This window comes from Cottoperca gobio, chromosome 14 (assembly GCF_900634415.1).
Source record: "Cottoperca gobio chromosome 14, fCotGob3.1, whole genome shotgun sequence".
NCBI classification, from domain to species: domain Eukaryota; kingdom Metazoa; phylum Chordata; class Actinopteri; order Perciformes; family Bovichtidae; genus Cottoperca; species Cottoperca gobio.
In genome coordinates this window covers 14779099-14851187 of record NC_041368.1, presented here as the reverse complement: position 1 = coordinate 14851187, position 72089 = coordinate 14779099, and the positions used below count along the sequence as shown (strand labels likewise).

At 42.1% G+C, this 72089-nt stretch overlaps 3 protein-coding genes across 3 annotated transcripts in view; 2 read left to right on the top strand and 1 right to left on the bottom strand.

Annotated features, from left to right (window-relative positions):
• The window catches only part of rfc3 (replication factor C (activator 1) 3), a 3457-nt gene extending 2189 nt beyond the window's left edge, over window positions 1-1268 (bottom strand). The window contains exons 1-3 of the mRNA XM_029448090.1: window positions 1022-1268; window positions 399-536; window positions 221-288 (exon numbers count right to left, since the gene is read on the bottom strand). Coding sequence (XP_029303950.1) covers window positions 221-288; window positions 399-536; window positions 1022-1108 — 293 coding nt within the window. The 5' untranslated portion in view covers window positions 1109-1268. The remainder of the gene's footprint in view (window positions 1-220; window positions 289-398; window positions 537-1021) is intronic.
• Window positions 1269-15438: 14170 nt separating this feature from the next.
• On the top strand, window positions 15439-54592 carry stard13a (StAR related lipid transfer domain containing 13a). Its single transcript, XM_029447777.1, is given in 17 exon segments — window positions 15439-15498; window positions 16332-16511; window positions 19230-19260; window positions 42312-42383; window positions 43500-43581; window positions 44788-44851; window positions 45527-46854; window positions 47816-47986; window positions 48463-48622; window positions 48962-49160; window positions 49498-49535; window positions 49537-49712; window positions 50258-50372; window positions 51140-51391; window positions 51711-51928; window positions 52404-52580; window positions 52672-54592. Coding segments are annotated over 17 exon segments (3429 nt in total). The 5' UTR covers window positions 15439-15450; the 3' UTR covers window positions 52790-54592.
• Window positions 54593-63553: 8961 nt separating this feature from the next.
• nbeaa (neurobeachin a) overlaps window positions 63554-72089 on the top strand; it is an 87172-nt gene continuing 78636 nt past the window's right edge. The window contains 1 exon segment of the mRNA XM_029447776.1: window positions 63554-63862. Within this exon segment, the coding sequence (XP_029303636.1) occupies window positions 63554-63862 (309 nt within the window).

Genomic DNA, 72089 nt, shown 5'->3' with positions numbered 1-72089 from the left:
TCTTTCATTGGTTAAGTGGTCCTTGGTCTGAAAAGGTTTGAGAAACACTGCTATAGAGGGTATTTTGCCCAGATGTGAATACAGGTGTGCCTTGAGATTTTGGCTTGGTCTTTGGTGTGCCTTGGCCACAGAAAGTTTGGGAACCACTGCTCTAGCGCAAGTACCTACAAGCTGTAATTAAGTACAGTATTGGAGTACTACTTATTAATCATCAAGTTACCTTGGGTTGACTTCCAAGTGGTAGTTACTTGCTATTGTGTTAATCTCAATTTTCTTCTTTGAGGGAGCCTGGAGATGAAACACACAAAACAGAAATGCAGGTTAGCCTTCATCAGGCAATTTGAGGAGAGATGTCTGGATGAACTGCATGTCAGTAAAGGCATCATTTCCCCTCTCACCACGATGGTGTGGTGCTCTATGCGGAGCTTTTCCACCCCAGCTCCATACAGCTCCCTCAGCAGACACATGATGCGGGTCTTCTTCCCCGCGCCTGATGGCCCATACACCAACAAGTGAGGGAAGTCGCCACATTGAACCTGAAACAAACAGTTTTTGCTTTATATGAATATATCTGTTTACACTTCAGTAGACTATCCACTTACTTGCCCTAATTGCCACACGTGACAATTTTATAATGCAGTTAATTGTTGCTTAGTAGCTGAGTTGCACCACATTAGGCTCATATTGTTGTATACGCTCTTATTTTATACTTTACTTTTCCTGACAAGCAACATTACATTAAAGCAAACATTTCAGAAACGGAAGGGCATTGGTAGATTAATTAGTTTGATATGATGGACAATGATAACGTTACTACAAACAAGCTAGCTTAACTCAGGTTGCGCTCCAAATTATATTTACACTTAAATGACCGGGTTAATAGTGCACACATGGCAACATTTATCTGTCTTAAGTGAATTAAACTTGTTGATATCAGCCTATATGCAGCTATTAAGTATGATGCTAATGCCAACGTAGCCTGTTTACACAGTTAACCTAGCATACAGGTTGTTTCTCTTACCAGGTTCTTCAGCTGTGTCGCTTGGGTTTTATGATAGTCGAGTTTCCCGAGGGAAGTCGGTCGATATTTGTCCACCCACAAACTCATTTCGTTATGAATTCAGTAACTGTTATTGTCTGTGTTGACAGCAGACAGCCTGGCTCTAGTTAACTTACTCTCCCGCGAAATATTGTTCATACGCAACCCGCGCTGCTTCTACTTCCTCTTGTGCTACGGAGAGTCGAAGGGGTCAAAACTGCTAAAGGCGAGGCGAGTGGTAAATCCTCCTTTTCTTTGTGAAAACCACACAAATGTGACTGGCTGCTTTACTGGACACCAGACATCTGATAACGACAGGCTATCAATATCTGTATTGTGACATAATTATGTAGTCTATCATTCATTAGTTGTATACAGCCACTATTATAATTGTTCAGTGTACTTGTCATTTTCAAGGGCAACAAAACAAAATGTCTATGATGTCCTCAGAGTCACAGTCAATATATTTTGCAGTGGAGGAAGAAGTACTCAGATCCTTTACTTATGTAGTAGGAATGCCATGTCCTAAAGATACTCCATTACAATTCAAATGTAAATGGCGTATCTTACTTAAGTCAAAGCACAAAAGTAGCCTATCAGCAATATGTATTCAATGTATCAAAAGTAGAGAAGTATACTAAATATATTATGCAGAATGGCTCCTCTCACATTGTTATATTATTATAGAATACTATAGTATTTTTTATTTATCACTTCGAAATATTAATTTAAGTTTGTCAATGCGGAGCCAATTTGAGATTCTTAATTGGGTAAATGAGTATAGTACTGCATCATATATAAGCATATCACATGTTTTACTTATTTAAAAAGTAACTAGTAACTCTAGTGTTGAATAAGTGAAGTGAAGTAAAAAGTACAATGTTGTTTCTCTGAAATGTAGTGGAGTAGCATTATAAAGTAGAAGAGAATGGAAATGTCTAAATGTTATTTAAGTACAGTGCTTAAGTGAATGTCTCTCCAGCAGTCCACAAGAGATGACCTCCTCTAGCGTCTTGCATGACTTCTGTTATGTTCAGGTTTAAGCAGTGATTTGTGTGTATACTATACAGTACAGGATAGCCCAGGCATGTGTCTTGTTGGGACCCAGCAGCTAATTTTCCCCTTAGGCCCCACAAGCAGATTAATCTGGCTATATATATCCTATAGAATTTGAAGGATAGCATCTTTTCTTTGTTGCAGCAGATTTGCAGGCATTTACAGGGCAGACAGTAAGGCTACCACCAAGGAATGTGAGATAGGTAATCCCGTTCAACAAAAACAAAAGCTCACACTATCACCATGCTGTCATGCCATGCCATAACTAGGTGTGAGCTGGTAGTTTTCTGAGGAGCTGTCGAAATGTGTTATTGTACAGGGGGTCTTAATAAATACTCTTACTCTCATCAACCCACTTGTTTATCCAATAGTCTGATTTGTCTCAGAAAAACAACTTTACACATAATCCGTTCATAAAATGTGTCTTCAGCCATCAGTAAAGTGCCAAATTGTAATTCCATGTTTTGTGTCATGCAGTGATAGTTGGAAAGTACTTTTTCTTTGCTTTACTTCATGCACGTCAATGTTTGTAGGAAAAAAAAAAAATCAGGTTTTGTTGTCTTTCATATTTGACACTGTATCTACAGTACACACGGTCAAGATAAGTTTACATAATTCAGTGTGGGTGTACGTACATATACTCTTGATAAACATTGTATGTGCTTTCCCTCAGTGGAATTGATTAACTTCATAACATAAGACAATCATAACAAATCTAAGCTTTTATATATAAGCATTGTTCTCCTCTTTCTTTTCTCCAATTGTTTTATTGTATGTATACTGTATCTACCTGTGGAATCCACCATGCCTTGCTTCTCTTAACTATACCTCTCCATGACAGGAATGCTATATGGAGGAACGCGTCTCAGCAGGTTAGCGTAGCTTGTACCGAAATACACGTTTGAGTTAAATTAATTAGCATCCATCATAACAGCAAAGTAGGACAGTGAAACATCTGGAGCGGGTGGTGGAAGTTTCTCAAGTTCCTTCATGCAAGATAAAGTTGATTCATAAGTATCAAGTTGACTCAAATAACTGTTTTCATTAATAGCTTGTTCTTCGAACTTGTGCTGCACCAGTAGTTTCTATTTCACATACTGGGGAGTAAAGGCATCTTATAGGGTCAATTCACCCCAAAACACATTTTTATTTGTGACCTTTTCATCTGACAAATGCAACATAAAAAAAATCTCTTTTGGTATTGATAAATCACAGACCTCGCTGTGAAAACTGTCAACTATCCGTCTCCAAGCAGAAGAAGAAAACAAGATAAATGGTGAATTATCATGATGATAATTTATTTTATGAGTTTTTCAAATGCCATTTTACAATGAGTCATAGGCCTTTTTAGATATAGATATTGCACTCTGGGGAAAATATATTGTATATTTTGTAGGCAAAGAGACATTACAGTGATTCAGATTAGAATAACTTCACTCTTACTACACCCTCCATGTCACAATAAGTCGATGATGAAACCAGCAAGAGCCCTATGAGAAGGCTTGTGATGACTGCAGACTGGACATGCGTTGACAAATTCCTGTGTGTCCTCTTCCAGAGTGGCCCACCAGAATCTCTGCTGCAGAACCCCTTGAGTGCATTGGATCCCTGCGTGGCAGGAGAGTCAGGAGCTGTGGGCCCACAGAAGGACATCGGACCTCAGGGCCTGGGGCACAAACAGCCGATTAGGAGGGCAGGTGCTAGGACCGGGCTGGTCCTCTAGGGCGGCCTTTACCCTTTCCTCTACCTCCCAGGTGTGGCGATCACAGGGGAGGCCGGGAGGATTGTGTCAGGTACTCTGGTGAATTCCCCTCCCTCCCCAAACTGACGAGACAAGGCGTTGGCCTTGAGGTTCCGGGAACCAGGGCGGTAGGAGAGAGAACAATTAAATCTAGTAAAAAAACAGAGCCCATCTGGCTTGACGGGAGTTTAGTCTTCTGGCCGACTGAATATATTCCAAGTTCTTAACCGCCAGCAGTTCCCGGTTCCCTACGTTGTAGTTCCTCTCTGCCGGAGTCAACCGTCCTGAGAAGAAGGCCCAGGGGTGAAGTTTGTAATCGTTGACAGCTCGCTGGGAAAGGATGGCTCCCACCACCACATCGGAGGCATACACCTCCACGACAAATTGTCCTTCCTGGTCTGGTACTTGAAGGATGGGGGCGGAGGTAAACCGGACTTTAAGCTTCTGAAAAGCCTCCTCAGCTGAGGACAACCACTGGAACGGGACCTTAGAAGAGGTTAAGGCCGTGAGTGGGGCAGCCACGGTGCTATAGCCGCGGATGAATCTTCGGTTGAAGTTGGCGAACCCCAGGAATCGTTGCAGCTGTTTGCGAGTGTCCGGAACAGGCCATGAAGTGACAGCTGTCACCTTAGTGGGGTCCATCTGTAGACTCCCCTGTCCCACTATATATCCCAGGAAGGAGACAGGAGGTGTGAAATTTGCACAGTGCAAACAGAGTTATCTAGGAGACGCTGGACAGCCTGGACATGATGTACATGTTCCTTCAGGATCTTGGAGAAGATTAGAATGTCATCCAGATAAATGAACACGTGTCTGTTCAACATATCCCAAAGCACGTCGTTCACCAAGGCCTGGAAAACAGATTATGCATTGGTAAGGCCAAAAGGCATTACCAAATATTCATAGTGTCCAGATGAGGTATTGAAAGCAGTCTTCCATTCATTTCCCTCCCGGATCCGGACCAAATGGTAGGCGTTTCTTAAATCTAACTTGGTGAAAATAGTCGCACCCTGTAGCAAGTCAAAGGTGGAGGTGGTGAGCGGCAGAGGATAGCGGTTCTTTACTGTCATGTCATTTATGCCCCAGTAGTCGATGCAGGGCCTCAGTGACTTATCTTTCTTCTCCACGAAGAAGAGGGACGGATAATCCCAGCCGCCAGAGAGTCGTTAATAGAAGCCTCCATGGCCCCTCTCTCAGGCATGGCCAGGGAGTACAGGCGACCCTTGGGTGGGGACGAGCTGGGGTGCAGGTCAATAGTGCAGTCATATGGTCGGTGAGGGGGCAGGGAGGTTGCCTTTGCCTTACTGAAAGTCAAGGTATTCAGTAGGTACCCCTGTCAGATCCGGAGCCTGGCTGGAAGACGTGAACCGCTGAGGTGCGGTGGCATGCTTCAGGCAGACCTGATGACAGGGGGAACTCCACCCCAAGATGGTCCCTGTCGTCCAATCAATATTGGGCTTGTGGCGGCGGAGCCACGGGTAGCCCAGGATCAGGGGAATCTGGGGAGACCGTAGGAGGTGGAACTGGATGGTCTCATGGTGCTTTCCGGACAGCAGCATGTGGACAGGTACAGTCCGATGAGTTACCGTCCCCAGAAGATGGCCGTCTAATGCGTTGACTGGAACAGGACGAGGTAAGGAACCCGATGTATTCCCAACTGTAGAGAGAGATCTTCATCAATACTGCTAACGTCTGCACCAGAGTCAATGAAGACCGCTAGGGCCTGCGAGCTCTCCGGTAGGAGCAGCCGGGTGTGGCTCAGGGGTCTTTGAGTGGGGACAAGTCTTGGGGTTTGGCCCTGCCTTTCACACAAAATGGCCTGTCTGGCCACAGTAGAGGCACAGATTACCCTGGCGGAGATGTTCGCGTTCCTCTGAGGTGAGGCTGGTGCGGCCCACCTGCATGGGCTTGGCCCCCTCTGGGTTTGGCTCTGCAGAGACACGAGGATCCCCAGACACACCTGGAAGCCGGGATGTAGAACAATGATCTGCTCCCTCCCGTCGTCTGTTCTGGATGCACCGGTCCAACCTGGAAGTGAGTTTGATTAACCCATCCAGTGAACATGGCATATCAAAAGACACAAGTTCATCCTTTATATAATCCTTTATATAATCCGATAGGCCTCGAAGGTAGGTGTCGTACTGGGCCGCAGAGTTCCAGTTACTCAGGCGGCCTCTGGTGCGAAAATCAATGGCATAATCCACAACAGTTCCATTACCTTGGCTTAAACTCAAAAGTCCTCCGGTGGCGTCTGGGCCCAAAGAGGCTGGCCCAAACACCTTCCGCAGCTCCATGGAAAAAGCCAGGAAGGACGAGCAGGCGGGTGTCTGTTGCTCCCACTGGCTCTACTGGTCAGATGGCTTATGGTGAAAGCAACCTTAGCTCCCTCGGAAGCGAAGGTGGATGGCTGCAGTGCGAACAGGATGGAACTGTTTGTTAGAAATGAGTTACAGCCCTCCGGCTCACCGGCGTATCGCTCTGGAGTTCCTACCCAGGGCTCCTGTGCGAATCCAAGCAGCGTGTGTGCGGGAACAGGTGGGAGGATGCGCCAGAGCTGCTTGCTGAGCCAGAGCCGCTGTTAGCTGCTACACCTGAGTGGCTAAGAAAGCTAATGCCTGCTCATGAGATGAGGATGACTGGCGTGCCTCCGCAGCTAATACGGCTATCGTCGCCTTGTGCATCTGGAGGGCCCCCTCAACCCTCTCGAGGCGGGCCTGCGTTGATGTGGGGTTCTGCTGTGATGTGGGGTGCACTGGGTCCATGACTGACCAGATTGTTCTGTCACAACAAGTCGATGATGGACCCAAGTGCAGCACACAGGAAACCAAGGATAATTGGTAATTACTTTTATTTGTAGTCAGGAATAGGTTATAGTCGAGTAAACAGATCCACAGCGGGATGATAATAATCCACAAGGACAAACCAATAGGTAGCAGGCAAGTGGTAAATCAGAGCCGGGCAGAGGATCGGGAAACAGGCAAGGCAGGTTGAAGAAATCCAGTCCGGGTCAGGAAACAGGCGAGGCAGACAGATCCAAAACAGGCTTGGTCAGGAAACAGGCAGGGTCGGCAACGAGAGATCTGTTTAGGGAAGAGCACTGGAAAGACTTGCATGATGTGGAGTACAATCTGGCAGTGAAGTGGAGGCCAGAGGAGGATTAAATACCAACTAGTCTTAATTGTTTGCAGCAGGGAAAGTCAGGTGAGCTGCAGAGGAGGCATGGCTAGCAGGTGAGTGAGGTGAGTGACACACTACTAGATGAGCAAGCCTTAAAGGAACAGAAACTGACACTCCACCTTGACCAAATCTCTTCTCCCCAAGATTTTGAGGGTCAAACAGGCCTCAACAGGCAGAATAATAATAATAATAAGGTTAACATACAAATAACAGTCTTTACTCTTGACCCGCAAAGCATAAAATCCAATGTTTGCTGGCAAGCTTGAAGAATTCCATAGTCCATCGGCAGCTTTGTAAAGACCATAAGTCTTTTCTTGTTAATCAAAGCTTAGAGCGTTTCTGTAGTTGAACTGAGAGAGATTTAGAGAGGATAAGAACATGTTAAAAGCATTACCTCATGTGTTGTCGAGGAATGTGCTTCTGAGGTGAAAAACCCTTTGCCTCGAGCCACATTATACATTGAGTGAAAAGGAGGAATGGGGAGGGGGAAAGGTGCGACTCCGACCCCTAACCTTTTAATCAAAGTCTTATTTGTCTAATTTACATGCAGCAAATTAATCATTTATTAAAAATCATTTCCCCAACACAACTTTTATATTTCATTTGCTTTGAGTGGATCATTTATCTTTTTTCTGTCCTGCATATGCAAGCATGCAAAATAACAGTCACGTACTGTACACACGCACACACACACACACACACACGCACAAGTAGCTCAAACACCTGCCTGTGGAACTCACTGTCTTCTTGCTGAGGTAATGTAGGAGGGGAAAGCATTCCTCAACCCCTTCCTTTTTCTCTCCTCCCCTCACTGCATTTCATATCTTTTCAGAGTTAAACTGACTCTTTCTGTATTGTCGGCATCATGCAGCGTAGAAGCACTACGTTACGTTGCCTCACCTGGATACTTGTGTTACATCCCGGTTCTTCAGACTGATGTGTTGGATGTGCTCTTGGATCACAACTTCTGTACAAAAACTTCTGGTATGTTGAAATAAGAATTCCGTTTCTTTTATAAAGCAGCCTGTAGTTTTTTTTTACAAATATTCCCATGGTACCTGAGAGATTGAGATTATTTATTGACATTAAGATGTTATTAAATTAATGTACAGTTATATTGTTTTACACACCAGTTGCCACATGGCAAATGTCCAGTAGGAATGTTTTTTTGAAAGGATTTGTTTGTTTAACATGCTGTCTGTGTTTCACAGTAATATGATTTGAACCTACTTTTAAAACTCACCACTGTGTGTTTGAAAGACACAGAAGAAAATGCCAATGGCAAGGAAAGGGTGTGTTGACCGCAGCCAAAAATATCCACCAGGAAAAAACAAGCAAAATGCATTTGTCAAAAAAAAATAAAAGGTCTAAGAGCTGTGGTGCACAGTGGGGGTTTTGTAAAGACAAACTTGTTGTTCACTATGGCATGGGCCTGTCACATTAGTTCTTGTGTTGGGCCAAAATATCCCCCACAACTAATATCTTCTACTATTAGAAGGTCCTCCTAGGTGTACAAAAAATAAAATTCCAATCGTGTAATACAAAATAATAAATATATCTCATGTGTTTTTAATGTATTTGTTAAGTGAACTACACTTTCTTAATTCCTTGTCCATTACACATACATCATTTTGAAACAATGACACTGGATTATACATGCACATATTCTTTAGCCTGCACATGTAAGAACATGAATCAAGTTTCCGAAAGTTACATCCTGTGTCTCTTTCTTTTTCTCCATCTCTCCAGCTCAGGGATCAAAGGAATTTTCTGGGCCATTAAAATGTGGGCCAAAGCATAAATATCACCCACTTTATTTTAGCAGCTGTACTTAACTGACAGTTTAGGCTCTGTTTGAATTAGCCACTCACAATAAAAGTCTCAACAGATGAGGACTTGTTCCCCAGTGATGCATGAAGGTCCAGTAGCTACATTGTCTGTTCAGCAGCAGCCCAACAGACATATTCACCCCCTGGCTGTGGGTGTTTCTTTGGATGACCTGCAAGGTCAGGTTCCTAAATCAAAGCTCCAACAGCAAACTGAGAACCATGTCTGAACATTTCCCTCTGCTACATTGTGCTCCGTGTCCCATGGCCTGTCATGCTCAAAGATGGAAGGAGCTGAAGGTGGACATCAGCTGTGATACAGCTAAGTCGGACTTAAAGCAGAATAGACACTGTGGATGCAGGCAGAGTTCAGACGAGGCTCCTGGAACAGGTCTGGACATGGATAAAAGTAGTTGCAACCATCTGCCAGAATCTGTGAATGCATCAGAGTACTGTTCATTGGATCTGCTAAGAATAGTAAAGCACAAGCCAAGTGCCATTGTCCTCTGTGATCATGATTGTAGCACAGATAACCAGGTGAGCTCTGATGTTGGAGAGTCCTCTCCATCCACCGCTGAAGAGGGAGAGGGCGACGATGATGAGGAGGACGATTTTCCCGAGACGTCACAATATAAAGAATTCCTGGTCAGTCGTCGCCGTAGAAACTTGAGCAGGAAGTGCTCAAGGAAGAGACAGGATGCCCAGCCTAATAGTGCTGCATCTGGCTGGCAAAAGCCCACCAACGAGGGGAAACCTGAGTTCGCAGGTAGCCAGGAGGAAGAGGAAACACAGCAGAACAATGGAAAAGAGGTAAGAAAAACAAGAGAGGAGAAGAGGGATAACAAAGACAAAGATGTCTTATTTACTGTGCTGAAGTGCCAGAGAAAGCAACTTAGTAGCTGCATGCCTGTTTTACACAGCACAGCAGACATGTTGACTTCTCATAATAGGAAATGCACATGTTTTACTAATAACATTAACAATGCCAGGACCCTGAAACTGAAACAGCTACATACAATTCAGCCAATCCTTAATTTTATTATTTTCACCTCTACATGACAAACAAAAAATATCTTCAGTAAAAAAAACAAAAATAAGTAATTTGTTTAACTGTGAAACCTACATCCACCACTAGAGGGCAGCAAATTGTTTCAAACTATTTACCATGAGCTTGTTTCCACTAAACTACTATTCCCCCCCCCCCCCCCCCCCCCCCAGTGTGTCTCAGATATTTTAAATAGGTAAATGTAAATGATTGTGATTTTATAAATATTTTCCAATATATAGGAACTATTAACTAGGAACAATATAATTGATTGCATCATTTAGATTTTATACTTCACAGTATGTTTCATGTATCCTGTTGGATCAGTGCTCATAGATGCAAAAATGCATTGAATGTATGTTCTATGTAGTTTGTAGTAGCAAGGTGAGTATTTTGCATCATTCTGGGCATCTTTGTTTTATGTCATCCTCCTCTCCCTCTTTTACTGTTTGTTAGTAAAGGTGAAATTGTCAAAAAATAATCTAATCAAAGCATTGCCTGTCAGAAAAGCATTGCCGCTCTTGTGACTTTATCCCACCAACAGGCAATGCTCAATTATGCTGCCGAAAGATTTGGAGATAAAGAGTTCATAATCCTTTGAAGTCTTTGGAATATAAGTTTTTGAAGTGAAAGAGAAAGCCGTGTTGAAAAAAGGGGGCTCTGAATAAAAAGGAATATGTTGGCAGGTATACCTTAAATTATAAATTCCTCTCATTTTTCTCCTAGCCCGGTCTGGCGTATCCACCTCCCAGCATGCACCGTACCAGCGGGTATCCATAGTAGTTATAGTGTGAGCGCGCCCCTGACCGCGTTCTCACACCTGTCAGAGCGACCCTCAGTCCCTGGCACGTTCCCATAACAGTCCTCTGGCACACTGCACACTGTTCTCCCCTCTTGGACTGAAATGAAAGGATTTGTTCACCCCGCGCTCCTTTTGTGATGTCGTTCTTAGAGTTTGACCAAGGAGCTTTTAAAGTCACTTATTGACAGGCTTAGGCAATGCTCATTTGAATACCTGTTAAATCAAAGAGGCCCCATTGTGGTTCCACATTCTTGGAATATCTTGGTTCAGGCAGTTTCGTCACACTCCGCAAAGTGGGTAGAAATGTATAAACTGCATTTAGAGTGAAATGAGTCTAACAAGTGTGGCTGTATTACTCGAGTCAGAACCAGAGACAAGTCTAGATCTGTACGTGATTTGACTCCTATCTCAGACTCCTGTCTCTGGCACATTATGGTCCTCTTCATCTAAAATGTTACGTTTGTCCTTACTTTAGAACATAAACTATGATCTGTTTTATAGATAAATAAAGGTGTGACTTGAGCATGGTAACGATCGATTCTTTCAGTCCCAGAAGTCATTACTGTAAGGTGCAGTGGTATATTAAGCCTCTGGATTTGGAAGATCACCAGAGTTAGAAATTGAAACTACTGTTGCTTACGTCTCCTCTGCTATAGAATATTTTGTCAAAATAATTATTTAGCTACAGTTACTAATAATTTAGTTAAAAGTGTCAACATGTCAGAGCACACTTACTGTACAGACCAAGGATAGCCTCCACTTATTCATTTATTTATTCATACTATCACGATAATGGCTGTTTTAGCCTTTCTAAGACAGCTCAGACTTTAATGAAATGGTCCTGTAGCAGAGATATAGTGATGCATTAAGACCTCTATCCTCTATGGTTAGAATCCTATAAACATTTCATGAACTTAGGGAGCACTCTGCTGTGAAAAGTAAGTGTGTGCAAATGGATGTCTATGCCATGGTGTGCATCTGTGTTCGCATGAGCACATTTAAACCGCCACTCTGCGTATGTCCATGTTTGCAGTCACTCATGCCAATGAAAAGCCTCCACTCCCTGTGTTCTTCCCTCGCCCTGGCTCTGTCCCCCACAGTGTGGGTAAAAATAGCACCCTGCTGCACATAGACCGCCTGTGTTCCTGTGTGTAGGAGATGTGGGGGCTGTGACACACAGGAAATGGCTTTACTGCCAAAGCCGATACTGCAGATATTTTTTAAACTGGTCAACATGATGGGGTTTGGGAATGGGAGTGGACAGAAGGGTGTGTTTGTGTGCGTGAGTGGGTGGTTGGTTGGGTAGGTGAGGGCATGCTTGTGTCTATGCATGTATGTGTGTGAGTGAGGGGGCTGTTTTTGGACTTCAAGCTCCTCAAAGGGGCCCTATGTGCTGCTATCAGCCTCTGGGACTCTAGGATTGGCAGTGGAGCCCATAAACAAAGCAGTTTGTTCATTTCCTGGAAGGCCAGTGAACAAGTGTCTCAGTCAGAGTCCATGACCAATGGGTGGAGAGAGAAAGAGAGGGAAAGCGAGGGTTTAGGTATGCGCATAACTGAGCTGTATGGAATGAACATGTATTACAACATATTTGCATAACGTGCATTGGCCACACTGCTGTTTTTATATGTTTTAAAGGCAGCTGATTTAGATATTTTTTTAATCTTTGGCTTTAGTATTTCTCTTCTATCAATGGTTTCTCTCCTCCTTGCTCTACAATAATCTCATTGAGAAGGTGTCACCCCCTCCACAGTGCAGGGTAGACTGTGTACTACTGAATGAAAAAGCACAATGTTCATCCGCGAGCAGGCTGGAGGCAAAGAAGGGTGGAGTAGGTGGATGAGGAAGAGGAGCGTCCTTGAGCCATATTTACGTGTGTATGTGTGTTTCTGTCTTATGTCCTATGTGTTCAGGCTGCTGCGTGTGACTCCATAACCTTGCTGATGAAAAAGTTGGATCACCTCAATGAGGGGATCCAGGAAGTCCAAAGTGCTGATTCCTACCACTCAGACGTGGCCGATGCTGACGAGGAGCAGCAGAGCACCACGGTAAGCCGAGTACAGTTAAATCAAGTCAAGTCTGATTTATTTATCGTGTGCTTTAAACAGGCTGTGGATAAGAAGTGTGATAACAAAGGAACACAATATAAACATGTAATAAACAATGAACAGGTGAACAATTGTAAAGGTGAAGTGAGAAAGTTGTTTTCATAAACATGTACAGTGTGAACCAATTAGACAAACGAGATTTCTATCATTTGATTAAATGCACAGTATTTGAAGACAGAGGAGTGCTTTAAATAGCCTGCCAGCTTCTAACTAAGCAATACACATATTTTAAAATAATTACTCAAATGTTATTAATCAGAACTGAAAGGGGACTTGCACATTTATGAAATTGAGTATTTATTTTAATCACGTAGAAAAACTAGGAAAACTGGCAAAAAGCTCTTAAATGTCTTCTCTGATGTCACAAATGTCTGTTGAAACACTTTGAGAGTTGGCTACATTAGTACAAATATTGTTTTAGAGGTTTGCATCTTTTTTCCAGTTCATATCCAGTTCAAAACAGACTTTCACACGAGAGCATTAGCATTTTGAGTGGGAATTAAAACATGCTGATGAGGTGCTATGATAAGTAATCACTACTCTAAAATGTATATGTATTTCCACATAGGTCAATCATTTATAAAGTCATAAAGTCTGTCACATTTTTTGATTTTGAAATCGGGTACCTTTAGTATATAAATAACATGAAGGTTTGCATGAACTAGAATTGTAAATGGATGACATGAATAAAATGGTTTTGATACGACTGCAGCATAAACCAAAGTGCCATTACTTTCAGTAGTAAGTCAAAGTTCATTACTATAGCAATGCTTTACACCATACCATCCGTGGCCACACACACACTCAACACACAGAATTCACCATTGGGTCATCATACAGTTTACCACACACATGTTGGGCCTACTTAGGGAAATGGGTTGCCATGCTTGCATTCTCTCCCCCTATTTAAAACAAGGTAGATTAAATCAATTAAGAATAATAGTTTGGATAGACTCCAAGCCTGTTGGTTTTCCGCCATTAAAGCCTTTCTTAAATCACATGGCTTCTGACTCGTCTGGCATCCATCTGGAAACAGCATCAATCCTCCAGAAACCACAGACAGTAAGAGCTGAACTCACACCAGCTTACTGTTATTTTAAAGGTTTTATTTAACATCATTTTTGGATGCAGATTGTCGGCAGCTCCTGTGCTGTGCTCCACCGCTCTGCTCTCACGTTACATTCCAGCTGCCTCATTATGCTTACCAAGTGTAAATCTGGTAACCTCAAATAGCTCTTAAACCAACAGCACAGAACTTTAGGAATTCTTATAAAAAAGGCTGCATTTCATCAAGATAATCTTAATCAAACTACCTGGCAAGCCGGTAAAACTGCAGTAAAACAGACCGGTTTAACTTTGCGTGTCACACTATCTGTCAATTATTTTTATGTAACAGTAATAAACACAATATGATGGTCAATAAAAAAGGAAGATCAATAAGATTGTTCAGTTCTGCTGCCCGCCTTATAGTGGAAGAGGAGCACAGAGACCATTTATCCCAAAAATGTCAAATATTTATAGGGTAATAAAGATAAAAGGACCTTAGCACAGGACGGTAATGCGTAACTGTCTTCACTCCAATCTTTTAATATTCATTCCCTGCTTACTGTCCTGCAATCAGACAAGATTCATTTTATTTGTTAGTAATTTACAGAAATTCGTCTAACGTCATCATGAGCTCAACATTTTATTTAAGTTAAACTTGTCCAGTACTTTTGGTTTACCAAATACCTGCGAAACTAATGACATTCCCATCGGTCTCAGCTGTACTTTACTTTGCTTATTGGTAATTAGCAAAGTTAAGCAACTAACTCTTTAAACTAAGAGGATGAACATGGTAAACATTGTCATTGTGAGCATGTTGGCATGCTGATGTTAGCATTTAGCTTAAAGAACCGCTGTGCCTGGGTACAGTCTGCCAAAGCCACTAGCGTGTCTCTAAACTCTTAGACTGTATTCTGATCGATGGACTTTCCACTGTGGGAATGTTCTCCATGAGGTTCCTGCTGGTGAAATGAGAAAGAACGGAAAGAAAATGCTCATCATAAAAAAAGTTATGCCAAAATTAGAAATTCAGATGAGAAATTCACAGACTTTCAGTTTGAGCTGTACTTTGTTTTGGGGACACAGTGTCCTTGATGTTGTTATCTAGTTGTGACCGCATAGTTAGAAATTAGCAATGGCCTCATGCCGTCTCTATGATGGAAATGCTGCACAGGGTCAGAAAGGGAATTTTCTACACAGCCAAGCATTGTATGTTGTGATGAAGGGAAATTGTGTCTCTCTGTGCACGCATTTGAAGATTGGATTCTCGACGCTGTTTACAAAAATGTATAACATTCCTCCCGCACTTTCAGTTACACACACATTTTCACACACATGCATGTTTTGAGCTCAGTGTTGGACGGGAGGGGAGAGCGGGAAGCGCAGCAGCGGGTCTTCCCGCAGTAATCGGTACAGTAGTTGAGTCACAAGGTCAAGCAAGGATGGACTTTCCAGTGTTGTCACTGAGCTAAGACACAGGGGGAGCAAGGATGGGATGGATGAGGGGGGATTTTTCAGAATGAGAGAAGTGCCGACGCATCATCAGCGGTGTCTTATATCTTCAAACACTCCCCACCAGCTCCACTAAAAACTCCACAGAAATCAAACAGAGATGCAGAGAGCTGCTGAAGAGGCAGGTAACGTGAAGACAGGGACTGGGGTAAGAGACTGGAGGAGACACATCTAGACACTGATAATTAAGGTGCTACAGTATATGAAAAAAATCTTTTATTTTGAGACATAACTGCCATTAATATTAGCAAACAAGACAAGCAGTTAGAAGAATTGGTAGCAGTTTGAACTGTATGTAAGTTGTCTTGACAGCATTATGATAAAAAAGAGTTTTCTTACAATGGGGAGGAAGAAGAAAGGTAAAACAATAACTAACGGGGTTTATGTTGTCACCTGAGAAACACTAGCAGTAAAAACACAGTTTGTATAATTGACTGTGGTGATCATTTTACAATGTCTACTACTGAATGGAGGATTTTATACTGAGGTTGACCTTTTGGCTGTGACTTGCCTTATTCATAACTTGTGTCAAACAATAGTTTTATAGCTGACAAAAACAACCTCTCCCACTAAGTCCTTTTAGAAGCTGTTCCGGTGCTTTTGATAATATGACCTTGCTTGCAGCGGAGTTTCCCATATTTCCATTTATTCTGGGAACTTTAAGGATTTCTTGTCTTGGCTTAAAAGTGACAGGATGCATGTTTTATGACATTTCTTTTAAGCCAACACGGATGAGAAGTCCTGGAAGTGGACATTTTTAACTGTATTTTGACCACTGGGAAACTTTATCTGCTGAAGAAGACCATGTGATATGATCAAAAGCTTTAAAAAAAAAAAGCTATTGAGTAGAAGTTGTGGTGAGGCTGTGTTTGTCCACTGCTGTTTCCACGGTCAAGAAGGAATCTTCAATCTCAATTAGCGTTATAGTGTCTTGTGTTAGACTAAAGAAGCTATCGGACTTCTTATTCTCTGTCCTCCCAGGGTGCTCCGGCTGAGGGCAGGACGACGAGCCGATCGCTGAGTCAGGATCAGGGAACCTTCAGAGCTCCAGACAAGCCAGAGCCACTGACCAGGCAGCACTCACGACCTTTGACCCGCAGCAGACCATTGACCCGTTCGTCCCTCTCGTCCCCTACACACCTCCATGCTCGACGGGCCAGGGTGAGAGAAACTATCTTGTGTCTGAGAGTGTTTGTGAGTTCTATTGAAAATGTTGAGTCAGTCTGCTAAAACTCTGAACTTCACGGCCACAACTTGTTATATGTCGGGAGAGACTTTGTGGTGAATCTGAGTAACTATGATGAGTGGTTGAGGTTATGTTTGTGTATAATACTTCCTGCTACTATTCACTACACATTATAGATGGTTCGTCCCTGAATACTGTATTTAACCACAAGTGCAACATGGCTACAGTCTACTGCAGCTTCTGCCATGTGAAATCCAATCTGGCGCAGTGTTTGTCTACTGATTATTACGTCAGGTTACCGCTCACAAGCAGATATGATGTCTGTGGTTTTCACTCAATTTGATCATCTTACAGACTTAGTTCAAACCTGCTGTTTACTCATTGCCTCACTCGCTCTTAAGAAACAGCATGGACGCTGGTTTGGAACCACATCTAACACTTTGCAGCTGACTCTGCAGACACGCCTGATTGATATAAGTTAAGTTAAGTTAACCATCTCAGGAAATGTTTTGATGTCTACCAAACTCCATTTGTCACATCTTTTAAAGTTAAACCTTCAGACTCAGTCCTTTTGTGTGCTGTATAATTGTGGACAGTGAGTGTGCTGAAACAGATCTTTGCACTGCCTTGTTATATTCTTTGTCTTACACTGGTGGGGATTTCTACCCAAAGGTCTTTACAGGAAAGTAAGTGTTTTCCTCACTTTCACTTTTGACTATTTCTTTAAAATAGATGTACTCCCTGCCATTTCTTCGATCCTCCCTCCTCCCTCTCTCCAGGCTTCTGTCCAGTCTGCATGTCCCCTGCTGTTGTGTAAATAAGGTGAAAGTAAAAGGATGAGACAGCTCTGTTCCATATACAGCAGTATGCAAGGTCAGCTGTTCCTGTGTCAGCACTGCGGCATCAACAAAAACTCATCACAAACACACGACTGTTTACCAAGTGCAAGATGAAGGGAAGCGAAGAGAAAATGTGGAAATGGGTTTAATTAATATTTCATAATTGTAAATAATGGAAACATTTAGCGTGAATGTTTATTCTTTACAATGGAGATAGTAGTTTGAAAAACAATGCCGATTCAAGGTCCACTTTCTTGCTTTTCCTGGAGCTTTCAATCACCTGGTCTTCATCAGTAGATGCATTTTTGCTTAGTTGGCATTAACACTCAGTTGCTGTTAGCGCTCTTCAGACTTCTAATCCATGTTGTCTCATAAATGGAGCAGGAAATTTCATTCTTGATCTTGAAAATAGCAGTTTGACAGAACATGTGCTTAAGAGCTCTGGAAAAAGCTAGTAAGTGGAGATTGAGTTAGGATTGTTTTTGGCAGAATTTCTCAATATTTGTTGCACGTTCATTAGCATGCCTCTGAATAATACAGTGTGTGTGTGTGTGTGTGTGTGTGTGTATGTGTGAGTGTGTGAGTGTGTGTGTGTGTGTGTGTGTGTCTGTGTGTGTGTGTGTGTGTGTGTGTGAGTGTGTGTGTGTGTGTGTGTGTGAGTGTATGTGTGTGTGTGTGTGTATGTGTGTATGTGTGTGTATGTGTGGGTAGGTAGAGAGAGCAGCAGGGGCCGTGGGATCAGACTAATGCTGAGGAGTGGGTTTATTTTCCCCCAACCGTGACTGATAAAGTACAGCTGTCCAAACTGACATGGACACACACACACACACACACACACACACGCACACGCACACGGACACACGCACACACGGACACACGCACACACGCACACGCACACGGACACACGCACACACGCACACGCACACGCACACACGGGCACACACGCGCACACGCGCACACGCGCACACACGCACACAGATACATGTTGTTTTTCTCGGCTCCAAATGTAGAGCATATTTTGTATATTTGTAGAAGAATTGCAGCATTCCAGTCATTTTTTAAAATAAATTGTTGTCATTGTTTTATCATTTTTTAAAGAAAACATTGAATATTTCATTGTTTATTTTCTATCTGTTAGCCAAATCAATACAGTTGAAACCAACTACTGCAGATGACCCACACTTTAAAGATTGTTTTTGTGGCAGAACTATAGTTAATAATATAACAAAGTAAGAATTCCACATTGGTTTTTAACACCATTTCATGAATACTTCATTGAAATGATTAGTTGGCATTCTCTGGTTCGTAAGAGATCTTTTCACTGAGAAAGAATTTCCTGCTATTTTCAAAAACAATGCAAATCACTGTTTTTATATGAAATTCTAATTTCAGTACACCTCTTGTCTTTTTAAAACTTCAATTGACAGGTACGACGATTACTTCTTTGTTTTTGTAATATCCAGTAAATGATCTCAGAGTTGAGGGAAGACCACGGGGACTCATGCAGAATTTCCTGTGTAATTGCAAAACTGCAGGTGCATCATCGGGTAAACCCCTGCTCCTGAAGACCTTTGTACGGATGTGGGGTTTTGCTATGACCTTATTGTATGGCATAAACACACTCAGGAAATCGGTTTGTGCTTGTTAAACCAAATATAAATGTTCCCAGCGTAGCTACCGCTGCTGCTGTACAAGGAGAGTGTGCATCAGGGAAACTGAATCATTGCCTTTGGCTGACGTTGAGTTTACATTCTCCAAAGCTTGAGAGTTTTCATGTGTCCACTGAGTGTTTGTATATTGTATTGCTTTTGTTTTGGTATTCACTGTGTATTTTCTTTTCTTTTTTCATTTCAGGCTGCTGCAAGGATGACCAGTAGATCAGCAGGTATGATAACCCTTAAAGTATGAGTGAGTGTGTGTGTGTGTGTGTGGGTTTGTGTGTGTTTGTGTGTGAGGAGGGGCTTGTGTGCGTTCAGTATCCATTCAGTTGGATTGTTTGCATTCCCGCTTTGGGATAAAACTGGACTTCTGGGAATGTCTCCCACAGGATTTCCAGCCAGTATGTCAAACCTCAACCACCCAGAAGTAATGATATACTGTTTCTAGTATAACACACACACACACACACACACACACACACACACACACACACACACACACACACACACACACACACACACACAAGCCTTGCCTGTACACATACACAACACATGCATATTCAGGTGCATAAACAAAGATATGCGGGCGAGCGCATACAAAAAAAACACAAACACTTTGAGCTTTGAAGTTTTGGTTTAGCTGAATTTGTGTCGTGCTAACACTCAGAAGCTCATCACACTTCACCAGAACAAAAACAGAGCTTTTATAATGTACTTATTTATTTAGTATTTAGTTTTTCCCTTTCCCCTCTGGGACTGAAGTTTTCAGAGACAGTGATACGAGAGTCTGAGAAGATGATTAATGAGTCCAACTCTGACCTCTGTCCATATCTCTTATCCTTCGTGTCCATTTTTGATTGACAAGCACAGGCGTCATGGCGACTGTAGTTAACGGCAACCCCGGGAGATGTCTCGCATTTGCCACGCTGGGGGGTTGTTTATTTTTGTGTGCGTATACGCTTGTATATGTGTGTATATGTTTGGGTGTCTCCAATGACCATCACAGAGGCTCACATGACTGTCAATAATAGTCCACGGAGGAGAAGTGCAGTGTGGGTAATGAGGCCCCAGAGGCTGCAGGGAGGTCAGAGGTGATGCCGACGGTGGCATACGACGAGTTTAAGAGGGTGTGTGTTTGTCTGTGAGACAGAAACATTACATACAAACACGGCAGCGCTGGGCGAGGGGTGTAGATTGGTTTCACTGTTTGGGCTTTCGTGCTTCAGGTTTGTTTGTCTCACTTGAGAGTATTTATTTTCTCCTCTGATATGAGGAAACACTCCTGTCTAATCAATCAAGTGTTTATCGGCCTGTGTGGGCCGTGTCTTAGCTGCAAAGGGACAGGATATGATATGCACATATCTCTGCTCACATAGCTGACATTCAGTCCACCCTCTGCCAGATAAACGGGGAATTCCTCCCAGATAGTTTTAACTGGTGTTCATACCTGTGTTCTCTGCTGAGGGTCCTCTTGTCACGCTGGAGATTTTTGTAATCATCCTTAGCGTATATCTTTTGATGTATTCTTTTCAGTGTGACTTGTCTCTGGGTGTGTGTATGAGCGAGTGCATGCCATGATGGTATGTGGTTTAAATCAAATCTACCCTAAAGCCACTGGGGGAATTTTTTAATCCCTGGAAAGATGAAAGGATTTATTTTCAATACATTTCTTTTGGAAAAATTAATATGCAATAACAAAGGAGTATTTTTGTATACATGCTTAAGCGCTTTACTTGATCTCATTTGCATTTCAGTGGTCTCTTAATCTTTGACGTCACCTCCACGGTGCCGACTGTTACCTCGACTACCCGTGCACAAAAGCCTGATTTTTTCAGCCTTTACGGAAAATAAATCTCTTAAAACGAACGAAGCAAAGCAATTCTTCATTTTCATTTAAATAAAAATGTAAATACTTATTGAAATTTGGCAGCCAATCAAGTTGCACACACAGGAAGGAAAAAACGGATTCAGCAGTGGCGACCAGAAAACAGACAATTAATTCTCACGTTTAGGACTTGAAACACAAAGTTTAGGATTTGCACTCAACTCCGCACTTTTTGGTCTTCACTTGGCACTTCCACCACAGGACTGCCAAGACATGAGATTTACTTGTGACTTGCAAAACAATTACTTTGCCCCACCTTTGAGCAATAACTCTAACCTGTCACTCCCCACCCAGTGCATGTGTATATTAAAAATGAATCGTTTCATCACAGATTATTTCACGCAAAAAGAATCAAAGATAAACCTACCGGTACATGAATCTGAAGTATGAAGTTCCAGCTGTTCCTTCCAGCTCTACATTGTTTCAGATAAACTGCACTAGTTCACTGCTCTGGTAACAATTGCCCCTCAAAGATATTTTAGAAGAGTGCTGCTATTTTAAAACAGTGATAAGCTATGAATGACCTTGACGTGACCCAAACACTCACTGACACACATTCTCTACAGGTTCACTGTAGTCCAGGATTATTACAAAAAAACATATAATCCATCAGTATCTTCACATTGTTAGAAAGCGCCCGGGGAGGCTGTGGATAATCTCAACCTATATGGCCCGTGAATCCTTTTAGTGTGTCCCTTCCCTGGAGGTAGTGTCATGCTGACATTCAACCCAAAGTTTATTCCTCTCGTTTTAGCTGTTAGTAAATTTGCACACTTCATTAACAGCTTCTTTTAACTAAATGTGCTAAAAGTGTCAGAGGGTTCAGTCTGTCCATGTATATATGACTATTTATGAGTCTGTGAAAAAAACTTTAATACTGCCGCTATGTGTTATGCAAAAGATATCTCACACAGAAAAGCAGTTGGCTCAGCAATTAACTTGCAATAAACATTTATAACTTAATAACAGTGGCTTGTTGTGGTGTTAACGTGTGTGTGCGTGTGTGTGTGTGTGCGTAGCGTGATGTGTAGACCCACCAGAGTGCATACATTAAAGGTTTGTGATGCTAGGAGGTCCCTTATTAAGTGTGTGTGTGTGTGTGTGTGTGTGTGTGTGTGTGTGTGTGTGTGTGTGTGTGTGTGTGTGTGTGTGTGTGTGTGTGTGTGAATATTGCAGCAGTGCTTTAACAAGTCTGGAAGTGGATTTGGCTGTCGTCCCAGTCTCTCCCTCTGTTCCTTTCCTCACCTCTCCCTTTTCATTTTCCCTCTGTCTTTCTGCCCTCTGCTGTCTCTTCTGATCGTTAGAACTGTAATTCGACCCAAACATGTTTGTTTCCATGTCTATTTTCCATCTTTATTTCACTGTAACTGTTTGCTGTGCTGCATTGATTGTATGTGTGTCTCCATACACCTCTCTATGAAGCCTGTGTGTTGCCTCCAATGCCTTTTTTTTCATGTGCAAAAAAACATGCATGAACATGAGTTGCAACACACACATTCACTGTACACATATTTTGAAATAGGAATAAACTTGTAGTCCTATGTGTCCAAAGACTACATGTAGTATGAGTTTGTTATGATGAACGTGTCATACACGAGTTGCCTATTAAGACACAGACCAATGTTGTCATTCATTTGAAGATATGTTGTGAGCCTGATGAATGTCCAGTGTTCGCTCTCCTTTGAGCTCTGGTTCCTGAGGGAAATATCCAGCTCTATAGATCTATAAATGCTCAACAATGTTCACCATCTAACGCTGTCTGTCTGCTGTTTGGTGCTTTGTAGGCAGCACACCGTTTTTAGAGCTTTGCCACTGATTACAGCTGCCTGCTGCGACTGGAAACAACACAGTAACCAAAACAGTAAGATGCAGGCCATAAAACCAAAACAACGAGCTGAAAGATTGTAAAACTCTACTTGTGTATTTATGTGTGTACTGTATGTGTTGGCATGTGGGTTTGGCGACACACAAACTGTATGTGTGTATATTGCCTGTGCACACTTGTGTGTTCGTGTGTGGTCCTGCAACCCTATACTAGCACAGAGCAAAAGTCTTGAGGAAAGAGGTTCCTTGAGGATTTTCCTGCTAAAATGCTTATTTTAACAGCTAAAACCCTAACTATATGTGTATCGCTCCTAAGTGCCTTTTAAAATGAGACACTCTGCAACAAGGCCTCCTATCAGCATGTGATCTGCACTCCCATGACCTGTGGAGTTTCCTCCGTTTCCATTAGCTATTGTTTCCCCTCCTGGTCCTGCCCCAGGTCCTGCTACTTCCATACCACAGTCTGTAACCCGTAGCCCTCCGCACTCGGCTTTCAAACCCCCTCGTCTATCTCCAAATACAACATCTACCCCTCCCCATTCAGTTCCATACTTTATACCTCGGGGTGAGTCTGCTTCCCATATCCTAGGCCCCATTTCCCTTTTTTCTCATCTGTATCATCTCTCCTCCTTGGTCCTTACACCTAACCTTTGCTTTGTGTCCCCTGGCCTCAGGCAGGGCACAGTGATAGCCATCTCCTGCTCCAGTCTTCAGAATAGGAGGTGGGCGATGTCAACAGACTTATCATTGCAAGTCATACAAGGGAAGTTGTTGTTGTTACTGGAGAGAAAGTATAGGGATAGACACTCTGAATTATCTTCTGACCCACTTTCCTCCCGGCCCATTTTTCTGAAGGAATTGACCGGAGCAGCATTCTTTGACGACTGGTGTAACAATATTGACAGAGACATCCTGATACTGTTGATTCAAGCCCATGTGAACAGTGTTGGGTCCTTGTTGCTGTTTCAGTTCAGACCCGTTTATGATTACACATGATAAGCATACAGATCCTTAAATAATCGTTTTAAAAATGTGTTATTTGTCTATTCCACTGTGCTCATTAAACTCTGAAGATCTGGAAAATATCAATCGTTTCCACTCAGAGGTTTTCCTTCTTCAACTGGAAAATCAAATCTCTTGGAAGCTTTTAACAAAAATGACCTCACATCTTTATTGTTTATTTTCTTGCCTTAATTTGGGGTCTCCAGTGCCATCATGGCCTGTCTTCCTCTCGTCATTCCTCTCTTGCTGAGTCTTCACTGCCTTTGCTTTTGCAAGGAAAACCTGTCAATCACAGTGTCAATCTGATGTCAAAGTCACGGGTCAAGTTAGCAAAATCACCTCTGAATAAAACATGTCTAAGCATGGATCTATGGATCATTGTGCAATTGAGATTGTTTTGTTGTTTTGCTTTTATTTACCTCTCCATAAATGAGTCTAATTACATAGAAGCGATTCTACTAAGCTGCTTTTTTGATAAATATACAGTTTTCAGCTCATGTAGAGTTGCTGAAAGTAAAGAACACGCTCGCGACTGAACACATAAACAGATGCTGGCATTCAAATCCTTCAGCATTGCTCTTAGAGAAGCTTTTGGAGGAAGTGAGCAACATATGGAATTACTATGTGATTCATAGTAAGATGATTAGGCGTGTGTGTGCGTGAGTGCGTCTGCGTGCGTGCGTGTGTGTGTGTGTGTGTGTGTGTGTGTGTGTGTGTGTGTGTGTGTGTGTGTGTGAGATGCTATGTGCCATCTGTTCAATGGTTTGATTTAATCTTGAGGTTTTCCACTTTAAGCAGACTGGTGGTGCTCACTGGTAACAAGCTGCAGAAATGTATTTCACAGGATGAGAAATGATTCTGTTGTAAAAAGAAGATTCTCTGTCTGGATTTGTTTCGTTTTGATTGCAGTGCAACCAACAATTTCAACTAATCAGTTGTTGAGGTGAAATACAGTACAAGTATGGGCAGATTATGCATGCGTGTGTGTGTTTCAGTCTCAAACAGTAGAGTCAAGTGAGCTGAGCAGCGTGTCCTGAATGACTGCGTGTTGCTGAAAATAGAAGCAAAGACCGGGGAGACAGTGACTGGGATTGATGAATACATTAAGTTTTCATTTGTAATTGTGATTTAGAAATATTTTTAGTAACATGTCCAAGGTGATGTCTTTGAATGTCTTGTCCAAAAAGCAGAAAATCTTCATATTTGAGAGGCTGAAAACAGCATTTTATGTCTATCCACTAATCGTTGCAGCTCAGTAAGAATGATTTTCAGGCAGTATATGGAAGCATTAATTGTAAAATCATCTCTAGCCATTAGAGACAGATAATACAAGAGAGGGCTTTGATGATACAATTTCCTAACCTGAAAGGACCTGACAGGATGAAGAGGGAGAAACTCGACCTCCTCCCCCTGCTCCACCTTCACCTCGTCTGCCTCCAATCCTGCCTTCTCCAAACCACCCCTGTTCATTTCTGTAACCGCTGCAGGATCTGATTGCTCTCCCAGTGGAGACGCCCATGCTTGGCTGTGTATTTGTTCTGAAAGTCAGATCCCGGGTCTGTCCGGAGAACATGTGCATTGTGCTGCTTTGATTTGCTGTTTGAGCCCTGGAATGTGTTAGTTTGGTGTTTTGATTGGCTGCTGCTGTGAGACAGTGTTTTTGTGGTGTTTTCTCTCCCTGCCCGGTAGAGGTTGACCTCAAAGACCAGCTTACCATCCACATATCATAGCCTTCAACATCACAGCGGAGACATTTAAAACTGACCCTAGATCAAAGTCACTGGAAGTTTTGTGGTTTTCCTACAGAAGTGTTTAATTTCTGACCTGTGGCCTCTTTCTTTCTCACTCCTTCTGTCTCTTGACCTCAACCCACAATCCACTCTGTTTCTTCTGAGTTACTGGTAAGACATTTCATCCTTCATCCTTTCTTTAAAAAAACAAATGAAAGAGCAGTATTACTTTTCACAGTTCTCCGTTCTAATGAGATGTCTGATGCCTTTTTGAGAAAACGTGACCAATGTTTGTGTTAAAGGTCAATGTTGGCTGTGCTGCAGCTCTATTAACGTTTTAATTTCTCTTTCACTGAGATGATAACATATTGTTCCTTGAAAGGGTTCCTCCAGCAATGTCGTACGTCACTTCTATGAAATTTAGGGGATTCATAAGAAACAGATTTTAAAAAATAATGGTCCAAACTAAAGCAGCAGATATAGTGACTTTCAGTCTCGAGATGGGTGAATATTTTTAAGATTTAAGAAAGCTCCATGCAGAGCCTCAGAAGACAATATACAACTGAGTAGTACTCTTCAAGACGAGTAAACTGAAGCTTGCATGTTAAATCTCTTCTCTCTCTTCTATAATGTATATATCCCAATACATTTACCAAAGAGTTAAAGGTTGCAACTAATGATTATTCTCATTATCGATTAATCTGCCGATTATTTTTCTGATTAATGGATTAATCTCTTGGTCTATAAAATGTTAGGAATTAGTGAAAAATGTCCATCCTAGTTTCTCAAAGTCCAGAGTGATGTCTTGGTTTGTCGGTCCAAAACCCAAAGCTATTATGTTCAATGATATAACACAGAAAAAAGCAGGAAATCTCCATATTTGAGATGCTGAATACTGATATTTTTCATGACTTATTTCAGTTTCGATTAATTGATCATCACAATAGTTGGCAATTATTTTTCTATCGGTCGACTAATCGATTATTGGATAAATTGTTGCTGCTAATCCTCTCAGATTTATGTCAAAGTCCTCTGATTATAAAGCTGTTGTGCCTGTCGTTGGCTGTGATAGTGTGTTTCCCTTATTCCTGCAGCCCACACATGAAAGCATTTTCACAGGCAACATGGGTCACAAAGTAAAGTGTGTATATGTGTGTGTATATGTAAACCCAATACATATGCATCCACTTATACATTAGTTTAGGCATGCTTTGTATTTGTATGGGTTTAGCGTTATTTACATTAATTTGCTATTCACGTCTATACGTATCGTAGTATGTTTACAGTACGTCTCTTTTAGTGTTAAGAAGGTTGGTCGCCATGCCGTCACTCTGTCTGGTACGTTTAGGGTTTATGTTACACTTTGGTGTTACGCTGTGTTTCACGGTTGAAAAATAACCCATTTTGGTGTATGTGTGTATCAGTTATGTCATAACTTCGACCACACGCATGCAGTTGTACAAAATGCACAAGCAATCTGTCACACAGACGTCATTTCTTTAAAAAAAAGTCGTTCTTCTTTGAAATAATTGCTGCAAATATATATCACACACACACATTCAAAGCAAAATCCTATCATCATAATAATATGTTGAAGAACAGAATAGGAAGGGATAGGAAAGCTTTCCAGCATTCAGCAACATGCCATGTAAAGCACCTTTCACTTGGATGCTTGAAGATTCTTGTTTTCTCCAATTAGGACTGTTACTTCACTGTGTGCACGTAGTTTGTCACCCTTCTGAATGTGACAGGCGGATACATGCGTTGGAAGTGGCACATCAACTTTTGTCTTCTCCCTGAATATATATGAGACACAGGGATACGTCAGCAAACCTGCAGGAGGTTCACAGACATAAGTCTGAAGTAAGAACCTTGTCTTTAATGACTCTCTTCAAGACATTTGGCGGTTCATCTTCTACCTGTTTTTAAAGCACATACAGTACATGATTTAGATCCACACAGTCCCTTCGCATTCTCTCAACATCATCTTCCTGCCATGGCACACGCAGGTTCACCACCTTCCTCTCCTGTCTGCTTTTTCAGTCCTCTCCTCAACATGATTAGTGCTCTCCTACTCAAAATATAAGTCTGCACAACAACATCCAATACCTACATGTTCTTTTGAGAGATCCTTGGCATCGCTCACAAATCAATACCATACACCTGCATATGTTGTGGAATCCAAACCAACAAAAAGAGCTGATACAACAGATGCAGATGCTTACATCAGTTATTATCCGACAATCAATAGTTAGGCTACAAAACAAGACAATTGAAGATGTCACCTTGGGCTTTAGGTAATTCTGGTAGGCATTCTTTCATATTTCCTTTCTATTTTTTAGTTTAAATGATTAATATCTACAATGAAAACATTGCATAGTTGCATCTCGATATTTGACATTTGTATGTGTAATGTCTGCAAACAAACTTCAAATGAACCACTAGGAGATGAAACATGTTCATGATATGTGTGTGCATATGTTAGGCTTGCATCTATATAATATATTGTAAATATGCTCCTAATATATAGATTTAGATTTTGCATCGACAGCAAGTAACTTTAAATATCTTCCTCTCTTCACCAACTTCTTTTGCAGAATGAATACTGCTCCATTATTCCCGCTCTCCTCCCTTTTAATTTCCCCCATTTGAATATAATTACATGTGATAGAAACATACCGTGTGACTATGAAATTTGTCTCATCCTATTTGCAAATATGATCCTCGTGAAGCCCATTAGGCTGTTTTCTAATCAGAATTGAAACAGAAAAGGAAATTTCATCAGACGTTTTATTACATGAATCATTTAGCACGTTTTCTTGGTTCCTCTCGTCCCGCACCGGATGTTCTATATGTTGATGGTCTTGTCAGTCAACGCTGCTTTAGTCTCCCCTCGGTTCCTCAGCTCCTTCCTTCTCCATTCAGCTTCTCATCATTCTTTCCCTCTCATCACTGCTGACTGCCAGTGCCCGCCTCAGGAATATAAATTACCGGGCCTCTCTACAGCTGAACTGACAGCGGACACCAGGCCATGGCTGGGCAAGGCAGGGAAAGTAAGGCCATGAACTCCAGCGTTAGTAACCTTCCCCTTAAACATGATGGGACACCAATCAAACTACAGAAATCACATTTTGTGTGTAAAGTAAATGGTTCATTCCCGAGCAATTATTCATAGCCCAGTTCATCACAGTCAACCATACCAGTAAAGTGGTATTCTGTGTCCAGATGAGTTCAGGATTCTGCTGACTACGCTAGATGTCGAGCGAGTTTCGACAGGCAGAAATGTCGAATCAGGTCTCTGCTCATGGATCCATGCTGGCCTGGAACTCATCACTACAAACGGGACATCCGATGGTGTCAGGCGGACGGCAGCTGAGGGAGCGTCCTGGCCCGTCTCATCACTCTGTCTGGCATTCCTGGGATAACAGGGGAGTAAGTCAGAGCTCAGAATGAATCTCTTGACCTGTCAGAGGGATGAATGAGACTCACATAGAGAGACAGCTCAGTTGATGTTTGTGGACTTTCACTTTAGGTTGTCAGGCTGACTGGAGCATTGAGTCTATTATCTCTGTTAGTCAAGCACATATTCAGTTAAACATGTGATTTGCATTTGCAGTTAAAGGAAAATCCCACTGAAGTCTTGGAAGTTATTTCTCAGCATAACTGGCAACTTAGACAACAGTTAACATAACAAAAAAAACATCGCCAATGCATCTACAAATTAACGCTCCAAATGTTTGCTCTATCCAGCTTCTTGAATGTGAGAATATGCTGCTGTTCTCCGTTTCCGGTTTAGTTTTTTGGAAGTTGATAAGAAACACTTAGCTGTTTGAGACATTAGCTTGAGTTTTAGTTACGTCTCCTGAGACATATGAGACATTAAGCACTTGGAAATAAAGGGAAATAATAAGAAACATAAGGAGCATTATCAAGCAAGTCACTGGTGAGGCCCAACATGTCTGTTGCAACAGTTTGTACAGCTGCCCTGTGAGGTCAGATTTGTGACTGAATACTCAGAGATGCTAAAGAAAGATCTTCCTGGCAACACAACTCAGTTGCAATTTGTGTGCATGGGTGTGTGGCATGACCGTGTGTTATTAGTGTGTATCCAGGGGATTGAAAGAGATCCTTGTTTGGGTGAGTGGGTGGGTTTGGGTCATGGAGAAAATGTAGGTTTAGTGTGTGTGCGTGAGAGAGAGCGAGAGAGAGAGCGAGAGAGAGAGAGAGATAGAGAGAGAGTGAGAGAGAGAGGGGAGGGGGGGGGGGGGGGGGGGAGAGCGTCTTACACATGAGGAGGGGAGGGGGGAACCCGCCTCTCACATCTGGCTCGCCATGTCAGCGGTCCAGACTCACATGTAGAAGTTATGTTGAAACATTGCTGCACTTTCGCCCTTCCAAGATGAGTAGGGCAAGGGGCTGAGGAGGGCAGAAATCCTGGATAAAATTGCTCAGTATACCTTCAGTGGGTCCAAATCCCGGGAATAGGACTTCATCCGCCTCCGCTGGTGCAGGAAGGTGACGCAGAGCGCGAGGAGCTTCATACCAGGTGAAGCGGTGACTGACGACCATTGCGGCAGCCATACGCAGTAGCAGGGGCGCACTGTCCCAGCCAGCCGGGGCTGTTCACAGTGGAATAAAGGGACGATTGAGGAATAACGGGTGTTGACTGAGCGCTGGTTTTAGTCAGGGAATATGCGTCCGGCTGCACCGCAATGACAAGCCAGCGAAGGTCTGCCAAGCTACAGCTGCGGCGGTCGATCAGTGAGCAGCTGCGGGACTCCACGTCCAAGGCTTGGGATCTGCTGTGGAGGAATGTCCGGGAGAGACGGCTGGCAGGTCAGAGCGCCAACATCATTGGAAGTGAAATGTGTTTTAATATGCGGGATACAGTTCATTCTCATTTTGACTGACGCAGTTCTGTCAAATAGATTAGGCTAACAGCAACATGAGTCGTGAAGTGTTACCTTAAAGCACCCCCATAGTGTTTAATAATTAAACATATATTATGTTGATTCCTGACTGCAGGGATTTGTCGTTTGCTTGTCACTGCTTGTCAATAATTTCCCCGTATTTCTATTTACTACTACAATACAACAACTTTGCTGAATAACATTGGAATGATATCGAAGACAAAAGTGTATCTCAGTCTATGTGCTCTACATAGCCCCCCGTGTTATGCCTGTAGCGTCACGCGCAGCGCGCTCCCCGATATTTTGGGAAGGTCATTGTCTAATTTAGTGCTGAAAACAGCGCAGGCATGTGCTGTGGACAGGAGTCCAGCCGGGGCTTCAGATGCCAATCGCTCAACATTTGTTGTTCTAATCTGCAGAAAGGTTTATTTTGCTTTTTGAATTTTCGAGAGCGCGAAGGAGGATTTCATATTTTGGATTTGGATTGTATACAAATCTGCACGGAGTCCCATATTCTATCCTACGCGCCAATGCACCAAGTTTGGGGGGGTCAGTCGGTTTGCTCTATATTTACAGTGGCCTGGATGCGCAGAGTTAGATGTCTCTCTCTCTCTCTCAACTGTGCGTCAGAGAGGGAGGAACGTGAGGTAAAGCGAGAGAGAGAGAGAGAGAGAGAGAGAGAGAGAGAGAGAGAGAGAGAGATAGAGGGGGAGAGAGAGAGATAGAGGGGGAGAGAGAGAGAGAGAGAGAGAGAGAGAGAGAGAGAGAGAGAGAGCTGCATCCGTCTCCTCGGTTTAATGTAATTACCGAGATGTCTGACTCTTAAGCAAATTAAAAAATGAACATTCCCACATTCACGACCCCACAAACCACCACAGGCCACGATATCGGTCAAAGTCACTGTGCGGTCAGCGGTATTGAAGTGCATAGCAGTGATAAATCATGTGTGACCAGCAATAAGCTACTCCAGCAGTGTTAAAGGCCCTTTTTTCACTGTTGCATGATGGATGACTATGATGAATATTGCTTTAGTGACGCTGGCCTTTGTACACAATTAATAAGAGAGGAATATCAGTCAAATGGAGCATCAGAGAACACCTGCTGCCCCAGTAATCCTCTTTCCCCTAATATCTCACCCCTTCATCCTGTCCTCTAGCCAAAGCTCCAAAAAACCCTCAAACCCACAGCCCCTCCTCCAGCACCCCCTCCCTCGCCCCACTGCTTAGCCCATCAGCTCACAAGGCACACAGTTCACATCTGTCTGGATCATATTTTGAGATGTTGGATTCTTAAAATGTTCACATCTGACCTCAGCGTTATGCAGGTATTCAGCAGTGCATTTCCCACTATATGAATTAGGCAGAGCGATGGCATATTGTGTAAGGAAGTCCATGTTGGGAGTTGGTCAGATGTTTTTCATTTGAAACTGTATTTGTCAGGGAACAATGAGTTTTACAATGAACTTGCTACATGAAGCATAATGTTAACAAAAATGAACATTCAGAATGAGTGGAAAATGGTGTATGAAGGAAAAATGCACATAAAACAGAACACTTATGTACATACAAATCTATATTGGATGCATTAATTTACAAATTGACACACCAGGGCTGAACTGATTGTTTTTGACATTTTGATTGTGTTCATGGTTCCATTCAATCGTGTGTGTGTGTGTGTGTGTGTGTGTGTGTGTGTGTGTGTGTGTGTGTGTGTGTGTGTGTGTGTGTGTGTGTGTGTGTGTGTGTGTTGTTAGAAAACATATTTGCAGATAAATTAAATAACACAAATCTAAATCTTTACCACTGAATCAGTTTTGCGACTGTGGAGCTGAATTATTATAAGTGCTTCCTGTGGCCCTGAATGCACTTGAAGTTCATATAATTCTGCTCACCTCGTGTGTGCTTTCATAAATAATCTCAAAGCTGTATCAACAAACTCAGGTTTCATCTTTGGTTCAAGCCTTTAGCAAAATTCAAAAGCTACATTTTCTTATGTTTCCCCCAAGGGAATTTTGTTTACCTGTATTAATAAGCAATTCTTTTTACAGCTCTAGAATATGCAAGATGCTGCCACATTTCTTTTGTATAGGATTACAATATATATATATATATATATATATATATATATATATATATATATATATATATATATATATATATATATATATATATATATATATATATTTATGTAACTTCACTTTAGTTTTAGTCACATTTCAGATAGTTCTTTTTTTTGTCTCTTATGAGCCCATGTGCAGCCTTAGATGCTCAGGAATGGGGTCTCTTGGCTGTATTTAAGTCTATAGGTTAAAGATTAAAGGTGAACAGGCTTTAACAGTCAGAGCCCTGAAGCTTGTAAATACTGACTGTGGAGCTCAGACTGGTTACATTATTCAGGTCCTTTAGATCACTTTAAACCTCCTGACGGGATTTGTATAATGAAACGTGCAGCTTTTTCCTAATTCTTCCTAGTTTGACATTGCCTTTTTTATTCTGCTTGTAGCTTTGTGTTTGGTAAACAATATCTATTGTATTGCATATATTTTTAGTGAAAACATTCACTTAAGGGCATCATATGGTAGAATGAAATATGTAGGCGTAAACACACTCTCTAAGAGCTATATGCATGTTTAATTGTGAATGGGATGAACTTGCAATTTGTATTCAGTGATATAGTTTATAGTTTATATCTTTCACTAGACGCAAAGGCTTGGATCATGAAAAATAAAGTACAAGATCACTAATTTGTTTTGGTCTTAACAACATCTGAACACTGTATCGTCACAAACTAGGGCTATTGCATTTAGATTTATTTATATTATACCTGATTTTTCAGTTTGCCTGTTTAATTTCTGTCCTGTCTTTGCCAGCTGTAAGATGAGATGGTGAGATGGATATTAAATTGCTGGCCACTTACTACAGCCCTGCCCTGTGCCAATCCATTTACACACATCTATTTAGTTCACTATCACATTACTGTGTCAGCATGCTGTGCCCAAGTGTTCTCAGTGCTCTGCATCCATCAGTGTATCAACACTGACATAAAGAGTTATTAAAGAAAAGTAAATTCATCTGTCCCAGATTACCTCAAGAGGGCAGTCTTATCAAATTGAATCACACATTATATATTTCACAACTTCAGAGTATGCACATCTCTTTACCTTTCTACTGATCAGGTGCGTGTGAGTGTGACTGCTGACCTGAAGTTGCCTTTGCTTTGCCCTACTTTTCACGTGCACCCCCATCCCTCTCTTACCCCCTGCCTATCATTTTCCTAAAATGAATTAAAATGACCCCCTATATCCTCTGTCTGACAAATCCCTAATCTGTCAAACTAGGTCAAAGTATAAGCTTCCCTCGTTCACTGCATTCCATATATTTATCCTCCAGCTTGGTTACAGTATGGCATCATTCAGTCACACATTTCAGACATTGTGTTGGATGTGTTGCTATCTAGAGGCCCACGCAGGGCATGTGGTTAAATGTCATGTGGTATGAACTTGATGATGTAGATTTAGAGAACTTTTCTCAATGGCATTACAATCCTACTCAACTTTAGTAACAATAGGTTTGCTCCTACATACATTCCTCAGCGCAGTCTCACACACCCACATGGTCCCTATTGTTCTGCCCTTTCCCATGTTACATCCGCAGTTAATCTTTGGGATAGTCCTTTTTTTCCTGGCCGCTCCCCAATCTGGTCACATCTTCCATCTCAGATATTCCCTTCACACACACACACACACACACACACACACACACACACACACACACACACACACACACACACACACACACGCACATTTGCCAGAGTCCCAAATTGTGTGTTTGGCACAACATCAGGAAGCAGGGCAGTGTTCCCTCAACTCTCATGCCATTGGCTGGTGGTCATGTGACCAAAAGGAAAGACCTTTGTGGAAGCAAGACTTTGTAAGTCTTCCTCCCATCTCAGCTGCGAAGTCAGCATGCGTGTGCAAGTGTGTGTGTGTGTGTGTGTGTGTGTGTGTGTGTGTGTGTGTGTGTGGAGAACAAGGTCTGTCATCTGCGTCAGGTGGTGTGATGAAGTCTGTGTGTTTGTTCGACTGTGGTGAGGGAGGAGGCTGGCGGGTGGGGAGCTGCTTCGGCTTCCAGTGAGGGCATGTTCGAGACAGGAATTCAGGAGTGCTCACATAACAACTCACTAGGGTGAGAAGGAGGAAGACTTGCTAGGTTAGTGAGGATTAGATTGTTACATTATGGAGGCTGTGGACAGCTGTGTGGATGACGCTGCGGGGAATGAAGAGACAACATACAACAGTCTGGACCATGTGGAAAATGCAAACAGAATAGAAACTTTTAAGGATGAGGATGCGAGAGACGATGCAGAGAGCGCTGAGGACACCATGGACAGTGATCACGTTACAGACAAAAGGAGTATGGAAATAGATGACATCATGGACAGCATGGATCAAAGTGTCAAGGGCGGCAGTAATGACAGCGAGAGTGACGGCGACAGCACCAATGAGGAAACTTATTTGGAGGCCATGACACCTGACGGGCACAACTACTACCTGAGACTGGGCAACACTCCTCAACGGCGCTCTGCCCTCCGCCTCTCTCGCATCATTGCCCGCAAGCAGCTGCTTCGGAGGCTGGCACAAGGTAGAAGTAGAGAGAGAGTTGTGGCAAAGTAATATCCCGTCAGTCAGCAAGATTAGATTTGTGACTGTGTCTGTTTGTGACTGCCTCTATAGTGTTTAAAACGTACCATTCACTATTGTGAATATCCATTTGGTTTTCTCTTCTCCTGTGGATGAAGTGAACTGGGTGCAGATTCAAACACGATGAGCTTTGATGAAGGAAGTGTCAGTTTTAAAACATGACAAGGGCCTTTGACATGTGAGATTCTGTCTTCCTCATGGAGGATTTCTTCAAGATTTGACATACTCTTCAGAAGTTTACACGACACCAAAAATGAATTCACACGACTTTTAGAAGTAACCCATCTATCTTCGGTTTCATCACGCTTTTAAATCGAGCTTTATTGACAAGAGCTTACACACTACAGTTTGGCAATACTGCCATTTCTTTCTGGTTTCAATCAGTCGAAGATATGGAGCAACCTCTCCTCCAAAGATGTCTTTCATAAATCTGAAAGAAGTCATAACAAACCCTAAAGGAGTGTAGTGTTATTGTTTTTGTCTATGTCCTCCCGACCCAACTTGGCTACTTCCTCAACTTCCTGTCATATGACTCATGTTTCCCAGGGAGTGAAGAGGACATCCCAGTGTTCAGAAAGAGGTTTTTCTTATGTCTGTTGAGTTTATTGTAGAAGAAGACACCCTCTCCTCTGTATTCTAAGGTTTTTCCACGTGCAATGTTGGTACACTTAAAAGAGATCAGATTGTGTGTTTGGTTCTTGTTCGGATTTAACATGGCACACGACTCTGGTTGTGTGTGAGCAGAAACGTGTCAGGTCTTGTGTTTAGCGTTTAGTATGTTTATCTCTTGCTGATGAATTGGTTTCTGCGAGCCAAATCTTGTATGAAGCATCTTAAAAATCTGACGTGTGAAGGAGAGAGATATGATAGCTGTGGCAGGTGAGGAATGTGGATGGAGAAGCAAGTTTATGCCTGTGCTAGTTTTAGATGATGGTGCGTCTAACTTTCAGTCCCTGCCTCTTTCACACTTTTCTCCTCTTCTACTCTCTCTCTCTCTCTCTCTCTCTCTCTCACTCACAGCACTCCACTCACTCACGCACCACGCACACTCACAGCAGCGCACGCTCTCCACTCACGCCTCACTCGCACTCAACCACGCAGAACTCGCGCGCACCCACTCGCGCGCCACGCACGCACTCACGCACTCTCGCTCACCACGAGCCTCGCACGCGCACGCACGCGCGCGCGCGCACCGCGCGCACGCAGCACTCACGCACTCATCTCGCGCAGCCCACGCCACTATCACTCACGAGCGCACCACGCTCACGCACGCCACGCAACGCACGCACGCCACGAGCCGCGCGCGGAGCCTCAGACGAGCAAATCTCTCTCTCACGACAACTCAATCACTCTCACTCACTCTCAATCCCCACTCTCTCACTCCCACTCCTCACCCACCCTCCTCTCACTCTCTCCTCACTCACTCCTCACTCACTCACTCACTCACTCTCTCTCTCACTCTATCTCTCTCACTCTTCTCACACTCTCTCACTCACTCACTCACTCACTCACTCTCTCTCTCCCACTCTCTCTCTCACACTCTCTCTCTCACTCTCACTTTCTCTCTCTCTCTCTCTCTCTCTCTCTCTCTCTCTCTCTCTCTCTCTCTCTCTCTCTCTCTCTCTCTCTCTCTCTCTTACACATACTCTTCTCAGCAGCTGCTAGAGTCTCAGACAGACTTAAATGAAAAAGAACTCCGTGACCAAATCTACATCTGAAACTTCTCAAAAGCAATAGTTTGAGTCATATCTCAAAGTGCATGTCCCCTCCTGCCATTTACATTTATATATGCAAATTACCTATATATAGATGGCATTTAAATTTAAACAGCAATAATCAATGTTTTTAATAACAATGATCAAATGACTGTCACCTGCCCAGCACCAAGCAGCAAACGGACAAAAGTTTGTGACTAGCTGGTGAAGATAGTGGAGCCTTTAGCAGATAAAAAGCCAAATATTTACACAGGAGTTGGTAGAGACAAAAACAGAGCTAAAAGTGAAGTGAATATCTCACTCCTTCATCAGGTGAATACCAAATGAATGCTTATGTTGCTCTGTGTCTGATGGACGTTTAAATACTGTAGTAAACTGTACTAACTAAGTCCGCCATATATATGTCAGTGTTGTGCTCACAGGTTGTTCCTGCTGCCCCCAAATAGCCCCCAAAAAATGTATTGCATAGTTTACAAAGAAACCCCTGATTTTTGAGTGTGCTCTGATGTTCATTATTCTCACGCAAAGAAAATCCATTCTTACTCATACTCATCAAAGCATTCAGTGAGTCTGCGTTCCTAGTGTGGAAGCATCTGCATTTGTTGTTGTTCTGGATAAATCATTTGGTCTATAAAATATCCATCCCATTTTCCAAGTCCAAGGTGATGTCTTTAAATGTATTTTTTCTGTCAGTCCAAAACTCATGAAGATTCAGCATTTTATGCCATTTATGCATGTGTACATGCATTATGTAACCATATGCTGAAGCCATTTAATAATTATTTGAGAGAAATGTAAATGCATTGCTGTGATACATTGCTTTAACACCCTCTGCTGGAAAGAAAGTGGCATAACCAAATACTCAATCACCTTCCATCTTCTCTCATCCTATCAATCCAGTTTATAAACAGTCACCATAACACTCAATATGACATATTGCATAAACCTGCACCGATTTCATGCCAGTGTTGGAGCTATTTTACATTACATTCCTGAGGGCTCGACATCATCGCAGATGAGCCATACGAGACAGGACAGACATATTCCTCTTTACCGTCCCTCCCTCCCTCCCTCCCTTCCTTCCTCCCTCTCTCCCCACTACTTTTTTTTCCTTTGTGAACTTTAAACATGAAGGGCTAAGTGCTTTAGCTTATGTGGGAATATGGCTGCTTTCCAGGCACCGTGTGTGTGTGTGTGTGTGTGTGAGTGTGTAGTCTTGTAGAAGGGCTGTGACTGCTCATTACATGTCTATACAGCCTTTACAAACTATAAGCTATCTCGTCTCTGTCCCTTATGGTTTAACTTCTTTATCAAAATGATTTTTACATTAAAATCAAACACTCTCTGTAGTTCTACTCTCTGTTGCGCCTCTATGTAACAATTATCCCAGCTGAGTCCCTCTGACATATTCAATTCAGGAACTTCCTGTTGCTGTTCTTAGCTCACATGCCGGTCTGGACGCCTGGGAAATGCGGAGCAGGAAATGATGTCATGCAAGGCACTTCAGGATCCTTGAGACCCAGCACAAGGCAGACATAACACTAAGAAAAGCCTGTCACAAAGTCAAGGTTACTGGCGTTGGATAAAAGGGAGGAAATGAAAAGTAGATGAAAGAAAGGCAAAGGCACACTTTCATCTAAAAAAGCAGTGCGGACATCGGGGTGCTTGTATTATATTATTTAACATAGCAGGCGTCCTTGTTATGCAAGGAACTACCTAACTGCCCCTTTTGTCCCACACATAGACGCCCACACACACTCATGCACATACCATCTGTCTACCTTCCCTGCTGTTGCTCTAGTGGTTTGCTGCCTGTTGTCATATATTCTCCACAGCAGGAATGCAGTGACATGACTAAAGGAAAAGCACAGTAGGCAGCTTGGATTAGCTCTGTCTGACTGTGTGCATTTGTGTGTGTTGTGGCCCACTAATAACATGTTTGTGTCCTAATTAATCTCTTGATTAAATTCTGCACAGATGAATAGGGGTGCTTTGTTCACATGCTGACAGGAGCTTTGCCACTTGGCACCTTTTGTGCACAAACACAAACCCGCGTTGCCAATTACATGCGCTGAACCACGCCGTTAAATAAATACGGGAACTAGAATGGCTTCATAACTATCGATTACTTTTGAATGCAACACGAGAAAAAAAGTCAGTGTAATTGAGGTCAATTGACTAGTAACAGGATGTGTAAGTATTCCTCCTTTATTTATCTATAGTAACTAATTTGAGGATTTCCGTTGTGTAGGCATAATGCTGCAGCAAACAGCCAGAGCTTAACATGTGTGCGGCTTTACAGCAGCATTTAATTGATTGTATTTTAGTCTTGAAAGAAGAACTCAAACTTTAGCTCTAAGATCATTAGAGGATTTTATGTGTTTGTCTAAATGATTCGGCGAAAAAACTGTTTGGAGAAATGGACAATGGTTTTTAAAACTTGCAAACTATTTCATTGGAAAGGGCTCAGTAATTTCCCAAAACATTTAGGCACTGTAGTTCAAACAGCGGTAACTTTTCAAGATTTGGTGCACGAGTGAGTATTTATGACACCAGAATGTTGTATGTGGGATTGACTCAAAAGAAACCACTGCGCCAAAATTCATTGTAAAGCAAAGCTTGTGCAACACTGTGGCTCGTTGATGTGCTTTTAATGGACAACAATAGAGGCACAGAGGAATACTCAGGAATGACCATGCTTTGGATACACAGACAACACAAGGATCAATCAATTGTTGTTGTCTTTTCATGCGATTTTTTGACAAAACAAAAACTAGACTAGACTATAACCAGAATTATCTTCTCCTGTGATGATGAATCTCCTGTTCGTGGTTTCTCTCAAAATCGCATTCAGTAAATAAGCGGCTGGTGTGGTATGTCTTCCTCCCTGTGGTTTTCCCACAGGGTCTGTCCATCTCAGCTCCCCCCTCCCACCACAGCTGTCTCATCCTTTTTGCATTCTCTGACTCACTGGGGGCAACATCTGGACTGTGCTGAACGTCTGCGCTGGTGTGTGCGCACACTCTGCATTCTCCCACACATTGTTCTGCTCTGCAGTTTTGTGCAGTAAGGCAAAAGAAAGAGGCAGAGGTCAGAGTCTCCTTGCTGGCCTGCCAGTAGGTTTTAGCTGACATGTGAAGTTAGCGTCCACCAGTCGTCCGTCTGTGACCTCGGGGGGCTGACTGATGCAAACGCCAGCTGAAATTAGCCATTTCCTCCATGGACGTGATGGGGCGACAGCAGCTCTCTGGTGATGACAAAGTCCACGTGGAGTTGGTGGCATCGTCCAGCTTCTTGTAGGAGCAAAAAGGAAGAAAGGATGAGGAAGTTTCACTGAAAGGAGCAGAGAGGTGGATGAAGGAAAGTATTTGTGTTTAGAGAAAGATCATGAGGGGATGAGACGAGGTTAAGAGCAAGAAAAGTGAAGAAAGAGGGGAAAGGAAAGAGAGACAAACATTTTATTTAAATATTTTATTAAACATGAAAACAAAGAAACATAATTTTTAAAAACATCTACATTTCTATGAAAGGTGTAAAAAGAGATTTACAGAAGAATGAACAAGAGGGAAAAAACAAGTAACTAAAACAAGAGTAAGGAGGAAAAAAGGAGCGCAGCACCAAGCAGAGAGAGCTGTAAAAATAGAGAGATATTGTATGTGGATCCTAACAAAGCAGAAAGTGCGAGAGAGGAGGTTGAGGAGAAAATTAGAGGGAAGAGAAAACCTGCATAGGGCAGGCTGGAAGAGGGAGGCAGAGTTGTAAACACAAGTTTTGGAAAGGCAGCGAGGAGGAAAGCACAGAATCGTTGCCACTTGATGGAAAGCTGGATAGCAGCGAGTGGATGTGCCATGGGATGGAGAGGAAACTGAGCAAATGAGAAAGAAATAAAAGCATGTCATCGTCCGCACCATGAGGGCTTCAAGTAAGTTTTTAGTTCTCTTACCCTACAGGCTCTTCTCTGGCTTTTCTCTGTCTCTCCGGTCTATTTTCAGAGTGTTACAAGAACAATTTTTCATGATTTACCCCCGTGTTGCTTCATATGTGATTTAGAGAGAGGGAGTTATGCTGAGAATGCTGGGAGAGAGGTGTAATTGCTGGATTGCGGTGAAAGGATCATTTCCTCTGACCGTCCTCGTCTCTGATGGGGGAGACGGAGGCTTTTTATTGCCCTGCTGAACTTTGTCCCCTGTGTTTCTGCGGTGCCGCTCCCGTTCACTGCCAGCACCTCTAAATGAGTGCACGAGTCAAGTGAGAGTGAAAGAGTGGGCTTTGGAAACAGGTTTGAGATAAAGGCAGCGACTACAGAATGATGCAGAAATAATGTCGCTGTTGGTGGTTTTTCGATGAGAGTGACATTGTTATATTCTATTTTATAACTTTGTGTGGGAGTTTATATTATTTTGAACTTTAAAACTTGTCTTGTAACCCATCCTTTATTATTTATAATTTTCATATTTTGCTTGATCTTGCTTTGAGTTTTTAGAAGATATCTTAAGCTTCCCATTCTCTATCTTGTGTGTGTGTGTGTGTGTGTGTGTGTGTGTGTGTGTGTGTGAGTACATTATATGTGTGTGTGTGTGTGTGTGTGTGTGTGTGTGTGTGTGTGTGTGTGTGTGTGAGTACATTATATCTTTACATTGCTATATTTTTCAACATTATTCTTTATTCTGGCACCAAGATCATTCAAATGTCTTTGTCAGCACAAAGCTCTGCAGAGTGGTTTAATCAGTCTCTGCTCATAAAGAAAACATACACAACACACACACACACACACACACACACACACACACACACACACACACACACACACACACACACACACACACACACACACACACACACACACACACAATAATAGCGGTGAAGTGCTACCAGTTTAGCTGTGTTTGAGCGATACATATGCTGGCGGAAAAAAGTAGTAAAAGTAAATGCCTGTAAAACGTCTCGTGGTGCTGGCAGCAGCACCTAATGGGGTGTGGTGCCATGTGTAAGGCCTGTTAAATGTATGCATTAACGGCTGAAATCTGACTGCTGGTTTATCTGAGTGGATATCATTTGAAAGTACAGGATGTACATTATAATGTTTAATTGTGTAAACTGTTTTCCTTTGTCCCTCACTGGCCCACTTCCAGCTTTTCTAATCTCATCATTCCAGTGAATCCCCAGAGGAAAAATGGATTCTGAGATGTTCCTCCAGCTAATGCTAAAAATGCTGCGATAGGGATAACGGAAAATTACAATTGTCTTTGCCTCTGAATTTATCTGCGCTTGTGTTCAGACAGCACATAATTAACCCTGAACATATAGTTGCACATATAAAACACATCAGTCCAATGAAATTCAGATGGAAATTCAATAATGTGGGGACTTTCCACCACAGAAATGTTCTGATATTATGTGTCTTCAGTTTTCTTATTATAGGGTAAAACCATAAATACCCCACAATCCATAAAATTAATACGTTGATGTGTGCACTCAACATGCCTCCACCGCTTTTTGTGTTTGCTTTACAGAGATTGAGGCTAAGGAGGCTTGTGATTGGTTGAGAGCAGCGGGATTTCCACAGTACGCCCAGCTCTATGAAGGTAACACTCACACCAACTCACACACACACCAACACACACACTCACACACACACACTCACACACACACACACACACACACACACACACACACACACACACACACACACACACACACACACACACACACACACACACAGTAGCCGAAGGCCAGCAGTCTCCTTGTTTCACACAAAGACTTCAAATTGCCCCTTTTGTTCATTCCTGCTTCTGAGTTCCTTTTTTTTTTATCACCTCTGTTTCTCTCTATTTTTCTGCCATCCCTCCATATTTGTATCTTCTTCTTCTGGGCCGCTGCGTTCTATTTCCAGGCTTCAGTTCCTGTCCAGAGGGAGGGGTCATGGGAAAGGCCTTGTTATCACTGCTGGGACTCTCACAGCTTCTCTTCTTTTTTCCACCTATCTCCAGCTTGTATCTCTTACTTCTTTTTTTTCTCTCTTTTTATTTTCATTCAGTTTTCTTTCCTCCTTCCTTACTTCCGTCTTGCTCTCTCTCCACCTCTCTGGAAAGCCTAAAGGCGGTCATTCATGTGATGATCATCAGGTCTCAAACAATTGAGGAGGCACAAACAGGAAATGGCCCCAGTAATCAAAGAAGAAGCTCTTAAAACCCAGCAGTCCTACTTCAGTAGTGCACACACACACACACACACACACACACACACACACACACACACACACACACACACACACACACACACACACACACACACACACACACATGCTTTGCTTCTCTGAGAACTGCTGTGAGCTCCAGTAATGTGGGGTTATGAATACCGGCCTTTGGGACTCTGTGGCTGCTCCCGGGCGCACATGATGCCTGCAGTCTGTAACCACACACAGACAATCACCAAAATATAAAAGGCTTGAGTCATTCTGGCATTGGTATTGTGTGGAATTCAAGTTATTTTAGGGTTTAAAAATGTTAGGGTTTGTATGGGTATGTTCTGTAAACTCCACATGCAGATGTCAGATGCTAACAGTGGCGGCAGCAGATGTGCCCTACTTCACAGACTTCATTAACGGTTAACCGGCAGACAAAACGGCCGTCTCCTGTCAGTCATTAACTAACAAAACTCAATCTCTCGTTTTCTTCTTACTTTCTGACTCCTTCTTACAGATTCCCAGTTTCCAATTGACATTTCCTCAGTGAAAAGGGACCACGACTTTTTGGACCGTGATCTGGTGGAACCTCTATGTCGGTAAGGAAACTTGCACAAACACACATGTTTGTACTGCAAACCTCACTCTCTGGACATTTAACACCAGTAAAATCACAGATTCCTTTTCCCGTCCTCCTGGTTCTGCACTTGTCCCTGCGGCCTGGTGATACCCGCTAATAATTAGATATCTGACCCCGACCCCTAATGAACTCCCCGTCCCTGTCTCGTGCTCAGACACCCAAGGCTTTGATCTGGTCACCTCCCCTCCCCTCTGCCACGCTCTGATCTCCCATTCAAAGAGCAGAGACCCTCAGGGGGCAAAACAGGAGGGGGTTGAGGGGTGAGGGTAATGTGGAAGGGGTGAGGGGATGCCAGTATATTCTACCAGATGGCTTTCAGTGTGTTTTAAGTCCCTCTGCACACCTCCTATGATCTTGTTTCACATCTCCCATTGCCCCTTCTTATTGAAGTTTTCCCAGATCTCACCAGCATACCCCCTTATCTTTTCCACCTTTTTTCCATTCACCCTCGCCTCTCTAACGTCTACGGTAGAGGAGGGTGTGGTAATTATAGCGTTTGTGATTCCTAAAAGCTACATTGTGAGAGACAATACACATCGGAGCCCCTGAGAACCGTCTCAGAAGCTGTAAAACACACTCGTAATAAGCTCTCTCTTCTTCATGCATCACTCTTTACATTGTTTTGTTTTTTCAGAACGGTTTAAATGTAAGATTACAAACATGGTGTATGAAGCATAACATTTTAAAGACAATTGATATGTTAACTTGCTGTTTCCTATTGGTATTCTTTCTACTGGTAGTTTATATGTAGCAGCCAACAATCCCTTGTTTAAATCAGAGGACAGAGAAAGTAAACAGTGAACAAAAGAGGATTTCTCAGTGCGCTTTTAGAGGCTGAAATCTTTCAAATGACAGAGGTCACAAGCCCCAAAACATGTTTTTAATGATCCTATCTTGAAAGGCACCAACACAGACACCAGCCTCCTAACCAGCCGCTGTTCACGTCCCTTGAGTTGCAGAAGGGGGGGGGGAGTGGGTGGGAAGGATGGGTGCAGACTGCACAGAGGGAAAGAGAGAGCGTAATGTGAAGGAGTCAATAAACATCAGAAAGAAAGGGAAGACATTGGCAATGAGGAGTTAGACATAAGAGAGTGAAAATGAAAGACAGTTCAGAAACAAACAAATAAAACAGCACGTTTAACTGACTGTTTGTTTTTTCTTGCAGACGTCTAAATACTTTGAACAAGTGTGCCTCCATGAAACTGGATGTCAGCCACCCCAAAAAGAAAGTAAGACAAATTCTTTTAACTGTATCATCATCTTCACAAACTCTTGTTGCTTTGTCAGCTGCAGTGAATAGACACTCCACATTTCATTGTGGAGGATTTTATAGTTAGAATTTTGTTCATAGAATCTGTGTTTAGCTGGTCAGCGTACATCTGAACATGTCATGTCATGTTCCTCAGAGGAGATTCACCATTTGATGTTAGTGTTCACACTTAACTCTAATGTGTTTGCATTTGACCACTTGATTTAAGGTTGGCCGAAAATTCTCTCATTCAAACTGGATCGATGAAAAGAGTAACTCACTCCATGGCAAATGTTTCCCCAATCATGGATATGTACCGTATAGGACACTTTAATGGTATTTGCGACGGATGAAATCCAGTGTCAACCAATGCCAACATTTCAGTTCACAAGTAGTGCTGATGATGAAGGATAGATCTCCAAATCTGTCCAATAAAAGAAACCATCATTCCATGTGACACTGTGTCTACAGCTCTTGCTTTATTTGTAGTAAATCCTAAATGGTCTAATAAAACAGTCAATTGGGACTGTTCTTTGGTTGACACCAAAGGAACTATATGTGTGAGCACAACAGGGAGTCTTAATCCTATACTAACTCTTATTTAGGGCTTTGTGTTGCAATTTCTTGCCCCTGTAATACCTTTATCGTTACATAGGGTGAAGACTCTGATGAAGATGACCCGTTGGCTATCAGTAAAAGGTGGACGTTCGAGTGGAGCAGCCGACGTTGGTCTCGCATGCATGACTTCTTGTTGGACACCGCCAATGAAAGCAGCCCGACAGATCAGGGGGAGGGTCTGCTGCACAGCACAGTGAGCAGTGAGAGTGTGCTGACAGACCTGAGCGAGCAGGAGATCACAGAAATCTCCTCCCTGCATAGTGAGGACTCCGCCTCCGCCATGCCTGACTCTTTATCGATGGCATCTCTCTCCGCTTCCTACCAACCACCCAGGGATCTTTCACACTACAACTCCCTGCCAATCAAGAGCAGCCGCCATGGGCAAGGAGGGCGGAGCAAAGCCAAAGAGTTTTTGCGTCGCATGGAACTAATGCGCACTTGGGGGCCGTCGACGAAGCGGAAAAGCTCAAATCGCAGGCCACCACTGGTCATCAGTGGGCCGGTGTTACATGGCGAAGAGCCACATGCACTGCAGATGCTCCAGTGTACTCCCATCAGCCAACTAGAACACAGCCCTGAACACAGCCACCAAACTGATGGTGACACTTCCCATTTCTCCCTTACCAATGATTGTAAAGACCAATCGACTGTGAGTGTGAGCCCCAGCAGTGAGACAGTGGCGCTCAGTGTAAAGGAGCCTGTATGTAGAAAACACCGCAATGCGAGCAAGAGAAGCAGCATGTATCTGGAGGATATGGAGCTACCTTCTCAAGGTAAGAGGACTGAAGGTCAGAATCTGTTTGGCAGAAACCAGTTCCACTCATATGAAAACCTCCTTGTTCACATCCCCAAAGACCATAAACCAGGCACCTTTCCAAAAGCTCTATCCATAGAGAGCCTGGCACCTTCCCCTGGTGACAGGAACAATGGCCCCCAGACAAGGGCCCAAACTTCTCCACTCAGCAATGGCCTTGGTGAGCCCTGGTGTGGTAAACTTCTGTCCAAGCCCCCCTGTCCTGGAGCTCCACGGGGCAGCAGGGTGAGTGTTTATGACAACGTCCCGGGCTCCCACCTTTACGCCAGCACAGGAGACCTGCTGGACTTAGAGAAAGAGGACAATCTGTTCCCTCACCTAGATGACATCATCCAGCATGTGAGCGGTTTGCAGCAAATAGTGGACCACTGGAGCCGCAGTGTGCTGCCTGAGGATGAGGCAGGGGAGGGGGAAGGGGAGGAGGAAGGGGAAGGCAGGACCACTCCGAGTGAGGGCGAGAGAGATGGGGTCTCCTTGAACGACACTGATTCGACAGGAACCAGCCGGGAGAGGCGGGACTCTGGAGTCGGGGCCTCCCTGACGAGACCACGGTGAGTACCCGTTCAGGAATTATGATAACATTGTACTCTCCAAAGTAATTACTGAGATCTTGGAACACGACAACATCGCGACAACAAAGTCCAACGTGGCAAGAAACGAGCAGTCACACAGTCGGGCCGGTGGCAAACAGTTTAGCCCGATCATCTAAACCACTTTATCTGGATGTGAAACCAAAAGTAACAACTCCCAAAAATATGAATAGTAATCCTTTATTGCACAGGAAAACTGTGGTGCAGTAAGTCTAAGGTCTTTAAACTATGATGGATGTTAATGATGAACAGTTTGGCTCTCCTGGAGTGTGTTAAAAAAACAAACAGTATGATCGTTTAACTTTATAGCAATGTTTCTCCATTCCCGGATCTCAGAAATGATCGTGTTGGAGTACAATGTTATCAGGTTCAGGTTATTTTATTTGTACCTATACTGTAGGTAGATTTGGTTTGTAGTGAAAAGACAAGGTATCCATCGTCACACACAATATTTAAACAACACAGACGATTGACAAACATGATAAAAGTACTCCAGATACTGCAACTCAAGATTTGACCTTGAAGACTGGTTGCTGAATCCTTAATGAAGATTATGACTTTTTAATATTGTTACACAGATGTTTCGGGAAAGAGACCCTTCTTCAGCGTATATTCTGGTAATTTTCACAATAAGTGTGTACATACAAATGAAATCCCCTCATTCATCCCATTGGGAATGAGGGTATCTGGGAAGCGTATCTCTTACACCTACCTTTGGAGAAGGATTCAGTCCCTAGAAAGATAATTAAGTGAGAGTGATGTGTATATTCCTCTACACTCAGACCCCATCTAGTCTGTCTTTTTTCATTATTATAGATAGGAAATATGGCGTAATTGTCCTTTACATTGACCTGGTAAGGTCTTTACATTGAGTGAATCACTCTGTCTCTCATTCTTCACTGGTATTGTCTCCCCCTCTCAGTCTACGATGGCCAAGTTTCAGAACCTCTGATCATCTCAACCAGCCAGCATCTTCACTGCAGATCAGTAACCAATCAGCGGGCCAGCTCAGCCTGCTGCAGAAGTTCTCTTTGCTCCGCCTCACCGCCATCATGGAGAAATACTCAATGTCCAATAAACACGGCTGGACGTGGTGAGTATACACTCTGCCACATACATATGTCCATATTTTCCTCTCCTGTTCTCTACAATATGGCTTTTATGGAAGATATGCTCTGTAATTTGCAATGGCCTCTGTTATTGTTAGTGCTTCCTTCAAATTCTCGTCATCAGAGCTGAAACAGCAACAGCAACACCTTCACATAAAACATAACATGTACTTTATCCACTGATACTGGCTGTTACAATGTGTTCCTGCATAATTAAAGGTGCCAGTGTTGGTCAAAAACCGGCTTTAGATTCTCAGCCGTACACCCGAGGCCAACAGTCGCCATGACCTGCAAACACAAGCACATCCTTGTGTTGTTAACGATCACTCCTGTTTGTTTTTATTATCCCCAAAAGGGAAATTCTGTTGACAAGCATATACATAAAGAGAAAGATAATTAAAGCATAGGCCGCTCTTTCTCCAACACACTTCACTAATTGATTTCTGTCTATCGCTTCCAGGTCTGTGCCCAAGTTTATGAAGCGCATGAAGGTGCCAGACTACAAAGAGAAGAGTGTGTTTGGTGTTCCCCTCATCATCCATGTCCAGCGCTGTGGTTTTCCGCTCCCTCTGTGTTTACAGCAGGCCCTCAGCCACCTCCGAACACACTGTCTGGACCAGGTTAGACAGGAAAACAACATTTACAAGAGTCTGTACATTTCCTCTCCCCATAGTCCTAATCAGGGGTTGAACGTAACTAAGTACAGGTACTGTACTTGAGTAATTCCATGTTATGATACTGTCCAAAGCTTCTTCTACTTCACTACATTTCAGAAGGAGATTTTGCATGTATTACTCCACTACATTATCTGACACTTTACATTAAATGAAACGTATGATGAGCATATAAAATACAATGCATTAAACCTGTAGTTTCCAACATTTTTGGCTTGTGACCCGACTGCTAGTGGTTTTTTGCCATCTTCCTCGATTCTGACTCTTCTTTCTTTCCCGTCTCAGGTGGGATTGTTCCGCAAATCTGGCGTGAAGTCTCGTATTCAGGCTCTGAGGCAACAATGTGAGCTGTCCCCTGACTCTGTGAGCTACGAGGACCAGTCAGCTTACGACGTGGCCGACATGGTCAAACAGTTCTTCAGAGACTTGCCAGAGCCTCTGCTAACAAGCAAGCTGGGGGACACCTTCCTGCATATTTACCAGTGTAAGTCGCCACGGAGCTTCAGTATGAATGCTGTGATGTGTTGTTGTAGCTGAAGTCATCTGAGGAGGTGACTGTAAAAGGTTTTAATTGTTTAGCTTGACCTTAGTTAAATAAAAATTCATTCAGCAATCAGAATGTCATCTGTTTGAAATGATCATTTTCTTTTAATTTTTATTATTATCATTAATATCAAATATCAAATTCTGGATACCATTATGACCAATATGACATAAACAGTGTTTGATATACAAATCAAAGAAGAATAGATGTTTGTAATTGTGACTTATTCTTTCATCCATCATTCCTCTTCACTTCCTCTTTTATTTATTTTATTTAGATGTCCCAAAGGAGCAGAGGTTGCAGGCCGTCAGAGCAGGCCATTTTGCTAATGCCAGATGAAAACAGGGAGGTGCTGCAGACGTTGCTCCACTTCCTGCGTGATGTCACTTCCCTGGTGGAGGAGAACCAGATGACGCCGATGAACCTGGCTGTTTGTCTGGGACCTTCGCTCTTCCACCTTAGCATACTGAAGAACGAGACGCTGTCACCAAGGTGCATTCACCATGAACACACTGATACTGAATATATAATTATTATGGGGTTGACCCCGCAACACCAACCTGCAATAACCTTATTAATGAAGCCCTGTATGTGATTAATTTGGGAAAAACAGTTTGGCTGTGTAAAATAAATTACATCATGGGTTCTGAGATAATATTATATCCTGATTATATAGTTTTATTTTAATTTTTAATTTAATTTAAAGTATTTTTTAATTTTGATATATTATATATTACAATATTATATATTTTATTTTATATTATATTATATTACAATGTAAATAAATATAATTGTTATTAAGAACAAATGAAACAGCTCTTAATACTGCTATCATTATTATCCTGGTTATTTCCCTCCACCATGACAAAATGTCTTGTATAGTTGGTTGCTGTCCACATCAGGAAGCTTTGAAAAGGCTTTATATACGTAAAAGAACTCCTTATAATAACTTGCTGTGCCTCAACAAGTGCATTATTCTGTCCCTCTATGTGAATGCTCACATGATTTTTTTTTCTGTATAATTTCTATATCTCAAGGTCAATCCAGAGGAAGTACACCACAGGCCGCCCCGATCAGAAAGACCTGAATGAGAACCTGGCAGCCACCCAGGGCCTGTCACACATGATCACTGAGAGCCAGCGTCTCTTTCAGGTCAGGATTTACACAAAGCAGTGTTTGATTGCTTAGATGTTATCCATATATGAAAGGTTAACTGCTACTTTTAGGATTGTTAGCATGAGAGCAAAATATGATAAATGACTGACAGAAGTTGGGCAATTCATTGTGTTGTCTACGAAATAATGCATGGCCGCGACATAATGAGTGACATTACCAGACAAAAATAACTTTGTGACGCAGAGTGAGGTTTTCCCCTGCCGAGTTGTTATCATCCAAGGCCTCGGAATAATTGTGTTTTAATAATCTCATTTCTAAAACTGTATAACGTCATTACCTTGAGGCTCAGTGTGCACAGTATGTACTGCTGCTGTCAGTGAAAACCTTTTCAGGGACTAAGAAAAACAAACTTGATCACTATGCATTTTCCAGTTTAATGTGGTTTTAAGGATTTTCATAAGAGAGAACGAATGTTCTTAACCCGCAGAGGATAGTGGCATTCTTCCAAAACATAACGTTTCTTGTAGGATAATGATACTTGAAAGGCAGAGGACATTTGATATTAAACTTTAAACACTTCTGTACAGAAAATACTGAGCAGTAGCTGTTATGACATGTTTTTAAATCTCAGTACATATTCTATTGCTCCAATGTCAGAGTTTATTTTCTGCTTTAGACATGGTAGTACTTGGTAGTACTTGGTAGTACTTAGTAGTACTGTACTTGGTAGTACTTGGTAGTACTTGGGCCTGAGCTGATGTGGAGTGATGTGATGTGATGCACGTCCTCCGGCTTTTCCCCAGATCCCAGAGGAGATGGTGACCCAGTCTCGCAACTCCTACATGGAGGCTGAGCTGATGGTGCCCCCGCTGGACGAACTGTGCAAGGCTCACGAGGAGGAAGTGGATGAGGACGAGGAAGAGGAAGATGAGGAGGGGTCCTATCATGCACACCTAGAAAAGCTGGTCCAGAACGTGCTGGAAGAGGCCAAAGATAAGAGCAAAGGCTGGGTGTCTCGCTCGACTAGTGACAATACAGAACTGGCATATAAAAAGGTATGTAGTCTTTGAATTCCTCAAATATCATAACATTTTTAAAAGGTGGACGAGAGAAAGAAAGGATAACAGGGAATTTCAGCATCTTCATGAATGCATTTTGAAATGATTATACTACATATTTAGCACATACTTTGTATTACATGGTCATTCAGTTCAGTTAGCTTCCCCACAGGAAGCACACCTCAAGTGCAAACCTCTTGTTTAACTCCAGAGGTTTAGTGAAACAAAAAGGGAAATTATTTTTTTATATCAAATAAGATATAAATCTGTTTTGTACACCGTCACAATAAACACTTGTGACGTGTTTGTGTGTAAGGTGGGAGATGGTAACCCTCTGAGGCGATGGCGAGTGAGTGTTGAGGTGTCTGCAACTCCCAGTGAGGTGCTGCAGCGGCTGTTGAGAGAGCGCCCCCTGTGGCAGACTGAACTACAGCAGGAGAAGATTCTGGAGACACTGGATAAACACACAGATGTGTACCAGTACTCCTGCCACAACATGGCCCCTGTACCCAGCTGTGACTATGTGGTACTAAGGTCAGGATTACAGAATTTAAATGTTTGCATGCTTTTTTGTGATTTTGTTATCTATATACCAACAGATATATAAACATGTGATTTTAAGACTATTACTATTCAAAACAACCTTCTCAAATATTCCCTAAAATGCAAAAATCTAAATCTAAATGATCATACTGTAGAGCTGCAGCCAAACGTGATGGTCTCAGCTTCTCAAATGGGGGAATTTGCTGCTTTACTTTGTCTTGCATGATAGTAAATTAGATTTTTCAATTTATTTTGACAAAACAAGACATTTGATCAGATGTGACGGTCATGTTAAATTGTTTTCTCATGTTTTATAGACCAACAATTTATTGATTAATCAATAAAGTAATCAGCTGATTAGTCAACAATGAAAATATTTACAATCCCAATCAATATCTCACATTCCCACATTAAACGTGTGACTGAACTCACCACTTTTCTCTGTTTTGTCTCTCCGCCCCCTCAGATCATGGCGTACAGACCTGTGTAAAGGCTTCTGTGCGCTGGTGTGTGTGTCCGTCGAACATGATGACAGCCCACGCATGGGAGCAGTGAGGGGGGTGGTGCTGGAGTCCCAGTACCTCCTTGAACCCTGTGGGACTGGGAGGACCAGGCTCACACATATCTCCAGAGTGGACCTCAGGTGTGGGCGGACTTCAAGTGCTCTCATATTAAAGTTTTTAATAATAAACATTGCAATCATTAATGTGCTTTATTTGCTATTTTTGTCTCAGGGGAAGATCTCCAGAATGGTACAACAAAGCATTTGGTCACCTGTGTGTTAATGAGGCCCAGAGGATCCGCTCCTCGTTTCAACCGCCAGACCAGACGAGCACTGAGGCCAAGATCTGAACCCAAAGCTTTATCGTGGGTCACACTGCCAGAGCAGTTAGGCCTGAGAGCCAGCGACCCAGGAGGGGAATCATCCAGGCGGTGGACTTGAGCGTTTTTTCACGCTGCCGAGCCACACTGAACGTTACTGTACCATACTGTACTGAGTTACAGTCATTCACACACAGAAAAGGGAGTATTTTTGTGATGTATTACAGTAATTCTGCAGAGCAACATATCGCTACTTATTTATCTTATAAATAATGATTTTTTTTTAATGCCATGTTTTGCCCCACGGAGGAAACTTTGGTTTCCAATTCCAAATGTGAAATAGCCCATTTGATTTTCTTTGAATAGCCATTGATTTTTTGTATAATTAGCTCATAACCATTTTCATTATCGGGGGAATGAGATTGTGACAGTTAGTATTTTCAGTATTTATTGTTCTGGGAGATTCTTCCAAATCCTCATTTACTAATCAAATGTCTTGCACAAAAATAAAAAAAGACCTAATAAAACAGCCAGCACCAAAAGGCATGATCATGAGATGGTTTAATTTGATATCGCTATAACTGATTTTATGGTGTGCTAAAATGGCATAAAAGTTACTCACACTTAAAGTAGAATACTCATATTTGTATTGATTACTATCTCCATCTCTTTAAAATACCACATAGCCTGCCAGTAGAATATACCGTACATGACTCATTTGATTAAAACTGTTCAGACCATCTTTAATTCTCAGATGTATTATTGAATAGACCTGAAAAAGCAGGACGCATTCAACCCTGATCTGTTTTTATCACAGTCAATCAAACAAAATCACTTACATATGCACATTTATAACACGCACTTGATTATGATCGAGCCTTCCACAGATAAAGATGCATAAATCCCTGTCTTTAGGAATGACCAGGACCAGTACAATATGGTTACATGTCAGCATTACGTTGTGAAAAGTGCACTCGTTCAGGAAAAACAAGCACACGAGGGATCCGGATCACAGAGAGGGCAAATATTCATCGGGTTCATCAATCGTGCTGTTATGGAAACATTGTGTTGAAAATCACTGTTGATTTAGTTCTGTCACTATTTTCAGTGTTAATCTTATATAAATGTTATTTTAAAGTTATTATTGTCATTATATCCATGTACATTGTATCACTTTTTGTTTTGCTGTCATGTTATATACAATGTCTAAGACATTTGATCATTTCACTGCTTCTGGGAAGCATGTTTGAAATTGTGTGTGTGTGTGTGTGTGTGCGTGTGTGTGTGTGTGTGTGTATGCATGAATGTGCCTGTGTATCTGCATTTTAGGTATACGATACAGCCTGTATTGTAAATATATATGACGCTTTCTGTGACACAGATTAAACATCGTAGCTTTTCAGGGTCTTCCTATCATATTGATATGCTGAAATGTGAACTTTTCACATACAATCCTACTAAGCAATAGCAGACTGAAGCTTGCTCGGCCATGGCACTGCCTTGGCTTTTTGTTTTGTTATTAGCTGTAGGCGTTGCTATAGTGTTGCTATGATACAATATCTCTACAGTGCCACCAAAATCCTGCGTGGATGCTGTTTGCAGGGGAACAGTGTGGCATGTGTATTTGTGTGTTTGTGTAAATATGTGTGTATGAGAGAGACAAAAAGACAAATGTTGAGTGAGTGACTTTGACGTGAGCCCTCGGCTGTGTGGGAAGAGGCTCCAAACCTAGCCGAGTAGCTGAGACCAGGGTGATTTATGCTCGGTTATTTCTGAACACGACCATTGTTTCTGAACAAAGAGAATTAAAAAAATCTAAGAATTCAACAGAAACATTGTCTTCTGTGGAAATGTTCTACAGTCTCTGATATTAACAGTAAATACATGTATATCACACATAATATTTCTTCCTTGTTATGTGCTCTTTGGTCCATTGAGTGGTGCTGTTGCCCTACTGGAGTCTGAAGGTCATGAATGAATCTGGATAGTATGCCATGGAAAATGTTTTTTAAGATGACTTGAGTGTATGAAGAGTCATCAGGGGGTTCTCCCTCTGGATATTTCCCCTGTTCTCCCTCTGTGTCCTTTCAATGGATGGATGTCAGAAACTAAACCTCTACAGATCGGATCAATACTCAATCACATTTACCTACTTAGCATCATACCATCGTGTCAGATGGGGACTCTCCCAGAGGACGATGAAGGTGTTTTAATACAGAGGCTACTCTCCTTGTAAGCCTGCTAGTTTTTGTAACAACACTGAAATGAGTGAAATATTGCTTTAACTTCTACCTCATTTAACATGTCAGTGATTTTATCTAGAAAGTAGGGCACATTGTTACAGCTGCTGAATATCAATGATTCTCTGCACTGTGGGTGTACTTTAGCTTCACTACTCCATGGAGTCTGACAAATGAGGAACATCATATTGCAAATTACACGATGAAAAAAAAGGATTACTGACGAGGTTAATCAAGCATTTATTTCTCCCAACAAATTCCACTTTATTCCAGAGGGGTAGATTTTCTAAGCCAATGTTAAAATCTGGCTCTTAATATGTTCAGATAAAATGCAGAGGGGTTTATAAATAAAACATTTTTTTTACATAGGGTGACCCTGCAAAAAGGATTTGAGGGTGACCTCTTCTGGAGAAAACAATAAGTGCATGTCCAGCAACTACCCCTGTTCAGAAAGTCTTTATATCCCCCGTGCATTTTTAAGTTGTTGACCTGTGTCCATATGTGCTCTACATAGTGCAAGTGTATTAATGGATAGAGAAGAGTGTCAATGTCCCAGAAATATATCAAATATGGCGATGGGATTCTGAGCCTCGGTAGTTCTACTGCAAAACAACATTGATAGTGCAACATGATTTTTTCACTGCAGTACTTTTCTCCGTCAAATTCTGGAGTTATAACGAGCGTTTCTTTCCCCATCATTTCTAAGCGGATTTATGGACGTTTCGTAATGGACACCGGAGTCCTCGGAAAGGGGAAGTAACACTGAATCTAAAAATATGCGTGTCATGTCTGTGTTTTCAGATTTGACTGATTTAGGACCTCGAGAAGGAGTATAAATGGAAATTGCTCGTAAAAAAAAAAATTGGCAGCCAAGTTAAACTGCTTTTTCAGAGTTGTATTGTTTCTCATGGAACATAACAGGCATAACATATTTAAGATCTAGTTTGCAGCCATGATAGTGGCAGATTGGAAAGATATCTCTTTGAAGATTAGATGTGTGCACAACATATTAACACCAATGAGAATTTAAATATTACCTACTACCCCTATAATAGCCAACTATATCACTTCAGTCAAAATATCCAACTCTCATAAAGTGCCATTATCAACCTTTTTAAAGATTGTAGCAGATTATATTTCACATATTGTGCCCTTTGAGGAAAAACAAAGAAAAGAGTTGCTTTAAAATATAAAGCAAGTTGTGTATCACTGGTCTTTTGTTTGAGTTATTTATTCTATTTGTATTGCCTTTTTTTAAAAAACGTTTTGTTAGTTATTTGTGTTGAATATCTGTATGTTTGTACATGTTACTGTTCAATAGTCTAACCAATCAGTTACAACATGTTTCTCTTAGCAAGGAAGTTTCTAGTCTGTGTTGTTCAGAGTGTTTGCATTAAATTAGACAGTAAACAAGTTATTATTTGATTATAAATACTTTGGTCATCAAAAGAAACTCCATACAAACCATATCCTAAATATATTTTAGTTAGTAAAGACCAACTTCGGTGATTTCAATGTAATTGTACTTTACTGTATGATTTCTGAATGCAGAAAAAGGCCTTTGCGTTATAGCATTCTTCAAAAATAAACTTGAGCATACTTTTTATACGCTTGAGATATCACCAAACTGATCAGTTTCTTGTCTTGCTTTCCTTTCATTTTCATTATGTTCTCTCCTCCATCATAGATCTTAGAACAATATTGTATGAGTGATGGCTAATCTTGCTGATGTAACTTTCTAATTAACAGACCAAAATAGCAGGATTTGAAACAAAACAAAAATCTCTTATCTCCAATCATTAGTGATTCACACTATCCAAAGAACTGAATTTTGAAGTGTTGGACTTTCGATGTTGTTTAATGCCATTGCTCTTTATCTGCACCACATTCACACTTTAAATCTGAACAGGGAGACAGGGAGAAACAGATGTATCTTCTTTGAGAATGGCTAATCCACTGTCTTCTTCCAGACGACCATGATAAGGTCATTAATGAATAAATTATACAATGAATGAATTATTGATGAGACCATGTTGCCAGTTGTGTGTACAGTATCCTTAAGTGTATGCTCTGCTATTGGCATACGATAACCAAGAGTATGCACAATTAATGACCAAAGTTAGTGAAGCGTGTTTTAAACGTTTCAAAAGAAGGGATATGAAAAAATAAATCTGTCATTTCATTCCAGTACAGAAGGTTGGCAGCTGGAGCTTGTTAGTAGTTACGTCTGTTTTTGAACAAATGTGAATTCAACACTGCTGCACAGACTGTGTCGGATAAAACAAAATCACCAGTGCAGATGTGTTATACGTGAATTATTCTGTTGCCGAATTTCATATGTACTTAAGTTACCAAGGTCCCTCGTCAAATGTGTTACTTTCATAGCAAACAGGTTGAGCATGACCATGAAACAGTATTTGAATATGTGTCAAGTTGTTGCTGTTGTAAACCAGAAGCACAGTGCATCCAGTGGAATCGTCTTTTCAAGCCTTGCAGGTTTAGAAGTGTTAACGTTTTTTTTTAAATATACCTTAATAAAGAAACAACGGACATTGGAAGGAATATTCAGGGTTACCATAACACAATGTGGACAAGGGAAAATTCAGTACTGCTTATATTAATGTTTTTGGTTGGAGTTGAGTTCCACAGAAAAGACAAAGATGATACAAAGATACTGTGAGCATGTGAACATACACTACTGCGTTCAGTTTACTGCATACAATGCAATGGACACTTGTATCAAAACTGCCTCTGCAGTGCATAACATATCTGATTTGTTACAGCACTTGATGGTGTCCTTTTTCACTGCAGAAAGGGCAAACTTTTAACCTACTATGGCAGTAAAAAAACAAGCGCAACAAATAACCGCAGTGATGTTCCACTACTTTTACTGTATGCGAACCATATCAGTGATTCGGCATGCACAATATGAGGACCCTGGAGCAAGAATGGCTAATAGAAATCTGTTTTTGTGTCAATACGCCGTGAAAAAGGTCTGATGGATGTTCTAAGAAAATTGCGACCCTTTCTCAGGCTCATTGACGCAGGTGCATCACCTGCAAACACTTTAGATTATGGTTAAGAACACTCAGAAACAGAGTTTGTGCCTCTCTTGTATCTGTATTATTTGAGCCTATGAGCTAAGCAACTGATTTTTTCTTTACAGACATAATGAAAGGCAGTCTAATGCATTTTACAGATGAATATATACAAAAAGATTAATAAAGATTAAAAACACAAACAGCTGGTCTTCTGAAAAATAATTACCCAGCGATCTTTGAAAAACCCAGAAGGTTATTTTACAACAATTACTGCTCTTCTGAAGGTATTTTTAGAATCCTCTTAACCATCTGGTTGAAAAATATTTTGTCTATTGCATAAACAATTTAGGTAGCGAGGAAGTGCATATGTCCTTGCCCGAGCAAAAGATTTTTGAATTAAATTGTTAATCTTTGGAAACTTATAATTATATTTTGGTTCAAGCGGGGATATATGTAATTTCTAAGTACCACCTTTGCTCGTATAGTCTTTGAGGATTTTCATTCCAGCGGTAAGTGTTGTGAAATGACCCTCCGGGTTTTTCAAAGATTGCCGGGTAATTATTTTTCAGATAGTACCCTCTCGTGTCACTGCTGGTTCCAAAAAAAAAAAAAAGCCAAACTCGGGCTTCAAAACCGTAGTCCACAAACCAAATATCCAACTCTCCATGAAGGGTGATGTCACGTTGACCACGTCCACTTCTTATATACAGTCTGACACCACGTACCATGTGTGCGTAGCGGGCTTTAAATCTTTCCCTTTAATTGACTAATTTCCCCTCAACATAGCTTCAAATATAGAACACATTTTCCTCTCTGTTCAACAATATCAGCTGTGAAGTGTGATTTTATTCCACTGCCTCTAAATCTATCACACCTTTGTATTGATTAAAATGTCTAAACTACTCATAGTAAATTCTGGTTGTGTTGTGCATCTTGTTATGCTGTAATTCATCATGACAGATTTGATATCTTTGGAAATCTTGAGATCTTGGGTAGAATTATTAATATAAAGTTCTGAGGGTTTGAACAATGCGTGGCCGCATAATAATTGACTCATCAGGGGTTTGAGGGTCCATGGGGTTGAAGAGATTGAGCATAATGGATCATTGTCACGTGTACTGACAAGAGAAGTGCCTATGCTGCTAACAAGCAGATGTGTTTGTACATTGTTCACTGTTCCCTGGTGTACACATTTTCAGAGCTGGCCTTGCAAACTCGATAGCTGTCAGGGTACGTGAGCGTACTGTACGTGAGCGTCTCCATCAAACTGAGGTGCCTGTTTCATCTCAGCTGGGTTGTTCATGGCCGCCATCACAGTTCAGGAGCCCCGCATTCCAGCCCAGTCAAAGAGCCGAGTCCTTGATCCCAGGTCATGACCCCTGTCAAAGAACTGGCTCCTTCATCCCTGGTGACAGCTTTCCAGACCAAAGGGAGTGTTACTACAAATAAATGCCTCTCGCCATTGGGACAACGGAAATGAGGTTACAGAAAAATATTTTCTATTGGAACATTTTGTTCCTTTCCATCCTTTTATCTGCAAAATGGCTTTTTTTCCTTAACTAAGAAAAAAAAATATTTAAACCTTCATCACCGTAGACTTCTGAGTTTATCCACGGGGGGGTTTTGAAAGGGATTCATAAGAGCAAAGATGGTCTAATCTTCTTAACCCAGTGAGGAGTGTGTAATCCTTAAAACATGACAATGACCAATATTGAGGTTATGAGATTTTAGCAGGATGACATTTTTTTTCTCTTGTGCTCTTTCCTTCAGACTGAGGCATAGGCACGCTTTAAAACTTTAATAAGCTACTTTGTGGTGTCCTTTGAGGATTGTCCTCTGCAATTCCTCCAGTATTAGAGTAACTGAGTGAACGCGACAGGGAATATGACGTGCTTGTTGAAAGCATTTAGTCCCAAGATTGCAGAGGATCTAAGTAAAGGAGCCAATAAGAAAATCCTGTCTAATGCCCTCAGAGTGTAGACTTAAAGTCTTTTAGTGCAGAGGAGACAAAAACGGTCAATATGGAGATATTTTTACACCTGTTTTTTTTAATACAAATCATGTTTCAATCATGTAATTTATTTTATTTCTGCACAATGAATTTCTTTATTCTGCCAGAAAATTCCCAAATAAAGGAAACTGCACCTATTGGGAGAATGGGATTTTCTATATAGGATATAGGATAAACTATAAATATCATTCAGAAACTGACAAAGTTAACGGCATTAAAGAATAGCATTTGCTTCAACCCAATTCAGCTCATTAGTGTTCTAATCAAATGTTTCTTCTCTGTAAAATGTTAACTGTTCACTAAAAAAATATATAATTGCTTAATTGAAAAATTGCATGTTAAGAGGCATCAGGTGTTGTACCAGCTCTGTAACACACACACACACACACACACACACACACACACACACACACACACACACACACACACACACACACACACACACACACACACACACACACACACGGACAGCCATCTTGATGATGACTCGCATTCATCTGTGAAAACAGGAATTTATTACCTGTTTCTATCTCAGTCTGAGGTCAGCCCTCTACACATCAACAGGTCTGCTTTTACATTGTTCCTAATTACAGAGACAGAGATCTGGAACCAGAATAGAAACGGCTTAAATTCAAACCTTCATCCTGCTATCTTGCTACTCCTAACAACTGTGATGTCATTTTTATCCAGGCATTGACTGAATCATCAGTCATTTAAATGACAACAGCTGACTGTAGATACTTGTCAAACCAGAACTAACCGCAACCACCATGTTGAAAAGAAATTGCCAAGAAACAAACTGCATTTTCTCCAGTACAGTATGCACTGATCAAACCCTTTCTGACACTCGTCACCTCTGCTGCTCTCTCTCTGCCTGATCCTCACTGAGTCCCGGCCTCCTCTGAAGCTCCAGCACTCTGATCATCAGCCCACACAAGACACTGGCTCTTCCTCCACACATTTCTACAAAGGTGCAACAAAACAGAGACTCTCTACTGGAGGTGAGGGAGGAGAGAGAAGAACAATGTTAGTGCGTTTACCCAATCACCAACCAGATCCCGGTTAAGACCTTCTCTAAAGAAGTCTTTTGTGGAATGATGACAAAGCTGCAGAAGATAGCCTTTGTCTGAAAACAATGAGGAGTGTGTTTGTGTGTGAGAGAGAGCCCGCCATTGTGGTTGTGTGTGTGTGGGGGTGTGTGTCTGTGTGTGTGTGTGCGTGTGTGTGCGTGCGTGTGAACCCAAGTGTGCGCACCCGAGAGCAAGATAGCATGTGTTAGTTTGAGAAATTGCTTCTCTGAGTGTGAGGAAAGTGTGTAACAGATGCAAGCATTGTGTGCAAGTGTGCATTCGACAGAGTGTGTGTGAGTGTGTGATTGTCTCTTTCATTTTCTTTGTGCCAATGATTGGATTTAGTTTTTTTTTAGATTCTCTAATGATCTCACGTGTGCTCATACACGTGTGAATGTGAATCGTACACAGAGTGCCAGAAAATCTAACTCCGATGTCACCCCCCCACCTTGTCACCCCCTGTCAACGGTCAGCAACTCAAGAAAAATAGAGAGCGAGACATCAAAGAGACTGGCATTACTGCCTATATGGAAATACACTCAGACAGACCAATCAGCCTCTACAGTCGCTTTGCTAATGGGAATCCTACCCAGCAGATGTGTCCTGTTGGAAGAGCACATGGAGTGTGAAACAGGCTTATATAGGTAGTGAACCAGTAGCCACGGCGGTCTGTGCAGCCACCAGGGGATACTGTAGGTGTGTGAGTGAGTATGTGTGTTTGAGAGACACCTGCTAAAAATGAAAGAAAAACATTCAGACACAGTTAATCATGCAGGACATTGATACTTAAATATGCAGCCTGCCTGTGTTTGCATATCTGTGTGTGGTTTTCCGCCTGATGGAAACAAATCAGATGGTGCAAATAGAGGTGAGTTGTTTGCTAAAAGTGTATTCCATTTTCCTGCCATACAAATATTCTACATTAGGGCCTCCATGAAACGTTTTGTTGGAAAAAGCTTGTTGAGGCAGTTTTCATGTCAAGTGAATTCACAGGGTGATGTGATTTATAGATACGCATCCTCTTCAGCTTCTGGACTCAGTCTTTCACTCTGCCTTGAGATTTATTACCAGTGATTACAGTGATGATTGTATTTTATATGACAGGGTCGAGTGAAACGTGATACTCATGGGAATTTTTTTTTAATCTATGAAGCCCTTACTGGACCATTTGAATATTACCTTTCAGAATTACTTTGTCACTCGGGTTTTATCAGACGCGCTCTACGAGTTAGATCTCAACTTGGAAAAATGCTTTTAATTATAGTGCCCCTAACTCCTGGAACAAAATACAGCACCTACTTAAAATCAATGAACTTAAAGCTTAAGGACATTTTAGAAATGTGATCTTAAACCTCCCAATCTTTACTTGTTTTAAATAACTTTATTTTATTTTACATTTTAATTTATCTATCTAATGTTCTACCCTAATTGCAAACATTTAATGGCTTGTATTATTGTATAATGGTATGGCCTCTTGTCTGTAAGTATTTCTTTGTTGTTGTTTTAATTTTTCCTTTTCTTTGTTTTTGTAAATGAGGGTCACAGGGAGGATGAAGAAGAGAGGTGGTGAGGTAAGAAGGTGTGTGCAAAAAGTGAAAATGACTGCGGGGAATGGAGAAGAAAGGTGAGGACATTGGAAAAAGAGGAGGAGAGGTGAGAAAATCACACAACAGCTCTCCTGAGATGAGTGTCAGGAGAGTAATCCTGCGATGCCTAATGAGGAAACAAAGGTACCAGGGTTAAACTAGGAACAGCAATAAGTGGGACAGATGGATGGCTTCTGAATATATAAGCAGCCTCCGTCTGGAAGCCAGACTCCTTAAACTGCCTGAACTCAATCTGAATTTTCACTAAACAGTATTTATTGCTGATTTACTTTTATTTTTTATCTCTGTATTCAGCTTTTCTTAACTATTCCATACTCCAGAACTATACAATATTAAAAACGCACACAATTACATTAATTTAAAAAACAACCAAAAAAACACCCAGTTGTTTAGGTGGTGCTTTGCTCTGTTTGAACCCATGCATGGATAGCTCCATGTTATTCTGCCTCAGCAGCCCTACCAGAAAGTTCCCGAGTGCGCATGTGTGGCTAGAGCGCGCTGCCGCAGACAGGGGGCGTCAACATGGCGTTCTCTCCTCGACGACCGCACTGACTGCAACCTGCCAATGAGAGAGAGAGAGACGGAGAGAGAAGAGAGAAAGAAGCGTAGGCTACCATTCTGTCAAACCTCCATCCCTCTTTTCCCTATGAATCCCTTCACGTTTTCAGGAGGATAGGGTGAATTCAGAGGGTTTTTGAAACGCCGCTCTCCCTTTGTTTTTCCTGCGCAGTGGATGGTTTTTTTTCAGCAGCAGACGCTCGAGCTTGTAGAGCAGGTGTGAGAGACAGCGGCGACCGCTCCTCTCCTCCCTGTTTCCAAGGGGAAATGTCGAGCGAGAAGCCGGTTTCAGCACCACCGGGCTCTGCTTCTTCGCTCACAGACACAGACCGAGACTCCCATCCTCCGCCGGGCTCCTCCGTGCAGCAGCAGCAGCAGCAGGTCGCCGCGGGCGCTGGCTCCGGCGCCACCGGGGAAAGGATGGTGTCTTCAGCCGGCTCTATGGTCCTCCCGGCCGGGGTGATCAACCCCGCTGTCCCGATCAGGAATATCCAGATGAAATTCGCCGTGTTGGTGGGCCTGATCCAGGTCGGGGAGGTTAGCAACAGGGACATCGTGGAGACGGTGCTGAACCTGGTGAGTGGAAACAAGATCAAACTGTTAGAAAACACAGAAAGGCAGCCATAGAGCACGAGAGAATCACTGTGTCCTAACCCGCTATGTTTTATTTACGATGCTTCACTCCCGTGGCTTTCAGAGGATGATGTCATTTGTTTGTTCGGAGAATGTGGGGTTTTTCTTTTCTGCAGATAAAAAGAAGCATACATAAAGCTGTGTGTTGGTGGATAAATAGGCTGAAGCTGTATTATTGTAAAGCCTAGAGGAGCTGAAGGAAGCATGTGACCCCACTAAGGCATGAAGGGTAGTTTATTCACAAGCCATTGTTGACTAAATGACCCGTTTGCGGTGCAACGAGGAAAACACATTTGCAGTCAAACTGTAGTGAATAGGGGAAAGTGTATGCAGGCTATTCTCCTGACCCCGATATGTACCCTGAAGTGATGCATAGGCAGGTTGTAACAAACGGCGAATGGTTACAATGTTGCGCACAACATCGAGACACATACTGAATTATTTTTTTTAACTAAAGAGCGAAATCATGAGGTTTTGTCGAGCACTGAAACAAAATCAATCCATACCGGACAAAGGCCGACTAGCATTGTGCTACCCATCGACATATGTGTGTGTATGAGAATGGCTCAAAATTATGCATAGGCCTATTGTTGAAGGCAGGCCCCTGCATCCTGTGCGCAAAGGAGTGATGTATAGGTAGCTGTGAAACGGCCAGTGGTTTATATTGCTCTGCCTCCAGCAGCGATCATTTTATATATGGATCAGATATACGTTGCCCCCCCCCCCCCCCCCCCCATCTTTGCCCCTCCATCGGAGGTTGTGTCGGCAATGCTGGGCCTACCCTACACATGAGAGGATTTAATCCAGCTGGGGGTTTTAACGTGACTGGTGTTTCCCGTTACGAAACAGATGAGCAAAATGTACAGCAGACGTAGGTCTGGAGGACTAATGCGTTCGGAGGATACAGGACGTGTGTGTTGGATGCTGCCAGGCTCTTTTCCCTCCTCCACGCATCAGGCAATGGCGTGTACTGCATGATATTACATATCTGCCATAAAGAGGGGGGCTCTGATCATTATTCATTCTCTTTTGAAGAAGAAGTAGAATAATGTAGACATTATTTATAACCTGATTTCAGTGCAGAGCTTTCTGAAGGTTGACTATTTAGGGGAGTCATGCAGCCAGTGGCCTATTTACTCACTGGAGGCTTGGAGCAGGACAGCCTACAGCTGGCCCAAACCATTTCCTCTCAGTCAGACTAGAGCAGTCCAGATTCAGGTCGCCTCTCATCTCCCAATCGATTATTCGTACTACATGGAAGAGCAGGGGGGCTTTGCTGGCTCACTCCGACCATGTCTCCTTCCCTTACAAACCCCCCTGGCTGCACACAGGCTGATAACCATCCATCCTGTTCCTCTGCCTCCTCCTTCATTCTAGAGGGGCTGAGTGGAGAGATGCTGCCTGCATAGACTGGCCTGGCAGGGCAGCGCCATGCATTTAAAAGCAGGTGGAGAGGAGGAGGAGGCGGAGGAGGAGGAGGAGAGGGGGTTGAGGGAGGGTGGGGGAGGAGAAGAGCGAGAGTGGAGGAGGATGAGGTGGTAGGATGCTGCAGTGGCTATGTGCTCAGAAATCACCAGCTGATGCAGCGGAAGAGGAGAGGGACTCTGGATTGGTCCACATCCGATCAGGGAAAGCTCATTAGAGCGTTCAACTGAAATGTACCCCCCTTTTACATAAATACCTGCGTTAGGCCCACACTTCATTTGTGAATGTTGGTCTGATGCATTAACACACAAAGGCCTGACAAATTTAAGCACTATGTGTTGTCCATACAAAGCTTTACTTGCTAAATCCTGAATTGAACAATCAGTTGTGGTTGCGAAGCTGCCAATAGCTAAGCCTGTTAGGGAATTCTGTTGCCCAGCTCCTTAATTAAAATAGTTGAAACAAAGAGGTGTGGAGGCAGGAACCTCAGTGGTCATGCTGCTGGTACAATGAGTCCACTGTGACCCAAAAGCTGATCCATTATTCCAGTCAATGTGGGAGACCACAGCAGCCACATTCACCGTCCACTGTGGCTGTATTGATCAGATCCCACTGCGGCTTGGGTGAACAGATGGCTTGTCGGCTGGATCAGATATACTCTCTCTTCTATACAGGCATGATGCTGGCCTTTTGGCGAGTGATGAACTGGACTGTCTCTAGAAAGAAAGGAGGAGAAAAGGAGAGCGAAGACAATAATAATCAACTCAGGCCAGAACGCTGGCTGTACTGATGCTGATACAGTGTCAAACAACAGAGCTCGGCTGCCTGTGTAGCCGCTAACATAGGACATGCTGTGGTTTCTAATAAGATAACAGTGTTTTTAAATAAAGCCAATGTGCAGATGCGGTAAATGCAGGGCACTCATACAGTAAAGAAACACTTCTATTATGTGTGTGGGATGCTTGTGGCTAGGTGCTCAGTTATTATCATCAACAAGGCATCACAGTTGTCAAGGCAACAATGCTCTTTGACTGCCTGCCTCCAGACGCTCGACCACCTGGTGTTGCTTTCCACTTCCGGACTTCTGTCACAGTACTCAGCCACAAGCGCTTCTCTCGATCTCTCACGGTCTCTCACGCTCTTGCTCTGTCTGCTTGTCTCTCCATCTCCTATTATGAGCTCGTATTTTCATGGCTCGAGGATCTCTTGTACTAAACGGCAACAACAAGCAACACAGAATTGAATAACTGAAGAAAAAGTGCACATAAGTGTAGCAACATTTTAGTGGGATTTTCAGTGAATTAGCTTGATTTGTATTTAATCGGGTGTCTTAGGCGATGAGCCACCATGAGTTTTAATGGTCCTTGATTATACGAGTCTCTGCAGCTCTACTTTACACCAAGGTATTCCCTAATTATGTGTAGAAAGCAGGTTGGACGTAACTCCAAAATCTCCCATTGGTGTTCAGCTGGGTTGAGATCTGGTGGCTGTCAAGGCCATAGTCTATGATTCACATCATTGTCATACTTTACAACCATTCAGTAAATCCTCCCTGAACTCATCTACATTTGTTATTTTGATCCTTTTCATTCATTCATTTCCCCCCCCCCCTTTTAATTTGCCACCTGTCTGTGCAATGAAGTATATGGATGTGCGTCAAGCTTTCGGGTCCATTAGTGATAAATCTAAGGCGCCATTAGATAATACTGGGACAGGGGAGCAGTAAGAATTCAGATGCTATTCTAGTCTTTGCTTTTTTTTTACTTGAAATTGACTCAATAGTTTGGCCCCTAAAAATGATCCAGAGGAAACAGGGCAACACATTCTCTCTTTGGTCGAAGCGATCATAAACCATAGACATATTTAACTGGCGATGATGAGAAACAGGTGTGGGAACAATGTACTTCAGGACAGGATACTTTATGTTGTGGTGATGGACCCATTTGATTGTAGCGTCATCGCTTTAGAGGTCAGTGCTTTCTTTTCTCTCCCTGCTGCACTGGTGGTTCTGTGAATTTAAAACTCAACTTTTTAGCTAATGGTACACCACTTCTACCCCCCCGGCTGTGATTATCTGCTTCGACATGTTGTGATGTCGGATATTTGAGGAAGCCAGGTGAGGAGGAATGTTAGTTGACAGAAGGAACAGGGTTGACATGTGATCTGAACTGTACCATCGTATCTTTTATTTGAAGAGTTGAGAGGTATATTTCAAAATGCATCTACAAGGACTACTGTCAGTCTTGCCTTAGTGCGGCACCAGCTGTGCTTATTTATAGACAGCTTTATTTAGTTGTAATGCTTTTTTTTGGGATCAAAATGGAGTGTTTGTCTGGCATAGAAAAAAGATTGGTGACACACTCTGCCTCGCTGTTGGTCTCCATTCCCGTTCTTTGCTTTTCATTTTCTCTTTCACCTTCCTTCTTGATCCGATGCAATATCTTCTGGCAATGTCAATCCCCACCTGAGCCCCCTTTAGCGGTCCCACGGAGTCTCTGTTGGCAAACATCTCATTATTCATGTCCACACACTCCACAATCACCAAGGTCGCTTGATACCGAGACCACAGCCAGTCGCCTGACACACACAGACCCGGAAAATAAACACATGCACTCACTCAGATGTTCATGTTTTGACATTCAGACACAAATGCAGACGCACACAGACATACAGCGGCACAATCATTTGCACACATACAGTAGCAACCCATTGATGTTTCAGGTATCTTGAAGGATATGCAAGCAAACAAGTGAAATAAAGAAGGAAACAAGAGGGTAGCAGTGTTTCTATGTTTTGTGTTAAACCCGGCTTGACTCTCTGTCTGAAGTGTAGTGACATAGCATGCTGATTTATACCGCACAGATTTCTAGAGGGATAGGTCACCTAATTTCAAATTTTATTATGAGACATGCTATGTTGCCCTGAGGTGGTTTGAACCCCGAGTGCAAAATTCAGTTTAACTGTTTTCCAAGTTTGCCCTGTGGCTGCACAGTCAGGGCAGAACTGTAATCTGCTTGCATGACCATGCAGGGGAATAACAATGCGTCATTGTGTGCTCACAGAGCCATGCAGATTACTCTCATAACAAACATCCCAGTAATACACTTAAATAGCCTAATGAATAATGTGTGGCCTTGCGAGATAATTATCTTTGATGGACCTTTGCATAAAAAAAACAACGCTTTTATTTGAAATAAGCAGTTTTATTTAGGTTTATTTAAGGTCTTGCAGTTATGCAACATTGAGTACATGCTGGGTTGTATAGCAAACAATTAAATGTGCTGTATACAGCATCATTATTACAATTATGCAATTAATTCCTGTCAAATGAGTTGTGATGGTGGTTTTGTATTATTGCCGTCCGTTAATGAGACTATGTTCAAGATGACAGGCTCTATGTCACTCCAGCTCTGAAGTGTCTCTGAAACGAACTGCCATTATGCAAAGAGGACGTTGCTTGTTTTTTAATTTTTTATTGATAATCATATTTTAAAGGAGTGTTGTGTTATTATTAGTTTTTCCCTTTTTTTTCCACGTGAAATCTGATCCAGTAGCGAACAGTGTAACATAATGTAGAGATCACCAACGAGCTCAGTGGTGGCCTCTTTTGTTCATACTATTAGTATGATTCTTATTCTTATTAACATTATTCTTATTATTATATAACCCCCTTTTTACTGTGTGCACTCGGAAAACCTTTTTAGCAGTTCTTGTATAATCTCCATTAATTGGAAAAACAGATATCAGCCTAAACAAAGTCAGAAAACAATTTAGGACTGCAATTAGCAATTGTTTTCATTATTGATTAATCTGCCAACTATTTTCTTGATTAACCGTTTCGTCTATAAAATGGCAGATAATTCAAAAAACTGCCCATCACAATTTCCTAAAACCTAATTTCCTGAAACCCAAAGATATTGAGTTTACCGTCACATAAGACAAAGAAAAGCTCGGGGAAAGCTGGAACTAGGGATTGCTAATTCAGTGAAAGATCACTGAAACAATCCGGTCAATCAACTAATCAATTAACTGACGTTGTTTGAACTGTAAATGTAATATTAGTTATATTGTAACTTATTTCTGAATACATTTCTGTAAAGCAGAACTGCTGGTGTACCCTGTATTCATGAAGGCGAGGGAACATTAGCCTCAGGCAAATGGTGCAGCTAAGAGAAGCAAAGTGTTTGGAAAAATGTCTTAGAAAGAGGATGCACATTTTGTCTTCACCAAGTGTTTTGCAGTCCTCTGCGAGATGCTGTTGGGGCTTATTTTTGGGAAAGATTAGCTGCCCTAGTGCTGCAGAGAAGCTTAGTCACTTTGTGCCTGGGGGCTACAGCCAGTCAGCAACGTTAGCTAACAATAACAACCGTGTTGGTGCTGACCCAAGAAAAAAATATAACAAGGCAAAATGTTTTTTATTTAATTATTTGGGCTGCCACTTCAACTGCATGAACGCACACACTTCATGCCCGTGTCTCCCTCTGTCTCACACATACGTATACATACATGCTGTCGAATAGGTGGAGGACAGAGGGTGTGGCTTCCACTGCAAGGTCATGATTGACTTTGCTATCTATCACACAGCTGGGTTGTCCTGACCCCTGCATGAGAGAGACAGAGAGGTAGAGATGGATGTTATTGGCAGGATTTTCATCTTTACTGTAGAAAGTGTGAGAAAGATGGTAAACTAAAGAGAGAGAGAAATGAAAGTTTTAGAGGGGAAAATTGGAACGCTTGTGATTGTCCTTCATGTCCTCTTTTCTTCTTGAGTCTAACAGTAGGTCCAGCTGTATGGTGTTCTGTGGGGGGCTGATGAGTTCCGGCTCCCCTGTGGAGCCTGATCACGCTGTGTGTATCACTGCTCTCCACTCTCCTCTGCTCCTGGTGATAGAGGAGTGAAATAAAGACCCATGGGCCCGGGTAAACGGAAGTGCTTGCACACTTTTTACATAAAGCACAAAGCCTGTTAGAGATATCTTGACATTTTAAGTTTTAATTGGCTATTTTTCATCATCAGTCACTTGTCACATGCACTGCAGGATTAGACCCTACTGGCTTGTTAGCATGATTAGCATCCCTCTGTGAAAGCGAGGGCCGCCGTTATTGTGTCCACGCTCTGAGGCATGCTGGAAAAATGTAGAAACATTTCCACTTTGTGAGAAATATCTGAAGAAACACAAATAACCAATTACAAATCCGAACGTTAAGTTATCCTTTAAACAACAAACCCTGTCGCTCCCAAATTCTCTTACTAACAAGATTCTTTGTAATAAACTGCTTCAGAGCCAAATGAATCTTTTTAAGGTGCAATGCTGATTCTTCCTGGATTCATTATAATTTCTATTTCAGTTTCTTTGGCTTAAATCATGACGTTGTTCGTGTTTAAGTCTGATTTGCAAGTATTAAGCATCCAGGCTAAACCGTTGACCTATCTGCGTCTTACAGCGCATGAATTCTGCTGCACTTCTCTAAATTCCTCCTCATCCCTCGTTAGCTGCTATTTCCAGACGCTGGGATTTTCCCCCGAGGATAAGCCACGTCAAATATTTGGGTGAGAGCACCTTCTGGGAATGGAGAGAACACATACAAAAATGTACCATCCTGGCTTAACGACACCTTTTGTTAGTTCTCTGTCGCTTCCTTTGTCTCTCCATTCTTTATCTTCTCCAAGCACATCCATCTCCCTAACCCCTCGGTGTAATCTTGTCCCTCGCTCCCTCAATCCCTGGTCGGGTGAAGCGGCTGGTGGATGAATGTGTATGATCCCTATTGCGAGGAGGTAATGGAGCTGTCTGCAGTGCCATTCCTCTCGGGTTCCTTTTCTATGTTCACTTTCTCCTTCCACTCATCTTTGCCACATTTCATGCTAAGAAAGTCTGCAGGGAGACTATCTGCTGTTAACTATGTGACCGCCGTACTGTAGCCGTGCTCTTGTTAGTGTAGATGTAGAGTTGAAGAGAAGGGGTAGAGGGAGATGACAAAAGCAACTTTGGCTATTTTACTATTCAATTTTGAAGTATTATAATTCCGGGATCCTTGTCTTCTCTGTCAGACCTGAGCAGCGCAGTAGCTGCGATGGCTTTTATAAATGTATCATATTGTATTGTTGATGTCTTTGGCATGTATAGAATATTACAGGGATCTTTTTTCTAATAGTGCTGTAGCAATTAAGTTTGCATTGACACAGACTCCCCTTCAGACGCCAGAAATCTATATTAAATAAATTGCATTGGTCTGCTGCAAGAGTGGATATTATGAATTAAACATGCATGTGCTCATTGCCAACTGCAGAGCTATAAATGTAATCACCGTTAAACCAAACATTCACATCCCTGCTTGCTACATTTTTAACAGCTTTCATTTTCAGTTGCAGGGATTTCATTATCAATGTAAACTATTCTTTTAATTAGACTTGTAATAATTGTACTCACTGGTTTTGGTTTTTATTAATTTACACTGGAAAATACCAGGATTCTTTCATTAAAAAGCTCAGGTAAAGTTCTCCAGTGGTGAGGACTTTAATAGAGAAAGGGAAGTAACACGCAAGTGTCTCTTTGCATTTGTGTAACTGTAACCAGCCGGTCATTGTTATCTTTCCTAAATAAACAACGAAACCCTCTTGGTTATCAAAGTGTTATTTGATACAGTTTCTGTTATTTTAATAAGCTTAATACATCTTTAATTTCTGCACTAATATTCACGTAAAGCTTGTGCTCCAAATTATTTTAGTTTTCTTCCAAATGCT